General features: G+C 36.5%; 4 protein-coding genes across 4 annotated transcripts; 1 reads left to right on the top strand and 3 right to left on the bottom strand.

Annotated features, from left to right (window-relative positions):
- Positions 1-10,865: 10,865 nt before the first annotated feature.
- On the bottom strand, positions 10,866-12,636 carry LOC126708495 (uncharacterized). Its single transcript, XM_050408286.1, has 6 exons — positions 12,297-12,636; positions 11,966-12,109; positions 11,684-11,848; positions 11,446-11,513; positions 11,185-11,323; positions 10,866-11,083 (listed from the first exon to the last, which is right to left on the bottom strand). The coding sequence occupies exons 1-6, from the start codon at positions 12,634-12,636 to the stop codon at positions 10,866-10,868; spliced, it is 1,074 nt and encodes a 357-aa protein (XP_050264243.1).
- Positions 12,637-18,814: 6,178 nt separating this feature from the next.
- LOC126708979 (ubiquitin carboxyl-terminal hydrolase 20-like) lies at positions 18,815-24,767 on the bottom strand. The gene is made up of 8 exons (XM_050409035.1): positions 23,893-24,767; positions 23,455-23,575; positions 23,242-23,352; positions 22,372-22,544; positions 21,903-22,241; positions 21,348-21,470; positions 19,444-20,032; positions 18,815-19,348 (listed from the first exon to the last, which is right to left on the bottom strand). The coding sequence occupies exons 1-8, from the start codon at positions 24,472-24,474 to the stop codon at positions 19,044-19,046; spliced, it is 2,343 nt and encodes a 780-aa protein (XP_050264992.1). The 5' UTR covers positions 24,475-24,767; the 3' UTR covers positions 18,815-19,043.
- Positions 24,768-32,740: 7,973 nt separating this feature from the next.
- Positions 32,741-43,358, bottom strand: LOC126710587 (probable ADP-ribosylation factor GTPase-activating protein AGD8). The gene is made up of 7 exons (XM_050411121.1): positions 43,161-43,358; positions 42,897-43,015; positions 36,343-36,772; positions 35,904-36,161; positions 33,882-34,004; positions 33,366-33,464; positions 32,741-33,170 (listed from the first exon to the last, which is right to left on the bottom strand). The coding sequence occupies exons 1-7, from the start codon at positions 43,227-43,229 to the stop codon at positions 33,063-33,065; spliced, it is 1,206 nt and encodes a 401-aa protein (XP_050267078.1). The 5' UTR covers positions 43,230-43,358; the 3' UTR covers positions 32,741-33,062.
- A 4,897-nt stretch (positions 43,359-48,255) lies between these two features.
- LOC126708494 (uncharacterized) lies at positions 48,256-48,819 on the top strand. The gene has a single exon (XM_050408285.1). The coding sequence runs from the start codon at positions 48,256-48,258 to the stop codon at positions 48,817-48,819; it is 564 nt and encodes a 187-aa protein (XP_050264242.1).
- The last annotated feature ends 7,264 nt before the right edge of the window (positions 48,820-56,083 follow it).

Raw genomic sequence — 56,083 nt, 5'->3', positions numbered from 1 at the left:
GCGAGGGTGGATGTCCACCCTTGCCGGAAGCAATGAGGCTTTTGAGTTGGAACTGCCAAGGGCTTGGGAACCCTTGGACAGTTCGAAGCCTTCGCAATCTTGTGAGGGATCAAGCTCCTAAAGTATGTTTCCTGATGGAGACGAGATTGGACAGAGACGGTTTTGAGGATTGGTGTGGTGACTTGCCATACCCAAACAGACTTATTGTGAAACAACCTGATATAGGAGGTGGGCTGGCTCTAATTTGGAAGGAGGACGTGAAGTTAGATCTTATCAACTATACGGTGCACCATTTTTTGGTCAGAGTAGTTGAGGTAGATGGCTTTGCTTGGTTTCTAACGTGTTTCTATGGGTGGCCAGAGACAAATTGTCGAGCTAAATCCTGGGCTTTGCTAAATCATCTCAGGTCCTTTGTAGATGGGCCTTGGTTATGCATTGGTGACTTTAACGCTATTCTTAGCTCTTCAGAAAAACTTAGTCGTCGGCCAGCTCATGCTAGACTTATGGATGATTTCAGAGAGGCACTTGAACTGAATAACCTTGCAGACTTGGGGTATCAAGGTTACCCATTTACTTGGAATAATAAAAGGCCTGGTGAAGCAAACACGAAAGAACGACTAGATCAAGCAGTAGCGACTGAAGATTGGAGAGACAAGTTCCCATTGACAACTGTGACCCACCTTTCATCTCATGCATCAGATCATGCACCTATCATTCTTCAAACACGAACTGACAGGAAGTTTCAGAATAGGAGGAACTATAGGTTTAAGTTCGAGGAATCTTGGCTTCTCTAGAATGACTGTGAAGCAGTTGTTAAGGACGCTTGGGAGAAAAGTTCTGATGGAAGTTCCACACTTTCAATCACAAAGAAGAAGATTGAGACATGTGGGGCTGAGTTGCGAACCTGGGGAGCATCGAAAACGCATCCTGATTCAGAGGAAATAAAAAGACTTCAGAAGCGGGTTGAGGAACTAAACTCTGCTGATTGTACCGTGGAGAACAGAGCAGAATTCCTAGAAGTTAGCAAGCGCCTGGATAATCTGTTAAGATAGCAGGAGATTTACTGGCATCAACAATCTCGAATTCCTTGGTTGAAGCATGGTGGCAAGAATTCAAAGTTTTTTCACTTTAAAGCTTCACAGCGGAGGCGGAGGAATTTTATACAAGGAATTAGAGACTTAGAAAATAATTGGGTGGAGGAACAGGAGGATATAGCTGATGTGGCGACCAATTACTTTGGGAATTTGTTTAGTGCAGGGGTGTGTGACCAAATTGGAGAATGTCTAAATGCAGTCTCTCACAAGGTTACTGATGATATGCGGCAAACTTTGTCCAATGAATTCACTGTAGATGAGATAAAGGCAGCTTTGTTTCAAATGGGACCCACAAAAGCTCCTAGACCCGATGGTATGAATGCCCTTTTCTACCAAAAATTTTGGCACATTGTTGGTGATAATGTAATCTTTGCTGTGTTGGATTTTTTTAATTCTGGTGTTTTGGTGCCTGAAATAAATCATACCAATATTGTGCTGATTCCCAAGGTAATGGCCCCTAAAAAAATCATATCGACCTATTAGCTTATGCAATGTGATTTATAAAATCATATCGAAGGTGTTGGCTAACAGGTTAAAGCAAGTTCTTCCACATATTATCTCTTCCACTCAAAGTGCTTTTGTTCCGGGTTGTCTTATTACTGATAATGTGTTGGTGGCATGTGAAACTCTACATTCCATGCGTGGGAGGAGGAAAGGAAAAACAGGTTTGCTTGCTCTGAAATTAGACATAAGCAAAGCTTATGATCGGGTGGAATGGGCATTCTTGCAGGGTATTATGGTAAAATTGGGCTTCCCGGATAATTGGATAAATTGGGTGATGACATGTGTGAGTACTCCCACTTTTTCTGTCCTTATTAATGGCAAACCTTTTGGACATATTACTCCATCTAGAGGGCTCCGTCAAGGAGACCCCCTTTCGCCTTATTTGTTTCTCCTATGTGCAGAAGGTTTTTCTTCTTTGCTGTTTCAAGTAGAGGTTGAGGGGCGCCTACATGGGGTTTCTATTTGCAAGCGAGCACCAAGAATCTCCCATCTACTTTTTGCTGATGACTCTTTGCTCTTCTGCCAGGCTACCCAAAAGGAAGTTAATGAGGTTAATGGGATCCCACAAACATATGCACGTGCATCGGGGCAATGCATCAATTTGGAGAAATCATCGGTTTTGTTTAGTAGTAATACACCTGAAACACAAAAGGAGTGGACAAAGGCTACCTTAGGAGTGAAGGAGGTGGAGTACTTTGAATCTTACTTGGGCTTGCCTACTTTTATTGGGCGTGCAAAATACCAGACTTTTACTTTTATAAAGGATAGAGTCTGGAAAAAACTACAAGGTTGGAAAGGAAAATTACTTTCTAGAGCGGGTAAAGAAGTGCTAATCATGGCGGTGGCTCAATCCATTCCGACCTACACAATGGGGGTATTCCAGTTACCGGCAAAGCTATGTAATGAACTCAGCGCGATGTGTGCAAGGTTTTGGTGGGGGCAAGTGGAGAATGAAAGGAAGATACATTGGAAGAGTTAGGGAGTGCTATCTCAGGCAAAGAAGGATGGTGGGATGGGCTTTCGGGACCTAAGGGCTTTCAACTTGGCTATGTTGGCCAAGAAAGGGTGGAGATTGATGCAAAGCCATGACTCTCTTTTATATCAATGTTTCAAATATCGATACTTCCCACGGTGTAATTTTTTGGAAGCTAGTGATTCACCAAATAGTTCGTTTGTCTGGAAGAGCTTAATGGCAGCCATGCCTATTTTAAAACAAGGGTGCCGTTGGAGAGTCGGGGATGGGTCCTCAATTAGAGTCATGCAGGACAGATGGATTATAAACTATCCAACCAATAAGGTCCTTCACCCTCCAGAAGAACAGGAATGGGAATGGAGAGTATCTGACCTCATAGATCAGACGTCTAGGAGTTGGGATAGGGAGCTTGTTTGGTCAAAATTTCACAGGGATGACGCTAAAGCGATATGCTGGATTCCACTGAGCCATAGAAATGTTTCGGATTCACTACTATGGCTTCACACCAAGGATGGTCGGTACTCGGTAAGGTCAAGGTATCATTTGGATAGACAAATTTTAAGGTCTGATAATTGGGCTGAATGTTCCTCAGGGTGTAGTGGCCTTGATGTGTGGGAGAAGCTGTGGAAGTTGAAGGTTCCGAATAAGGTAAAAGTCTATGGGTGGAGGGCTTGTCAAGATATTTTGCCCACAAGGGCAAACTTGGCTCGAAGGAAAATATTGGAAGATGAGCACTGTGAAGTATGCAAGACAGCTCCGGAGACTGGAATTCATGCTTTATGGGAATGTCCAGTGGCCCAGGATGTTTGGTCTGGTAGTTTGGTGAGACTGCAGAAATGTACCCAAGGTTACGATGATGTGTTACAACTTTTTGGGGAGTTACTCAACCGGTTGTCTAGAGAGGAGTTTGAATTATTTTTGACTCTGTCATGGGTTATTTGGAATCAGAGGAATGCTGTAATACATGGGGGGAAGATAAAAGATCCTGGACAGCTGTGTAAACGAGCAGAGGATTGCCTATTTGAGTACCGTCTAGCACAAGACCAGCTATCAATACCGAGTAGACAGCAGAGTGTGACTCAGTGGCAGCCCCCTCCTATCGATCGCTATAAACTGAATTTTGATGCTGCCATCTTCTCGGACTTGGGTTGTTCAGGATTTGGTGCGATTGTTCAAAATGAGCGGGGAGAAGTCATGGCGGCTTTGTCTGTTAAAGGACCTCTGGTTTGGAATAGTGAAGAAGCTGAAGCACTTGCATGTCGAAAAGCAATGGAGTTTGCCATTGACGCTGGCTTTTCTGAATTGATGATTGAAGGAGATAATGTGAATGTTATGAAAGCTATATGTTCCAACAGTATGGACAAGTCTAGATTGGGTCATGTTTTCCAGGATATCCAATGTCTTGTACACGGTCTGAGATGGAGTTCTGTCAGTTGTATTAAGCGGGGTGCTAATGTTGCAGCACATTCCTTAGCTCGCTTTGCCCGTTATGTATCTGAGGAAACAATCTGGTTAGAGGAGTGTCCTCCTCCAGCTAGTGAAGCTCTGTACCAAGATTTGTTAAGTTTTAATTGAATGAAAAGTCTGGTCCTTTTTCAAAAAAAAAAAAAAATTTAGCTTTCACCATTACTATATTTCTATTAATTGTGTTATTATTATATGTTAATGCACATAATAGTGACATTTGGTATTTAATTTATTTGAATTTAATTAATTTATTTATATACAATTTATTTTTTCTACAATTATTTATATTCATCAATAAAATAAAAGGCTATTTTTCTGCTCTAATGCAATTTTTAATTTGTTTAGAATATATATAGAATAATGGAACCAAAACCTTTGACTTCTTCTAATGTTGTCACACAATTTTTTGAAACTTCACACTTTTAAGTATATATTTTTAATTGAGTTTAAATTCTGATTTATATTTAAACCCTTCATATTTTTCATTAAATGGTAGAATAAATAGTTTCATATACAATCTCATTCATAATAAAAGCTAATATTAATAACTTTTATAACTTTCAAGATTTTATAATTAGAAAATATATATAAAATCAAAGCCTGTGGCTTTTTGTTAACTTCTAAGAATGACAAACTTTTTAGGATTTTGATAACAACGCCCTAAGGGCATTTGTTTAGGAAATACTTTTTGAAATTTTTATTTGGAAAGTAAAAAAGTAACAAGTTCTTTTTATAGTGGTATCAAAATTTTCCTTAAATGATTCATAAAGAAATGTCCTAAGGTCACCTACTAACTGAACCTAACTTTTAAAGCCTCACAATTTTATACATTAAATATATACATATATATTTATTTATCTATTTATTTATTTTTAAATTATATTCTGTATTGAAACCCTTAATTAAAATCTTGCAAAATTATATTTTAATTAAATGGTATAATATAAATAGCTCCATATACAAGCTCAATCATTGTAAAAGCTTATTAAAAACTATCATATTTTTTAAAATTTCATATTTAGAAGAAAAAAAAAGATAAAAATCATATTTTGTTAAATTTTCATGAGTTATTGACAAGGTTACTCCCAACAAATTTTGATTTAAAAGTTTAAAAAATATTTAATTTCAAAGCTAAATTCCAAAACTCACCCTCTAAGTTTAATTGTTTTTTATTTTAATCCTCTAAGTTTGTAATCTCTCATTTCAATCCTCTAAGTTTTAAAACTCCATAATTTAGTCTTCTGTTAAGTAGGCATCCATTGTTGCCGTTAAATTCTCAAAACTATGCCATGTTGCCCTAATTTAATATTTACTTCTTTATTTATTAAAAAAACTTTAATTTTTTTTATAAAAAAAAAATTGCCATACACAGTTAGTCCCCTCCCCAGTAAAATAAAATAAAAAAAATAACCCATCATCCTCAAATTCCCTACTCGATTGGGTAAGTTAAAAAAAAAAAAAAAAAAAGGATTTTCAATTTCTGTTTTTTTTATTTCATTAGTTGCAAATCAATTTCCCCTTTGAACCAAAAATATAACAGAATCCAAGTATTTTGGTGATAACTAAAATCAAGCAAACCGAGTAAAGCCTAGAGACACTGAAGTGCAGCCAAAGACGTTGAAAATACCTCCCTGGAGTTGCCGAAGTAGATTTTTTTTTGGGTTTCCTAGAGAATCTGAAAATAGGAGGGAGTTTGGATTCGAATTATAAGTGCTGCATTTGCGTTTTCTGACTTTTTTTTCTTTTTTTTTTTATTCCAACCGCACTATTTGACCAAGTCAATCGTGAACAGTGCACGGATGCACTGTTCATGGACCCACAAATTTCATTTTTCAGTCACTTTTTTATTAAAAATGGGTCCCACAACACTATTTACACATTTAAAAATTATTTTGCTATAGTGTTTTCAGTTTCAGCAAAATAAGTTCTATCCAAACAGACCCTAAATCTCTCTCTCTCTCTCTCTCTGAATTAGTGTAGGGATTTTGGGAATGATGGGTTATTATTATTTTACTAGGGAGGGGACCGTGTATGGCAATTGTTTTTTTTTTAATTTAATTTCTGGACTTTTTTATTAATTAACTTTTTTATAAATTAGAAATAAATAATAATTAAAAAAATAAATATTAAATAAGGGGGATTTAACTGCAACAGTGGATGTCTACTTAAAAAAATCTTACTCCGTTTGTTTCAATAGAAAACCTTGTATAAAGATAGTTTTTCGTATTTTCCGGTGTTTGGTAGCATAAAAAAAATATGAGTCAAAGGAAAACTATCTTTGGCCAACATAAAAGGTATGGCTTATTTTTAGAGATTGTTTTTCATTAATATTTTTTGGAAAACAACTATATCTCACAGCAAGCTAAATAAGGGAAGTTAGGAGGTTGTTTTTCAACTCATTTAAAATTGCTACCAAACATTGGAAAATGAGATAATTTTATAAAAAATGCTTCTTGGAAAATGACTCATTTTCTAGAAAATATCGTTGCTGAAACAAACAGTGCGTTAGAGAACTAAAATGCAAACCTAGAAGATTGAAATGAAAAATAGTAAAACTCAGAAGGTTAGTTTAGGAATTTGGCCTAATTTTAAATAATATAAGTGTAATGGTTATTACACATGATTTAATGAAAGAAAATGTTTCTGTTTAATTTTATAAAACCAACTTGATGAAATTTTCTCTCCCTTTTTTTTATATTAATAAATGACTTCATTGCTTATTCATTAATTAAATAGGAAAAATAGTAGGGGTAATAATAGTTAGCCTCACGGCATACAAAGTAGAGTCCAGATTTAAAAGAAATTCTAAGGAATACAAAATAAACTAAAATCTTCTATATATACAAGAAAATAATAGCTTATCAAAAAAATTAATAATAACGAAGAGTATAGAATGAGGGATGACGGATCCACTTAAGAAAACCTAACGGTACTAAATTAGTGGGCTGTCGGGGATAAGGCAACAAATGGGGGATCGGATGGATAGGGAACATGATGGACGGACTCCTCCCCATGGTAGATGGTTAGTCCCTTGATATGGACGGATTCAAGTCACATGGATGCAAGGTAGACAGATATCAAAAGCTACGTGGCACCTACATTGTTTTGAGTGGGCTCCAAAGAATTCTAAATGGAAATATCTTGCGCCCCACGATTAACCTCAGTTAGTGAAATCCCAACGTGGGAAGAATCCCATAATATATGCACATTTATGATGATCTTCTCCATAAGGAAACACCTTTCTACACAAGAAACGGAGGTCAGTTCTACACTACTATAAAAACCCCAAAACCCTCAGAAAACAAGATACTCATAATTGACCCCACTAACTCTGGCACTCTAGGGTTGTGAGAAGTTTTCTAACTTAACTTTCAGAGGGTCTTTAGCTAGTACCATACCGGTACTCTCTTAAGGTCTTCTTGTTCTGTGTTGTGCAGATATTGTCTTGAGCACGTGAGGACCGTGCAACTTACTGACGATTTTCTCCATCTTCAAATAATAATATAGGTAATTGGCGACAATTTAATGGGCTTTTTCTTTTAATTTATTTTATGTGAAGTATTATTAGTTTCTTCCAATATCCCAATGATGGTCCTCTAACACTTCTTTCCAAAACTATCAATTTGTATTTGTGTGTTTTTAACAACTTTATGAAGATTTTTCATATGCGTAGAGTATTTTAAATATAAAATAATTTTTTTAAAGAAAATTTTAAATTCTAAATAGTGTCATTTTTGTCAAATACTTCAATTCAATTTCAAACAGATTTATTTCAAACCTTACTCAAATTTGCAATCCACAACAATCGGGATCAATTTAGGACCAACTCAACACATTTTAGCACCTAAGGCAACAATTTTTAGAGGGGCATTCTCTTATTTTAAGTATTAATTGAATAAAATTTATATTTTGGTATTTTTTATTGCTTTTTGAGATGCAAGATTACTACTTATATGCTTTTTTGTTCAAGTTTTGCAAAGAATTCATTTTCAATTGGTAATATCGGCAATTTACTTAATTTTTCTTGTGATATAATCAATTTTAAATATGATTTTTTATCAATTTTTATTTTGGATAACTTTTGCCTACATACGCAAATGTAGATATGTATTGTTAGTTAATATTTTATATGTGATACATACATTAGAAAAAGAATCCAGCCTTTTTATATAACCTAATATATTAATTGGACTATTTTCATTTATTTATCAAAAGCTATTTTAAATTTTAAATTCAAATAAATCAATATAAGAAGAAATATTATGTTTGAGATGGTTATTGTCTCTCTTGGCAATATTTGACTTTAAGTATATTGAATAATGGATTTTAGTAATGAATATTTCCAAAAAAACTATTAATTTTAATTTCAATTTTGATAAAAGAGTAAGAAAAAGTTAGGTTATGTTTGATAATAGTTTTTGTTTTCTATTTTCAAAAACTTGTTTTTGAAAATATAAAGAAAAAAAATTATATTTTTTAAATCAAAAACTTGTTTGGTTAGTTGAAATTAAAAAAAAAAAATTTCTTTGAAGAAAAAAAATAGAAAATACTAAAATATGTTGTTACTAGAATTTGAACTCTAATGATAACTCATTAAATTAAACAAATTTATTAAATTAAATACGCATTTTCATTGACTTTTGAAAACTATAAATTAAAAACAGCTTTTTGCATGTTTTCAGTTTCCTTCACAAATTGAGTTTTGAGAACAGTTTTTGTTTTCTGTCTATTTTGAGTTGTCAAACAAGTTTTTAAGTCTCAATAATAGAAAATTGTTTTTGAAAACAGAAAATAAGAGGGAAAAATAGTTACCAAACATACCCTAAAGTTTTTTTTTTTTTTTTTTTTTTTTGAGAGATTGTAAATTTTGACACTCTAGTGGCACGAGTCTATTTTTTTGCGTTTTGTCAAAACCTTCATATGACCGACTTACCTTGGTTGACTAGGAAATCTAAAACAAGTTTAACTAGGAAAACACTTTAATCTGTGTTAAAATTATATATAGATTCTACCTCGCGATATATATAATCCAAAACACTAGCAACACAAACCAGTCGCTAGTAAAAAATCCAGGAATTACAATGAATTCTCCTATTCATCATCTTGCTTATAAATATCGTTCAAGCGTCCTTCCTGCAGTAGCTGTTGGTTTGAACTTGTTTTTGATACTTCGTTGTCTATATATACATCGCAATCACCGAGAAACAAAACCAAAAATCGAGAGCCATGAAATAGAAAAAGTTATGCCTGCTCTTATTAGCAACAAGAAAAACCATAAGAGAACATCAAAATATGGTGGCAGCAACCAGTGTGCGATCTGTTTGGAAGAAATCAAGGATGGTGAATGCAGCCGACTCTTTCCCAAGTGCAACCACGAATTCCATAGAACATGCATTGATACTTGGCTAATGCTTCACAAGTATACTTTTCCCGTTTGCCGTAATTCGTTAGAAGAGGAAATATTCTCTATTTCTGGAGATGATCTTGTGTGAAAGACAGACGGATTCTGTAACTTTTTATTTTTTAAGCAATACCTAGCTAGCCCTTTTGTTTATCTTTTCCTTTCTTTTCTTTTTGTTTTCATGTTTTCGTTGGATTTGAAGGGAATCAATCCCTGTTCATAGAACAATATAATTTTTCCTTTTTTTTTTTTCTTTTGTATTGCTTTTTATGAGTCTCTAAATAATTTGTTGAGAATTCATAGTCAACCCTAAAAATTTGAGATTAAGGATTGTTGTTATTGTTGCTAAGGACTTTTTTTTCAGTATTGACAAGTTGTTATACCTTGGCATTCTTTGTGACATGAGTTAAATTAAACTCTTTTCCTTGAAGGACTCTCTTTTTTCAACTTGTGATATATTTGCATTCTTTGTGACAGGAGTTATATACTCTTTCTCACAATTGCAAAATAAGTAAATAACATCCTGGAAATTTCAAAGAAAATTATTGATTTGGGTGCAGTGCATTCAAGTAGGAATGGCAACGGAGCGGGTTTCTTTATCTCCGAACCCGACCCGCCACCCGCCCCCCGTTACCCGAACTCACCCCGTTAACTAACGGTTTTTTTGCCCCCCATACCCGCCCCACCATGCCTCTTCAGGGCCCAATCTAAAGGGGCTAAACCATGACCCAATATGAAAATAATGATAATAATAAATATTAAATATTGAAAAATCAATTTTATGTTTTCTTGATTTCTCATTTTATTTTCAAAATCACAAACACAGAAATCCTAAACATTTTTCAAGATAAAATAATAAATAAATAAAATGTAAAACACTAAATAATATCACATGACTCACATTTAACCAAGGTAGTCAAAGGCGAAAGGCGCCCTTAAGGCGCCAAGGCCTTGTATCACCCAAGGCAATGAGGTGCCAAAAAGGCGCTAGCCTAAGTGAAACGAGGTGCCAGATTCTAAATATTGTTATTTTACATATAGGGTTCCAATCTAATGTATTTGATGTATAAGAATATTATATAAACAATTCTAACTCCGCTCCTAATGGATAGGAGCTGGTCTATAAAACCAATTTTTGGGTTTGAATCCCAACTAAAAAATTAGTCTATATCAAAATATCAACAGTCAACTAAGTCTAAATAATTATCAAATATCAACTAAGTCTGAATATTAACCATAAATCACCATTTAAAAATTAGTCTCCATCCAAATATCATCTAAATTTGAATATTAAACCAAAATATTGTTCATAACTTCATATTAGAAAGAAGAAAACTCCTAAACAAAACATTGAACTTCAACAAAAGCATTTGAAGATTGAACATTCTAATAGGCTAATAGCTTGAGCGTGGTTGTTAGTTTTAATCTAAAGGTCATCATCAGACTCTTCACTCAAGTTTCCATCACTTTCAAAGCCTCTTGAACCAGATTTATAACCATCAACATTCTCTTCCTCGGTCTCATCAAAGTCAAAATCTTCCTCTTCAATATTTGGTTGTAATGTTGAGGCATTTGAGCTTGCCCTTGATTTTATTTGGAATCTAGTATTCTTCCTTGGTTCTCCAACACCAACAGCTCTTGCCACTACACCCTATGTCAAACTATCATCATCATCATCAAATACCAACTCATCTTCAACATTCATAGATGGTTCAGCACCCATTTCCCTAACAACCATTCATTACTTTTATCTATTTCATCTAAGGAGATGGGATCGATAACATCACGCTTATCATATCGTGCCTTCATCTTTTGATTATACTTCACAAAGACCAGATCATTTAGTCGTTTTTGTGCAAGTCTATTCCTTCTTTTTGTGTGAATCTACAAGCATTTATGAAAACTAAGTATTAGACTATTAGTGAATTATTAAACCATTGGAATTTTCTATGAAATAAAGTAGCTCATCAAAGGATAAAATCTACTTATTATACTTAAAAACTCACCTGCTCAAACACACTCCAATTACGCTCACAATCACATGCACTACAATTCAAGCTCAAGATTTTTATAGCTAACTGTTGCAAATTCGGAGTTAAGCTCCCATACAAACTTCAACATTCAGCTATGTTAAAAAAATAAGCATCAGTAATGATATATGATATATCATAGAAGTCAAATTTTTTATTTGTAAAAAGTGCCACTATTCTAGTTATTATAAGTTAGATATAAATGCTTTCTTACCTGGAGCCCTTGTCTTTCTAGATCTTTCAGCCAATTGAATGCCAAAGAGTCCTTCAACTTTCTTATACATGGATAGCTCAACCATGATCTTGTCCTGAATTTCAGTATAAGGAACTAGTCTTTGTATACAAGCATACAATCCTGCTGTAATTTCTTCATTTGATGCTATCTTAGGATCAAAATAGAAATACTCTGGATTCAAGAAATGACCCGCTGCATGCAAAGGTCGATGTAGTTGACATTTTCATCTCTCATCAATGATTTTAAAAATATATGAATAACTTTCTTCATTCTCATTAAAAGCTTTTATAATAGCTTCTTTGGCCCTATCCATTGCCTCATATGTGTTACCCATAGCTAGTTTTCTCTCATTATCAACAAGGCAAAGAACTCGAACAAGAGAGCCCATAACTTTAAGAATGTAAACTATAGTATTCCAAAAATAAGGCATCAAAATCGTTTCTACTACTCGTTTAGCATTTGCTTCCTTTTCCCATCTACTACGAACCCACTCCTCAGAAGTAAACATGGCCCTTAGGTTATGCTTTTGCTTATAAATAGATTTTATTGTAAGATATGAAGTGCAAAATCTAATTTTTCCCAGCGCCCTAACCAGCTCTCTTTGGTTTGTGTATTCTCTCATCATATTTAACACAATGGTTGTAGATATATCCAATCAATTGAATGGCTCTTTCCAAAGTTTTTGCAATTCTAGGAATTTTCCCAATGTCCTCCAATACAAGGTCAATGCAATGTGTAGCACATGGAGTCCAATACAAATTTGGCCTTTTTGCTTCCAACAACTTCCCAGTAAACACATAATTAGATCCATTATCTGATATTACTTGGACTACATTAACCTCACCAATCTGTTCTACAAATGCATCAAGTAATTCAAAAGTTTTTTCCCCAGTTTTCATAAAAGATGATGCATCAATTGACTTCACAAACATGGTTCCATATGGGCAATTCACCAAAAAGTTCATCAAGGCCCTATTGGTTCTGTTAGGACATATGTGTTTCACTTGTTAGGAACATATGTCACTATTTTATATAATTGGTTTATCCTTTGACAAAATGCACTTTACTTGTATTTGGGTAGATTTAGGATGTGTTTAAATACTTCAAGAAACCATGTTTCAAGATCAAGTGTTGAAACCTTCAAGTCTGTCCAAGAAAACAAGCTGATAGTGCAAATTCATTAAAGCTCGACAGCTGCTCGACACCTCCTATCTGTCGAGGTTTAAGAATTTCAGAATTCTGATCTGATTTTCTTGGGATCCGTGAATATGTCTTTGGGCTTTCTTTTCTTCTAACCCTAGACATATAAAAGGATTGTTTTAAGGGCCATCAAACAGTTCACAAGTTGCACAAGCATTGAGTAAACTCTATTCAAGCAAATTGTGATTGGAGACAGTTTTTGCCCTAGTTCATTTCTTTCTCTTGAAGAAGTTGTTGTGTATGTGCACCATAAGGTTTTGTAACCAAGCATCTTCTTGATCTTTATCATGTGGATAAACTGAAGAACTTTGCAGCCAACAATCTTCTTAGTTGGTGATTGAAGTCGTGTACTGGGATCTGCACAATTGGTTAGTCACGTACTTGGGAACCGTGCATCAGAAAGGGGAACTGTCACTACAGAACAAGTCCAATTGGGTATTAGGGTAAGGGTTCAACTGTAGGTTGGTAAGGTACTTGGGATTCCTTTACTTGTAACCGCTTGTTGTGATAATAGTGGAGTTTCAGGAGTGGTGACTTGAAAATCACCCGGTGGGGTTTTTGCCGTTAGGTTTTCCCCATTCGTAAAAAAATTACCGTGTTATTTATTTTCCACTGCATAATTAGTTTATTGGTAATTTGTTTGTACTACCACGCGTTTGCATGATAAATTGATTAATTAATAACTTGGCTAATTATTAATTAATTTCTATCACAATGGGTCATTCAATTTGTGGCCTATCAGGTTCTACTAGTCCACCCATCAGACATAATAGAATAGTCATATTTCCTCCAAGATCCCTTGTAATCACTCAATAACTCATTTGTGTAAGCCACCTCCTTTTTAAGAAAGCTTCATATTTGGAACATACTGCCCAATAGCTTCAACTGCCCATTTACATTCATCTAAACGAGCAACATTGAATGGTATACCGACTAGATAAAATAGCCGACCAATATACTAACAAGCTTGTGCTCTTTTCTCTTTGTCAAGTTTATCATTGATGTTAGTTTGCTTCATCTTACCATGTTTCCTAAGCGCAACCACTTTTTTTGGCTTTAATGTCACAAAAGAATCCATGGGACCTTTCAATTTTTTAGACTTTGACATTAATTTCACAGTTTTCACTTGGGTGCTACTGCCAACCCCTCTCTTACTAGAGCATGATTTTTTCCCTTTTTGGATAACTTCTACTTCCTCTACCTCATCATCATCTACACCCTCAATTTCAATCATATTATCTATATCATTTAAATCAGGCATCTTGTCATAGTTCTCCTTCTCACTCTTCTTCTCTGCCATATAATGCGCAAGCTCTTCTCTAACATGATCAAGACATTTTAAATACTTTGTAGTGTTTTTAAAATTCCCCACTTGATGCTGCTTTGCTCTATGTATCCCTCTCTTTGTGACTTTATTACAAAAGAGGCAAGTCATTGAATTTTTGTCTTCAACATTAGCTAAATAATTATATTTCCATCTCGGATCTTTTCTCTTCCCATTATCTGAAGTCATTCTACATATAAAAAAAAAATAAAACTCAATACAATACATTTAATAGGATTCTACATTAAGCTAACTATGTATCATTTACTGTGGTTTAAGCTCTAAAAATTGAGTGAAGTAATGAGTTCGAGAAAAGGGAAAAATACAGGAAAAGAAAATAAAGAAAAAGATAGGGGAGATTTGCTGTGAGATAGTCAGAGTTCGAGAAAAAAAAAATAGAGAATGAAAAGTTGTTGGAGATAGTCAGAGTCCAAAAGAGAAGGGTAAGGGAAAAAAAAGCAGAGAAAAAACAAAGATGAGAGAGTTGCTGGAGACAGTCAAAGTCCAATAGAGAAGGGTAAATGAAAAAAAAAAAAAAAAAAAAAAAAAAAGAGAGAGAGAAGGGAGAGAGTTGCTGGAGATAGAGAATCCAAGAGAGAAGAGAAAAGGAAAAAAAAAAAGTAGAGAAGAAATAGAGAGGAAATAGTTGCATGCTCTAAAAGTGTGGACACAAAGCATAGGAAAAAATTATCGAGGCTGAGAGAGAGAGAGAGAGAGAGAGTAAAATAAATAAATAAAAATTAAAATTAAAAAAAAAAAACTAAAAGAATAGGAAAAAATTACCTGATGTTGGTTGACTGCCAGCAACCACTAGCCCATTCTCTTCCAAACCCTAGAAGAAGAAGAAAGACCCACTGCTTTGCTCTAAAAGTTGATGAAGAGGAGTGGTTCTCGAAATTTCTTTTTGGATCTTTTGTTTTATGCTTTTTTTATATTAATTTATTTGATAGTGGGTGACAGCTCATCCCCACTAAGGTAACAGTTATAAAACCAACCTTACACCCCTTTAAATTTACAAAACATACCATTAATGGCTTTAAAATGAAAAATTTACTCAAGCGCTTGCCTCTCGCCTAACAAAATATATCTGGGCAAGCACCTAAGCTCCGGAGGTGAGCACCTCACTAAAGGTGCCTCGCCTCTGTGCCTTTGAGGTGCTTTTCTGGTGCCTCTCCTTGCCCAGGTGCCTAGGCGAGCACCCGAAACGCCTTTGACTACACTGCATTTAACAACGAATAAATTATAAATAATAAACATTCATTGATGAAATTTTATAAAAATTAAAAAATAAAAAGTCAAAAGTAAAACCTTGAGATTCACAGCTTTGGCAATGAGAGAGGAAATGAACCCAAAAAAAAAAGGATGGAGAACAGGAAGGAAGGAGCGGTTGAGTGAGGCTGTGAGGCGGTGGCTGAGCAAGAGCGTGACCGCAAGAGGAGTGGCTGAGTGAAGCCGTGAGAGGGGTGGCTGACTAGCTGAGTAAGGTCATGAGGAGGCGGTTGAGTGAGAGTGAGAGTGAGAGATTAAGAGTGAGGGGGGCAGCTGAAGGTGAAGGAGAGGAGAAGATTCAGATAGGTTAGGATTAGGGTTTGAAAAATAGAAAATACGGTATATATAGTTAGGGTTTTTTAATAATATAATATGTATACGAGTCAGGTTCTGGGGCGGGTATGACTAATACCCACACTCACCCTATTGTTTCATGGGTTGAGTAAAACCCACCCCATTAGGGTCAAGTTGGGTACCCGCAGGTCAGGAAATTTTTGACATTCCTACGTTCAAGGGAAGAAAAAGGTAGGGTCTTTAAGTATAATTGTGTAGCTATAAAGAGAAGCTCCCTGTGGTCTTCATCGTTGATTATTAAGACCTTTTAGGAGGTCTTTAGGTTACTTGTTTGACAAGGAATTTATCATATTTAACTATTTAGTATATAAAAAATAGAACTAAGCACGCATTTGGTTGTGGTGATTATTAGGGGATAGAAAGGAAAACTAATGAGAGAAAATGTGAAGGAAAAATTGATTTTTCTGTGTTTGGTTCAAAGGAGGAAAGGGGTGAAAATAAAAGGTCATATGTTTTCTCCAAGCCCACCAAAAATCAATCTCCCCTGGGGGAGAAAACGAGAAGAAAGGAGGTGTAAATGGAAAATGACTCATCTAACTATTTTCCATAATTAATAATGTGTATTTTTTTTTTATCAAATTGTAGATTTTTTATTTTTCTTTCTCTTTTTGCTTGATGTTTTATTAGTTGTGGTTAGTTTTTAAGATTTATAATAACTAAAAATTTATTCTCATAAACAATTAAAAAATTAGTTCTTATGTAACTAGAACATAATAATAAATTAAAAAAATAAAAACATTTCCTTCATCTCATTTTTCTTCTCAACCAAATAAAGAAATTTTTTATCCTTCTACTTTATCACCCTCCCAATCGAACACACATGGTGGAAAACTAAATATTTTTTATCCTCTCACTTTCCCATCTTCCCACAGTTTCCATCATCTCACTTTTTCATCCTCCCAACCAATGAAGCTTAAAAGAAATTATTCAAATTTTGAAATTTCTTTTTCAAAGTATTGAAATATGCATTTGTTCTTTGTTTGGTTTGGTTTTTTAATAATTAAATATTATCTTTGTGCAATTCCAGACATAGGTAGAGCCAAGCAACCAACAACCCCCCACCCCCCCCCCCCCCCCCCCACCCCCAAAAAAAAAAAATAATAATAATGTTTCTTGATTTTTTAGATAGGTAAGAAGTAATATCTCTTGTATTTAAACTAATGGCGCTTGGGGTCTTTCACAAAAATTAAAACTCAAATTTCTCAAGTTGAAACACTTTTTAAGTTTAAATCAAATTGATATAAACTCAAAGTAATTGATTCCATAATTTAGAGTTTTTGCTTTATTTTGGCTTAAAGGGTTTGAAACTTTAGAATTTCAATAAAGAATTTATTAGGATAACCATTAAAATTCTTTTAAGTATTCTATATTTAAAATTCAAATTTATTATTGATAAAAAAAATAACATTTATTTATATAGGTCAAATGGGTTCATGTCAAAACTAGGGGTGTTTGTTGGCCAGTGCAGCCAAGTTTGGAAGGGGTTTTAGGTCGCACTGGAGACGCTAGTTTCTTAAAAATGTAAGTCGCTGTTACACTTTTGGATTAGTTTTTTGGCATATCAATGCTAGTTTTCTTCAATCCGATAATCAGTTGCCATCAAGAGCATTGTCGAGAGAGAGAGAGAGAGAGAGAGAGATTTGGAACATTTTGTTCCAAAGATTCAAAACAATGCAAACCCATAACAAATCAACCACACTCAAACCCATAAAATCCCCCAAGGATTCAAACCCACAAATCAAAACCTAATATTTAAAACTCTAAATATCAAAACCCACAAAACAACATTGCCAACAACAATCTCATTTGTAGTTGGTAGCCCCCTTTGGCAGTTTGAACAACTCGGCTCCAACTAGGTGACTCAATCCAAATTGGTGCTTGAACAAACCTAACCAAAATGGGTTAAGCCTATCTTGACACGAATAATGAAATAGGTTATTTCAAGTATGGTCAAAACAGAATTGACCGACTCACCCACTCATTAATCACATCAAGATGGGTAGACCCGCTTTAACACTAAAAACAACCCACATTAAATCAAGTTGTCTATGTTGCGTTTGCCAATCGTGTTAAATATTGTCACATCTATCAAAACTAAACTAATAAAGCATTTTCTAGTAATATTTACAAACAAATGCTAAAATGGTGATAGGTTAAACACAACCCCCCCCCCCCCCCCCCCTTTTAGTCGCTATAGAATACTAGTATATATCAATTGAAGAATATTACACAAATTTTATTACAAAAATTTATAAACTCAGTGGAACCATATCAACATGATAAAAAATTTCTCTAGCCATTTTTTTTTTACTTTATGTTTAAAAATTGATATAAAATTGACATTGAAAATGCAAATGTATCACAAAAAAGTATAAATAGAGGTTGAGTTTGGATTGCACTGAAATTATTTATCTCCCTATGTTTGGTGTATTTCTATGAGTTCCGTGCACTGTTCACAAGACTCGCAAATACAAATTTCAGCAAATCTAACTTTAAAATTGAGTTCCACGATACTATTCACACATTTAAAAATTATTTCACTACAATATTTTTAATTTTCAACAATAAACGGCATCCAAATATACCCAAAATCATTTAAATAAATAAATAAAACAACTAAATTAAATGCAATTGTGCGGGTTAGAGAACCTTCAGAAAAAAAAAAAAAAAAAAAAAAAAATTGTTGGACGATAATGGTCACCAGACTACCAAAGATGAAGTGGCAGAAAGAGGGAGTGCAATTAGCGTACAGAGACGATTGTGTGATTTTCAGGTCATACTCTGCGAACCTCTATTGAAGCGAGAAGCGAGAAGTTCTATAGTTCTATCCTTAGATCTCTAGTCGTAGATTAAAGTTAAACCTATTAAATCCCTGATTTTTTGGATTGAAGCACTGGTTTTCAAATTATTCATCAATTTTTATAAGCCCTTTTATAGGATTCTAAAAGCATTGAAGTAATCAATTGAAACCTCATAAGAAACTTTACATTTCATTTCATACTATTAAGTACAACAACCCAAATCCAAGCTGACTTAACCCACATAGGCCTCCCACCATTAAAGGCAAACAGAATAACATGAACAATTACAAAGGTCGATATCCAATTTATTTAAACAAGACAAAGTTAGCATTGATTCTCTATTATACTTGCACTGGGCAAAAGCCATATTTGTTAAGCAAAATCTCACTGTTCACCGGAAAATTGCTGCAGTCATGGGCTGCATGACAGAATTATGGTTGGCTTTACGACGAGTACTAGGAGGGCTGTTCTTGCATGGGGATGATACCATTCTTTTCCTCTTGTTCAGAGAACCTTCACTTTGGTTTCCAAGCACGGCAGCAATAAGTTTTGAGCCCCGTGAGTAAGGCACACTCCTTGAAAGGTATCTGACAGCTTCCTTTCTCTTTGAATCTTCTAAATCCTTGCTCAACCGTTTTTTGCAACTCACTGGCTTCTCTGATTTAAGATGATCACGGGGAATTTGATACCTCACCTCTGAAAAAATATACCACCTCATTGGATTAGTTCTAGAGAACAATTAAGTAGAACTGGCATATATAAATAGTTTTTACTGGAGTGAAACTGTTTACCTGAAGACTCTAAAGAAACCTTATCTGGACTTGGAGATCCAGGTGGCGTTAGAGGATGGAAACCATCGTCTTTATTTTCATCAATTCCCTTATGGCTGTTACTTCTCCCAAGTGAGGATGTAGTACACATTTTCTCATCATTGTATGAAGTCCCATCAGGGGGATTATTTGCCTCAAGTAGCATTGAGGTGTTATTAATGGGAGTATTATCTTTAGAGTCATTGGACCCAAGTTCATCTTGCTTTGATCTGCATAATAATGGTCCAGAACTACCAACAATAGCATCTCTAGTTTCACTGACCTCAACCCTTTGATGTCTTGTTCCACATGAGAAATCAGAAGAAACTCCCTCAACTTTATCTCGGGATTCATTGGCATCACAATTATCAATACTAGCCACACTAGGATATATAGTACAGACACTATCCACATTATCAAGAACTGACTTCGGCGATGTATTCAATATGTTTGGATCCAAGCATGGATTCGGTGCTTCCATTAAACTTGAAAACCAGGGTGTACCCTGCTTTGCATAGAACAGAATGTAGGCCTCCTGAGCTAGCACAAATTCTTCTCGGACACTAGTGACCTAGAAAAAAACAGTCAAAAATTAATTTTTATTTTCAAATTTATGAGCTACAACCATATTTTAAGACAAAAACTTAAGTGCTTCAACTACTCATCAAAAAAAAAACATGAAGTGCTTCAACCAACCAGAAAATCCAAATTATTACAATCAAATTAACATCTTTACTGACCCACAGTAAACATTTGCAAATCTTTATGCATCCCGACAGTATAGGAGGTAAAATAAGATGAAATGAAATAATTATAAAGATATCATCATAAAAAATTTAAATGAGGTAGTTCGATGAATTTTATAACTTAAGAGAACCTGAAAAGAAATAACCACCAAAAGCTTTTGGGGAAAGTTCAAAACCACATATATGAAAACCGTCTCCACTTGAAAAAAGCTCAAAACGTAAAAATACTTTAATAAGTGTACATACAGAACTTATTTCAAAATAAAATAAACAATTACAATTGTTGAGATGACAAGTTAATACTAGTAAACAATAAAATGGTGTCAAAAGCAGGTCCATGTGAAAATCAGTAACTTTCCACTTCAATAAGCTTTGAAGAAAATACTCCATCAAGAGTTCACAAAACAAAATTCATGATCCAAAATATCAAGGTCCGCAAGGCAAAATCAATCCACTATTTTGGCTTCAAGCACCAAATAGGCTAACTTCATAATTACATGCAACATATTCATGCACAGTGCCAGCACAAGGCATGAGGCAACTAGGCAGTCGCCTAAGGCCCCAATGAAAAAATGCCCCCAAATTTTTACCAATAGAGATATCATTGTACCAATAGGAGTATTAATGAAGTCTCACGTATTTACCAATAATTAAAAAGTAACTTTGTTATCAAATAAAAATCTAAAAAAAAATAAAAAAAAAAATATATATATATATATATATATATATATATATATTTACATTGGATGTGATAATAACCATTCATTTTTATCAGTTTTAGAGTGTAAAACTCATTAATCTCCCACACAAATGCTGAAAGAACTCATTAATCTCCCACTAGTAAATAAATATATACTCAAATTTCATTTAGAGATATTAAATACATAATTTTATTAAAATTTTCAATCATAATTTTTAGTATTCGGTTGCTTCACTCAATAGATAGTGTTTATTTATGTTGTATGGTCATTGACTAATATGATTAGTTGGTTTAAAATATATTTTTTTAAAGGAAAAAAAATACCAAAAGTTAAATAAATCTTTTATTCATATTCAAAATATAAAAATAGGCCCCACAACGCCTTCAGCTAGCCTGTTCATGCACAATGGCTATCTAGAGGTTAGATTACAAAATATTACCTTTGAATCATCCAACCTGTACCATGTCTCTGGAGAGGATCGAATGAAGCTGAAGTAATGTCCAGAAGTAGATGAAAACCCAATATGCACCACAACTGCATACAGGTCATACTTCAATTCCACCTATCATAGAGAGGAGAGGAAGGGAGAAAATAAGCACTTCAGCATTTTGCTCAAATAATGCAAAGCCAAAGCAAAACAGTGTACCAAACATTTATACTCAGATTCAGCTATTGCACAAAGTATGACCAGTGCATTGACCAAAAGCTTTTCATCCAAATCATCACATGCTTAGAAAACTATTCCAAACAATACATCTATCTCTTAATCCATGAATGCATAAATGGCATTGATCTCCAAATAAGATGATGAATCTTTCCCTGTTCTTTCTTTTATTTTTTTAGTTTTAATATGATGATAAATTTGTAGCTAAGCTCTTAAATTCAGACATCATTGAATTGCAAGGGGTACAGGGCTGCAATTACCATGCAAAAGATCTTGCAGCCTTCAACACAAAACATTTTTATTATAAATAAACAGAAACCTACAACCCACCTTATTGTCCTGATTGCCAGAGGTGTAGGATTGCAAGTCCAACTGCAAAGGGAATTCCACATGCTTGTCAACTTTCTGAATGAAGGACCCTTCAGTCTTGAATCTTTTCAAATGGAATGCAGCAACTGAAGGAGCCTGGTCCAGCATGAACTGCTTCTCCACCAACACTTCTTCCTTGCAGTTCTCACATGTAAACTTTGTCTCCAAATCTTCAATTTTTTCCACTTTGGTAAACGACTCCAAAGCACTTGGAAGGGTGTCCACATCTTCAATCTCCAAACTCAGGTCTATCAAAGGTTCATATGTATCAGAAGAGTGGCCGCAATTGCAACAGCGAAGCTGAAATTCAAACAGTAACATTATATTCTGAACCAAACCCAAACAAACAAACAAAAGAGGACAACTAAAGTCACATTAATATTTAATTAAAGCAACAGCAACTAGGAGGAAGTCACTTCTCCACTCATACATTGCTCACAAGACGGCCTCCAAAAATACTTTCCACTAGGTTATTATCTTGGGACAACAAACCCTTATCCTTTGCCTTCAAATCCAAACAACAACTCTCAAGCTTGTCTAAGAAGCATTGCAGAAATTCATGGGCATCTTCCTGCTGGTATCTCCGGAAATAAGATGAAAAGTCTGTTTGTTCACAAGTCAAGAATTACAATTTACAAAGCTTCTTTAAAAAGAAACATCCTTCTAAAATATCAAATATCTTACAACATAAGTCATGGACATAGTACTTGATAAACACTAAGGGCACGTTTGGTACACTAAATAGAAATTACGACAAGAATGATAATCTTTATTACTAAAAATAAAATATACTATAATAGAATTACTAAACATATTTGAACGTTTGGTTGTAAGTTGTAAGTTTGTAACACTAAAATAAAAACTTAAGATCGATATTTAGAAAATATATTACTTATATAATTGTATTTCATAAAAAATAAATAAATAAATAAATTTGAGAGAAGTTATTTTTTTTTTATCATTTTTTTATTTTTATAATTGTTAAATGTATATGGAAATTTTGTATATGTAGAAATATATTTATTTTAAAATTTATTACAACTACTAAAAAATGGCTATTACAATCCTTTTAGAGAGGAATGGGTATTTCTTATTTTAAAGAAAAACTATTCATAAGATATGGTTATTCCTTATAATAAAAACATAATCAAACTATATAATAGCTAAATCATAAAAATAATTATTACATTACAAAGCCTATTACAAATATATGCCATACAATCTTATATGATAAACCCAGCCCCACATAAATAAAGCATACACATTCAGAATAACATTAAACAGAGGTTAAAAAGGATACGGTTCAAATTGTCAACAAGTTCCAAAGGCGAAAGAACCCCTCCTGCAGCAGCTAGTGAACGTTCAACATGGTCAAAGAGAGCACAAAGAACACAGAACCCTTCTCTACCACCTGAAAATTCCAAATACTGCAATTTAAAACAAAAGTTGCTAACTCTAGGAGTAAATCACAAACCCTAACACAATAAAAGTTAAATAGAAGCCTCAATCTTACGGTCACAGGGCACAGCATGATTGCAACACCGAAGAGCCTGGACAAGTGGCACTGTGTGTGTAAAGCATTGCAGGATGGCATTGATAAAGCATGTATTGCCCAGATTTGCAAGCCCTGCACCCTACAAAACCAACACCAAGACCAAAATTTTCAAAAACCCCAAAAAACATTTAAACAAACATCCATAGACAAACATTTAACAATCCGGCATAGGCACGATGCCAAGTGCCTTTCATCAAAAGCAACAGGTCCTAGGTTCAAGTCTAACAATCAATCTCTCCAATAATAATAATAATATATTAAGGACAAGACTGCATACCAATCACCTCTCTCAGACCCAGCAAAGTTAAAACTTTGCGGCCTGACTACAACATAGACAATTATTCCTAAAAACAAACGAACAAATACACAAATCTTCAGAGACATAGAAAAGCATACCACAGTGGATGGCTTGAATTCAAGGGTAGAAGAGTTTGAAATGGGCAAAGAAGACCTTGTTTCTTCTAAAGAAGGCCAAGTAGACCAGGACGAAGATGAAGATGAAGTCCCACGAGATGATGACCATGACGAAGAACTATGTGAAGAAGACCAACGCGAAGACGAATAGTCCCATAAATTGTTACCCAATAAGCGATTTGGGGAAGAGGGCAATAGTTCTTCTTCTTCCTCAAGGACATCTTCTTCTCCATCACAACAGAGAGGGAAGCTGGGACAATCATCTAGGGTTTCTGTTTCAATAACCAAAGAAGAAGAAGAAGACCCATTTAGGGTTTCATTGATTGAAGGTAAAATTGAGGAAGACCCAGTTGAATTTGATGGCGGAACAGCCATAGATTGGTCAGCTTGAGAAGACCCATTTTGAATTGAGGGTATAGGGACCAAAGAATGGTCATCTAGGGTTTCAGAAGGCAAAGACGGTGAAGACCCACCAAGAGTTTCTTTCAATAGTGAAGACACATCAAAGATTTCTTCGGGAATGGTGGAATCTGAAGGAGCAGAGTTGGGTTTTAGGGTTTCCATGGAGATAGAAGATTCAGATTTTCAGACAAATCGGTGTTAGTTTTTGTTTGTTTAAGGAATGTGAAAATGGGAGATGGGTTTTGAGGGGATTTGAGAAATGGGTTTTGGGTTTTGGCTCCAAATTTTTTGGGTTTTGAAAATTGATGGGTTTTTGTATTTGTGTGTTGGAGGCAGTGAAGAAGAGGGAATTCGAAATGTGTGTTTGAAATTTTGTTCGGTGGTGGTGGTGGTGGGCAGTTGTAGGGATTTTGGTTTCAGAATTGAACCTTTTTGAAAAAGGAGGGAAACGGAAAACCTCAGCGGTCAACACACCATTTTCGTTTTTTTTTTTTTTTTTTTTTCCCATTGACCAATTTCTTTTTTTTTTTCTTTTTTTCTAGTACTGAGGAGTGGACATCTCTTGGATTAGGAAAAAAGAAATTAACAATTCAATAATTTCAATAGCGTTTAAAGGATTTGAATCCTTGATGCTTTTATCGAAAATATTAAAAGATATTAATTGAATTACAAATTTTTTTTTTAAATGAAATATTTGAGTTATTTTTTAAAGTAATGAAATATTTGAGTTATTAGTTCAACTAGTAAAATCTTTAATAATTGAATAAGATATTTGAGATTTATCTCCCGCCTACACCAAAAGCTTATCAGTATCTTGATCTGATAATAAAAAGACCATCAGAAACGAACGTCATAACTTGAAACTATCTAAAAAAAAATTTTGAAAACTAATTGCAATAAAATCCAATAAGTAATTCAATCAATTTTTTTTTTTTCCTTAAACCATGTGATTGATATATAATAATGTTAACAATAGATGGTCATATTACACCGATAACAACTTATCTTAACAAAATAAGTAATTTTTGTAAACAAAAATCAGGAGAAAGGGTGAGATCATGCGATGTAATAAGATCTCATTCTTATAGTTCATCATAATAACTTGCACATCAACTGCATCATGTGGTATATAGTTAAAAAATGGTCTCCACCTCCATCGAATTCTATATTCAAACTCAATGTGGCTATCTCTCAAACCAAAATTTGCTCACATTTGCTAATTCGAAACCACAAAGGAGAAGTGATGGCAACTTCATGTGACCGAATAAATAGAGTATCCATCCCCCAAGTCCAAATCAGGCATTACTTTTAGGAAACAAATAGATATGTAGATGTCTTTGCAAGAATAGGATCGGAGCAAAGTAGTGACTTCTTTTTTGTTTAATCGTCTGCCTGTGGACATCTTAGATCTTTTTAATTTCGATGCTAATGAGTTGTACTTAAGCAGGTTTTATCCTGAACCTATGTATCTTCTTTAGTTTTTAATGTTATTCGATGTTTACCAAAAAAAATAAAATAATAAAGTATCTAATATTTTGTGGACTACTGCAGATGTTATGAGGAAGGCATTATTATTATTATTATTTTTTGTCAAAGCAGTTATTTCCTTAACATTATTGCAAAAAGTATATTTGGTGAACTTATGGATCTTCTCAATTATGACAGAGTTTGCTCTTTTGACGTTGCGTGGATATTTGAAGACATTAATTTAATTATTGAAAGTTCTCATTATGATTCTTTTGTTAGTGTGCCTTTGAAATGTAATAGAGCTTCAACTATTCTATCTCTTACTTGCTAGTGTTGCCAAAGAGAAAATGATTTTTTTTTTTTTTTTTTATGAATGTCTCTCTTCTTTATTCCTAATTGTACACCGTGATATTTAGTCAATAAAATCTACTATCAATTCCCCTTAAAAAAAAAAAAATTATATTATTCTTTTTACAACGAGAACAAAAAGAATATAAACATTTTCTGTTTGAATTAGAGAGGGAAAACATGTAAAATTGTCAAAAACATTATCCATAGAGTAAGAAATGCTATAAATGCTAGGCAACTAAGTATTTTAATGTAAGGAAAAGTTTTTATATGCTATGCAACTAACTATTTTAATGTAAGGATAAGTGTTTATGATCGGTAAAATTTAGATATTGATGCTCATATAATTGTTTTTATAAAGAATCAAAATTATTTTTAAATTGAGACACTCTTAAATGTTGTAATTACATTAATGTCCATCTAATTCTTGCCCCTTTATGGATAATGTTTTCAACAATTTTACAGAAAATTTTTTTTTGAAAGATAATTACAACATGCTGCTAACCCCGCAGTTCGAACCCTTTCCCCCCTAAACCTCCAAGCACTTTGTACATGGAGAGATGTCAATTCAGATACAAGGCTTTTGGCATTTTTACATAATTTTATTGATAACAATTGGTACATTTGTTTAAGCATAAGTTTTTTTTTTTAATTTATAATTATTAAAATTCTATTTAAGGTCACAAGAAGATTAAGAGAATTTAGTCATGTTATCAATTGAAAATGAGATGATATCAAAGGGCAAAACTATGGTACAGTTTCTTAACTACAGTTGCTTAAGTTTCTCTCTTATATTTTAGACACCTGTCTAATTAATTAACTCAACAAATGGACTTTTTTTTTTTTTTTTTGAAACCACTCAGCAAACGGATGTTACAACTTACAAAACCCATTTCCTTTTGTTTTCTTCTCCTTCTTTTTCTTCCCTGGCCCACGAGAAAGGAAACAAATTCTTCAAGTTACAGATCTAAGAAGGCTTCATTTTAATAATTCTTTGGCCTTTTTCTCCTTCTCTTTTTCTTCAAAATCCTCTCATTTTTTTATGGCTTACCAACAATCCACATTTTTTCTCTCTACAACTTTCTCTCTCTAAAATTTTCCTTGTAGTTGTTGTTTCCTTCTTTTTCTTTTTTCTCCGAGAAAAATCATACTTGCATAGGTGATTTTGAGTGCAGGTTTGGCCCCTCACTCCTTAAATCTTTGTCGTTTGGTTACCATTGAAGGTCTCTCAACCTCTTTCAATCTCTCTAGATTTTTCTAAATAATTTTCTGAATTTGGGATTTTCCTTTTGAGTTCTTGCATCTTAGGCCAGTTTATCTCCAAATCAAAATATAGTTTGAAATTTTGGTTGGTTATTGTGAAAATGGAGGAAAACAAAAAAGAAAGAAACAAAAAGAAGTTGAGATTGTTGAGGGATTGTAGTTTTAAACGAAATTAAATTTCATCTATTGAAATTTAGGGTGAGTTTGGTTCAGCTTTTTGTAAAAGTGCATAATGAAAAAGTGGAGTTTCAAAAATCTGAGTGTTTGGTAAAAGCTGTTAAAAAGTGTTTTTTGAAAAAACTGAGTGTTTGGCTAGCACTTATAAAAGTGGCAGTTTGAGAAATAAATTACCAAAAAGGACAATGTATATATAAGGGAATTTATTTCATACTATTTTTTTTTTGGGATGTGAGTTTATTTCATACTTATTAAATCATCTATTTCATATACTTACTAAAAAAAATAATAATAATAAATATATATTATTGGTATTATTTTAATAATGTTTGGGCAATTTTTCTTTTTTAGTGTCATAATTATTTGTTATTACCATTAATGACTTCTTATTAATATTAATTAAATCTAAATAATTTTCATCATCATGAAGCACAAAATAAAAATGTAAAAAGATGGTAAAATATACACCAATAATCCACGTTTAAATTGTACTACATAAAAATGTAAAAAGATATAAAATACATATCAATAACCCAAGTTTAAATTGAATAACCCAAGTTTAAATTGTACAATACAAAAATGTAAAAAAGATGATAAAATACATACCAATAACCCAAGTTGAAATTGTACTACATGATATTATAAAATAAAAAAAAGACAACTACTAATTATTATCCCCCCAAATGGAATTAGCAATGGAATCACGAAGAACCACCATCGCAGGGTCTGTTAAAGATCCTGAGTTCTGCTCATAACTGCTACCTGATTCACTATTATGTTCTCTTCTAGAAATTGAATCTCGATTGGCGTTTATGAAGCCCCTATCATCCTTATCATTTAGTCTAACAAAATTATGAAGAGCCATAGGAGCAGATACAATAAGTATTTGGATATGGAATGGAAAAGATGGCATGTTTCTGATAATTCTCCATTTATTCTTCCACACACCAAAAGTGCGCTCAATCGTACATCGAAGAGATGAGTGAGCATGATTAAATTTTTCATGTCTAGTTCTAGGGCTTCCACCTCTCGTTCGAAAGTCTTGAAGATGGTATGATATCCCCTTGTATGGTGCCAAATAGCCTTTCATCATTGGGTATCCAGAATCAACTACATAATATTTCCCTAGAAAAAAAAAATTCAATTGTATTAACACACTCATACAATATGTCATTATAATGAACAATTGATTAACTAATTACAAGTGGTGTTTTTCCCATCTATAAAGTTAACCAATGAGGTTGAAGCATATTAGCAAAACCATAAAAACAAGCCAATGAGCCTTATCATAAAAAAACCTTGATCTCATTCATGAATCCTCCAGTGTAAAGCAAAGTGTGCTTGACAAGTGCAAATAGTAAAAAAAAAAAAAAGAAGACTGAAATGGTTGGTAGTTACAGTAGAAAAAGGCTTTTCTAGCAAAACTTAACTAGAACTCCGTTGAGCTCATTGTGAATGCCCTAATATGTAAAATATGAATTTGCAACATTCACAAATATTCATGTATTTGATTAATTTTATTGTAAGACAAGATTATCATTCAGATTACTAAATAACAATATGAAACTCAACTCCTAGCCACAGCAATAATTGTTCGTTCTCCAATACAATCAATTTCAGCCAACTAGGATTCGTATATCAAGTTCCAGCTCAAGTTCCAAACAAATACGAATCTAAAAAGTGCCATAGGACACAGCAATGCAATGCAAACTTTATGCACTCAATGTTCCTTCATGAACTACACAATCTACTTAAGCATAAAAGGAATAGCATACTTCAAGGAAAACCAAGTATGGTGACTACTAAGACCCTCACAATGTAGTTTGCAGAAAGGATAGCATACTTCATCCATGAAAATTACAGATGGCTGTCTGGATTTAGCAACCATGAACAGAGCCCATACAAGCTTTTCAACAACAGAGCCCGTACAAGTGCAATTCATGAATCACCATGTTATTACATCAACAAAGACCCCCACATCAATACTTAGCTTTGCCATCAACAATAATCCTCATATTTAAATTTATATGGTAAATCGAACACTACATTCCTCGTTACCTTTCAATCGTTAGTTCCAAAAACAAATCTCAACGTTTTTTATTCAATCAAATCACTATTAATAAAAACCCCATGATCACCCTAACAACAACTACATATTTTCTTTTTTCTCCTCTGATTTTTAGACCCCAAACCCAAACTTTTTTCTTTTTTCTATTAGAATTATGAGCTACAAGTCTACAAACCATTCATAGCAAGATTCAAACCACTGTAAATTCCAATCAACAAAAACAAATAACTAAACAAGTAAAGGAACAATGCCCATTAATCTATTTCTGGGTTGCCGAGAAAACAAATCAAACACTCGGTAAAAAAAGCATGTACCCACAAATTTTTTCAGTACCCGGCAAGAGAACAAATAGATCATTAGCAAGAACAAAGCATGCAAGATCTAAAAATTTTTTCCCACACTCGGTAAAAAAAAAAAAAAAAAAATTCAGATCAGTGTTGGTACCTAGTGGTTTTTGGTAGCAAATCAGTGTTGCTTGGTGTTTTGTTGATCAAATCTCTACCTTCAAAATGTATTTCTCAAATCAAATTAGACAAATAAAATTAAAAAAAAAAAAAAAAAACAAGATCAGTGCACGTTGAAGAAGACGAAAGAAAGAAGAAGAAGAGGAAGAAGATTCACAGAAAGGGCAGAGCAAAGAGAAGAGATGAGAGGCGTGAGAGTCAGCTTCGTGCAAAGGGAGAGCAGAGAGATGAGATGAGAGGCGTGAGAGTCAGCTTCAGGCGTGAGAACTGATGAATTTTTATTAGGGTATTTTCGTAATTGACTATCCAGCCCAACGGATAGTTCCAATGCGCATGCGCATTTTGGTTTATGGACCTCCTGCGGTCCATAAGATTTGCGCGTTCTCAGCGCGTTTTGGGCTGAGCTAAACGCACAAAAGTCTCTAGCTTTTATAAAAACATGCGTTTTAGCTCCTAAAAGCTGAAACAAACGCACACTTATACTTTTAATGGGTTAGTCGGAGAGTTGAATAAATCTGGTTTTCTCATAGGTAAGGAAGGAAAAACATAAAGAAAAGAAAGAAAACAGAGAAAGGTGACATTCGTTTGCTAAATTTATTAATTAGACAGGTGTCTAAAATATAAGAAGGGAACCTAAGTAGTTGTAGTCAAGGAACTGTATCTAAGTTTTGCCCAATATCAAAACCTAAATGCAATAGATTAATTACTTGTTTTAAATCTCTAGATGTATGAATAATGCATTTGAAATAATAATAAAAAAATTATAATAATAAAAAATGTAGATGAATATATATAACTCAACTGATATATATATTTGACAAATTAACTATTCTTTATGTTTGTAAAATATAACCATCTTATGAATCGTATAATAAATAACATCTTAACATGTCCCTAGAAAAAAATATCGCAAAAAAAGGACTTATAATAGAAACATAAATAAAGAAGGGAGGTTGGGGGGGGGGGGGGGGTTGTACTGGAATCGGATTGACTAAACAACAAAGGGAAAAATGCCCTGATATCCCCTAAAATTTAATGCAGTGGCCATTACACCCCTTACACTTTTATTTTAGCCAATTTACTCCTTAAACTTTAATCATGTGCCAAATTAGTACTTCAGTTGGTCTGCTGTTAATAAACTAACGGAATACTCACATGACACGCATGTGAGCATTAAAATCACCCAATTCAATCACTTGAGACCCATAGAGATGAGAGAGAAAACAATTTTGATAGAGAGAAACCTATGAGAGAGACGATCCACATAGTCAAGTGTCAATTTGAATCCAAAGAGAAAGAGACGATCATGGTCCTGTCGACAATCTTATCGTTCAGTTTTGCGAGAGGGAAACATAAATTTGAGATGTGAAGGTTAGATTTGGGTTTAAATATGAGAGGTTAAAGCTCGAGAGTTTCAGATATGGAGGCTAAGGTTTTGGCCAGAGAGAAATTAGAGAAAAGACCTGTAGTGGCAATGGAGGTCTTGAGTCAGCCATGGTGGTTGATCTATGGGTTTAGAGAGAGAAGTTGTAAAAAAGGCCCGTTAGCTTAGGTTTGAAAACCAGAGATGAGATGTAGAGACTGAAAATAATTGTGGCTTCCCATAACTATTTCTTGGGAGCTTGTACTTGTATTTAGTATTTACAATTGTTGTATAGATTACAATTTATTTGAATATAGTCATATATAGATAACAATTGATTACAATTTATTTGATCTGATATAGTATGCTCTTGTGCTTAAGCTTTATCTACAGCGGGAGATAAGGATGAGGTTGTCTTCTTCTTTTTTCCTTTTTTTTCCTTTTTTTTTCACCCCCTCCCAAATGGTCTAGACGTTTGTTTTTTGTTTTTTTTTTTAAATAAGTTGCACGTGCCTGATATTTCTATTAGTCACTTAACATTCTGGCTAAGAGATAGTCCTATTTAGCATATATGCAAAGTTTAAGGAATAAATTGGTTAAAATAAAAGTTTAGGGAGTGTATCGGCTACGTTAAAGTTTAGGGAGGAGTCAGAGCATTTTTTCCAACAACAAATATTAAACAAATAAAGAAACGTCCAAGTTAATTATTACAAAACTTGCATTTTTTGGAAATCTAAAATAATTAAATAAGAGAAGGAAAAAAAGACTAGGAGAGTCCTATAATGTAAACCAAAATATTTCACTTTGTTTTTCTTATACAAAAAGGAACAGTCAACAAATAATTGAATTTCTTCCTCTAAAAAAAAAAAAAAACAGATAATTGAATTTTAAAAAAGTTTATAAGACTACAATGTCGAGATGTGAGTTCTCTGAATCTCTTAACACATTGTATCTTTCATACATCTCAGAATGTTATCCCATATCATTCAGGTTTGAATATAACTTCACAAGACACGGTGGAAATCCACAGGAGTACGAAATTTAGTTAGCTTTTAGAATCTGTTTGAACTTTGAAATTTACATTTATTTTAGAGCTTTAAATGCTAATATATTTTCACCTCTAGCTTATGTAAAGGCTTTACTTTTTTCTAGAATACGACAGTTTAGTACTTGAACAGAATAAATCAACGAAAATAAACTCTTCCAAACAATCACTTAAAAGTTAAGTTCCTTTGCAATTCCTTATCATGCCTCAACCCCCAGAATGAAAAAAATAAATAAAAAAAGGCAATTTTTTAACTGACAGGTAGCTTTCTGAATTTTCCTGATACAGATTAGGAGAGTTCACTGAGGTTCACACACGCATAAGATCTCAAAATAAAAACAACTAAAACACAAAGTAATATTGAAATACCTGTGCTAACAAAATAAGATAACCAGCCTGTCACCCTGTCACGACAAGCCCTAGAGAGAGTTTAAAATCTTATTTCAGTCTTTTAAAAGAATTTTTATAATGAACTCATTTTACATTCACTACATATTTGGCTGGTACTGTAACAAACTCCTCATTCTTTTTGTATTCCAACACAACATAATAATATCACAGGATTCTGTCCTGAAGATCTGTTATTAAAGTGGATGCCAACGAAGAGAGCTTCTTTCCGGTCTCGCCTGCAATGTTTTTTAGGTTGGAAATATCATGTTGTGCCTGGAGAAAGGAAGGTAAACGAAAAAAGCCACTTAGTGTCAACCCAAAAGTAATGCAGCAATCTAAAATAGCAAAAAGGGGGAGTGAGGGGGACATAGAGCCAAGGGGGAAAAAGCTTATATTCCACCGAATCTCTCAATTTCATCAAGAATAATGCAAGTGATATGTAACATGCAGTGAAGTTGCAAGGCCTACCTGGAAAGAAAGCCGGTTTATGATGTCAGCTGTAAGATCAACAGAGGAATTATCCATGTCGTGACCAAAAAGATCCGCACTGGAGATGGAATTTGAACCCTAGAAGTAACAATAAAATGATAAACAAAATCAACAACCATATTCGCTTCAGAATTTGTGTCATAAAGGCAATTTTATTAAGAGAAGGGGGGAAGGGGGGGGGGGGGGATCTAACTAAGTTTTCCAGCTTTTTTATCATTTGGAATTATGGAAATGTCGACAAAGATGATAAAGCAGCTTTTTTTTTTTTTTTTAATCATTATCCAAGTCAAGCTATTAAGCTCTAATTTCCTAGCAAAACCATGAAGAGTTAGTTACATTAACATTAACAAAGAAATTTTAATTTATTTTATATTTTCATCCCCTTGGGCCAACATTACGTCCAGTGATGTGAACATGAACACAGCATATGAAAAGAACTCTCTTAAAATTCAGTAGATAATTTTTCCAGTAATAAGTTGTGGTAAGAGAACATACTGAAAACTTCTGCAAAGAAACATGAGCATCATCAGTAGCTTTGTTATGATCCCCAAAGAATTGGGCTGATGAAATAGATTTTGCATTTGAGAACTTCTTCCTTGCTTCATCGGTTTCCTGAATCTGATAAGTGTGTAAGAGAAAAAAGGAAATTAATAACGAATAGATGAGGAAGGAGAGCATCACTGAGGCAAACCCACAAATTAAAACAGTGAACTGAACTGCAACGTATTGTCATTGGCAGGACATGACACAGGAATGCCAACTATTGATTGTAATATGAAAGCCAAATATGACATCAGAAGTGATAGTTGCAAAACACACATGCTGTAGCCCAAAGACAAAACTAACAGCAGCAAAATATTCTTCTAGGTACAAAAATATGCATGTTCATTTCATCACATAAAGCAAGAAGGCCCTAAAATCATGTGCCTATGTCAACACATGGTCCGAAGTAAATGGCAATGTCTGCTGTTGAAACCAGTCAAACAAAGAACTTGCTTTGGATAATGAAACAATATTATTTCATTTCCAATTTCACAAAGTACAATACTCTGTTAACATGCATTGACATATGTAACAAAAACACAAAATAGAACAATTTGCTTTTAAGATTCTGCTTCTTAATAACAACACAAAAGTTTTCTATCTTCACCTCAAAAATGGCAGGTGCTTTGAAGATTATGAGAGATCTATGCCCAACCTCAAGTTATTTTTCTTTAGAACCATATTGGATTGGTTGTCAGCTTTGCAAAACCAATCATCTTCTTCTTTTATTAATTTACTTGATTTATGTAATTTTTGTATTTGATTTGTTGACTCCTATACACTTCCTGTGTACTAGGCGTCCCTTTTTTGATATCAATAAATGGTTTAAGAATATCAAAAGTTCAAAAAATTTAAACACCAATGAAAAACTAGCCTCTAAGCATGCACATAAAATCAAAACACACCAAAAGAACTCCTCAGAAACTACAAACATGCAGTTTGTCTTTCTAAATGAAGTTGTGATATTGCAGAGAGTATGTTGCATTCAGCGAAAAAGCAAATGAAACCCTAAAAATTCAGTGTTATTCATCATAATAAATTCTTAAAATAGAATTTTACATGAAACATGAGTAACTTAGTGCCAGAATAGAGAATACCATGAACTCTATATGCCTTGATACAAGAGCAAGCTTTATTTAGTCTTTATGCTACAAGTTCCATCATCAGTGATACATCCTATATAACAAACTAACTCACAGCTAACAAGCAACTATGGACTCTATCTCATAGGCACATTGAACTGACAATATAATAAGCATTTGATATTCATCCAACAATATCTGGACATTTTTATCAAATTTCAGACACCCGTTAACAAGCACATGAAAGCTTTCTCCTTTTAGTAAAGATATAATCTTCCTCCAAACCAGTTTAGAGAAAAGTTCCTCAACCCATGCATGGCAATCTTATAACCATCTGTGTGTAGTTTTAATAACCTGACTTATTTAACAATCATGTGATTAAACTACACGTTGATGGTCACCTGACCACCACATACCTGGTTGAAGGAGACTCATCTAAACTGATTTGAGGAAAACTGTCTAATTAGCAATGGAGTATAACTTTAAGGAAAAAAGAAAAATTGTAACGATTTATACGCAAATAAAAATAAAATTAAGCCACGCTAAGAATAGTAGAACTTAAATTGTAATGGCATTTTTGATGAAATGTCGGCAAATATAATATGTGGATGTGTATTAATTTATACTGCTACAGTCTTGCTGTTAATTGTGTAATTTCCATGTTGCCATAACTGTAGTATCTACAACCTTTGGAATGGGCCTGAATCTTTGCATCATAACCCAGAAAAATCTGGACCTAGAAGTCCTTTTTGACTGCTACAGTTTCTAGTTTCTAGAATTCACATCCTATAATCAAGCAGGTGAGCAGTGAGCACTCAATATAGGTCACATTACTAATGATAAAAAAAAGTCACCGATATAGCACGATTATGTTGCAAGTCATTTAGCTTACTTGAACTCTTGAGGAGTTTGAGCCAGCCCTTTTTGGAAAACCACTATCCATTCCAAATTCTGCAAAGAAGCTTGATGATTTTGGCACAGATACATGGCTTATCACATGTGGGCCACTAGAGCTATTCTCAGAAGATTGGACATTTTCTACATATTCAAAGCGAGATGCAAGAGATGGGCCTGCTGTTGGAGTGCTATTTGTGGCAGGAACTGGAATAGTTGGTTCCTCAGGCTTCTGTTCATAGAGATTTTCACTTGGCTACATTTGAAAAATATTATTTTGTTAGAAACTTAGCAGTTTAATTAATATAGGGTAATTGAGTAACAGAATTTAAAACTAGAAATACTTTTAAGGTACTTCTGCTGGCAAACAATTAGTTCACTAAGGTGAAGCAATAAATAATCTCTTTTCATGGTAAACTTTAAAAAAATTAAAATACCTTGGTAGTAAGCTTTCTAGCACCAAGCCCAGTCTTCCCAGTTTTCTTGGCACCAAGAGGCTTCTTGACAGTACCGGTAAGAACTGTATGAGTTGCTTTAGGTGAAGCAGTGGTATCATGCGTTTCTTGCCTTCCTAAGGAGTTTTCTTTTGGAGGTTCACTTGTCTTGACATCAGGGAGTCCATTAGCTGCTTGTGCTGACTGAGAAGAAACAGGTGATGATGGCAAACCCACCTCTTCTGCCATACTTTTAGCAACTTCTTTTGAAAGTATTTGCCGATATAAATCAGCAGCCCTTGATGTATACTTTGCCTCAATTTTGCCCCCATCAGTCCATCCATGCTGCTTAAAGAAGACCTGTGCACGATTGTTTCCCCCAAAGCTCATCATTTTCAGCTGCTCAGGAGTCCATGAGTCTAAATTCGTCGACCTACATGAATATGACAATATTTTATTATGTGATACTAAAATTTTAAACTTTGAAAGAAAAAGATGCCACAATAAAGAATGTGCCAAGTAATGAGCTTCACAACTCTGATATACATTCCATTCAACTCATGGTACACACAGCACCACTTTGCACTAGAAATGGTCTACAAATAGTCATGTAAGATGTAACAAGAACCACCAGGTAATTATTACCCTTGCCTACCTACAACAACAATGATAAAACCATAGTCTCAGAACTTTTGAAATGGCTATGGATATTTAACAAACCAATTAAAGTTAGTCACATGTATTCTTTTTCACCATTCTATCCTATCCAAAATCATACCCTCTACCACCTCCTTAATTGGCGCATTCTTTTTTATTACTACTAATGTTATTTAGGTCTTCCTCTACCCTTTTTTGTTCAATCGACTAGAATCAACCCACTTTTACTCACTGGTATATTAATTGCTCTCCTCTACACATGACCAAACCATCTCAAACACCTCTTCCTCAACACTCATTTATCAACAAGTTGCTTCTTAGCCCAAAATTCAATACCATAGAGCATAAAGGCTTTTTTTTTATATACAAGTACCATAGAGCATAAAGTTTTTATATAATTTTCCTTTTTATTTAAAAAATACTCTACATTCACACAATACCCATGATGCGCTTCTCTACTTAATCAATGTTCGAATAAAATTACTCACATTTTCTTCAATCTCTCCACTCTTATGAATTATTGATCCAAAATATCAAAAGCATCGACTCTTTCATATCTCTTGATGAACAAGTCTTAAAATTTCATCTTTGTTTATACTTTTACTAAACTTTCAGTTTTAGACTTTTAGTCCTACTTAGCCAAAAGCCCTTATATTCTAAAGCGTCTATCTAAACTTTTAATTTGATGTTAACTTCATGTCTAGTTTCATTCACTAAAACCATATCATTTGCAAAAAACATATACCAAGAAAATTTATCTTGAATAGATCTAGTGCGCTCATCCATAACCAATGCAAAGAGATATGAACTTAATCCAATCCTAGATAAAAAATTTATAGTGAAAGGAAACTCACTTGTGATGCTTCCACTTGTTTTCACATTAGTTACAACTGTGTCATGCATATCCTTAATAAGCTTAATACACTTTAGTGAAATTCCTTTCTTTTCTATAACCTACCACATAATCTCTCAAGGTACCCTATCCAACACTTAATATAGGTCAATAAAAACCATATGGAGATCTTCATGGACTTCTCTATATTTTTCCATTCAAGGTCTAAGTAAGAAAATAACTTCCATGGTAAGTCACCCAAGTATAAAACCAAATTGATTATTTGATACTATTCAAGCGTGTCTCAACCCATGTTCAATCACTTTCTCCCAAAGCTTCATAGAGTGACTCATAAGCTTAATCCTCAGTAATATGTCCAGTTTTGAATATCTCCCCTATTCTTGTATATAGGTGTTAAGAGTGCCTCCCCCATGAAAGCACACACAACAATTTTCCTGTCATGCCCGTGTTGGACACGTAAGGCACACAGCGGACAGAGCTGCATGCGTGTCCTTCCCTTTTTTTTAAAAAAATAATCGAGCATGGAAGGGACACAGTCGGGACATGCCTCATGCGAAGAAAAAAAAAAATAAATAAAGAAGAAGAACTAATGAACTGATTTCAGCCAGTTTCAGGTTGTTTCTCCTGTTATAGCTGGCATGCACTTTGGGTTTTTTTCAGATCTGGAACAGTGGAACCAAATGATTTGTAAGGGAAAAAAACAGAGAAGAAGACGAAGAAGAAGAAAGCATAAACTCAAGCCTTGGACCTCTTGGTGGATGAAGCTGTGGCTGCCATTTGTCTCTGGAACTTCCAAAGAGATAAAGTGGAATTTTTATGAGACTTGAAAATGAAAAAGAGTTTTGGAATGTGATATTAAGAGTGAAAGCATGTGGATAGTTGGTGGGAGTGGAGCTTCCTAGAACCTTCATGACTATAAATATCCTAACATATTCATTTATTTACAAAAGAACCCAAATTTGAATTTTTTTTTTTAAAATAGCCAATCTAATCTCCTTTATTATGATTTTCTTCTTAAACCACTATATTTAATAGATATTAATTTATATCACTTGCCTTCTCCTATACTCACTAGGCATTTTCTCTTATTCAAAAGGCTTCTCAACCATCCTACACTCACATCACCCAAGCACTTCCAAAACTTCAGGGGGAATTTCACTCGATCCCACAACCTGTCTTTTTTTTTTTTTCTTTTTTTTTGATAATTCAATATTTGCAACAATGGGAGAGGGGAATTTGAAGTTTTGAACAATGGACATCTCAATTGGAAATACCAGGAGATGCCAATTGAACTACAAGGCTCTAGGACATAGCTTGTCCTCAATGCACCATTTACCTCTACAAACAAAACAATGTTCTCTATCCTCAATAAGGTTACTCAGTTCATTCCAATCTTTTGTATGACTTTCATCAAACAGTCTATCAAAATAACATTTCCATCTTTCTTTAATCCTTCTTACTTTAATAACATTATTTGATCTTCATCTTTGATGTACTTCACACAATTCAAGTCTCTTATTTTCATTTCCCGAGTTTATAAATATTCCTTTCACCATCCTTCATCCCCAACTTGCTATATAATTTGTCCCAACTTGCAATATAATTCATCCTACACCTTAAATCTAGCATCTTAGACAGCCTTTTCAGTTCCTCTTTGTCACTATAATTTTCATAAACAACATTGTCTCTACATCTAGGGAGGCTTCTATAACTATCCCTTTAATCTAAATTCTACTTGAACCATCTCATTCCACCAACAAGTCTCCATAGTTGGTCACCCACATCCATCGGATTCTCTAAGTGCTTTTTTTGCCACTCTTTTAATATAATTAGCCATTACGATCCCCTCCTTGTCAAACAAAAAACAAAGTCTAAGTCAAAGCCACCACTACCACAACAAAAAAGCCTTAGTCTCAAAATTTTAGGGGGTCGGCTATGGATCCTCAACATATTAATTAGGGCCAGCTACAAAAAATAACCATAAAAGCTCAATATTAATTTTTTTTTAAAAAGGAATTGCTTGATATTACTTCACAACCTATATTAAGGAACAAATCCAAGATATTTGAAGAAAAGGAAAAAATGATGTGGACCAAAAACTATGTTTGACAACAAGAAACCAAAATTATAATAATAATAATAATACAGAGAAAGAAAACTTCGAACATATCCCTCAGTTCCTTCTTTGAGTGGACAGCAGCTTGGGGAAAATTCTTGCGCTTGAGAACCTTCTCAATAGGGGGTATTTTATTGTGAGTTGGTATTGTATGTGCTGACATTGTGGGGAGACAATGAACCATTTTTTGATAATGTGGCTTCTGAGTTGTGAAGCTTTGCATTTAGGTCTGTTGGGATTCAATGGATAACCATTTTTTGATAATGTGGCTTTTGAGTTGTGGAGCTTTGTATTTAGGTCTGTTGGGATTCAATGGGTATAACCGAGTAAGTTTCTTGATCTATTATGTTAGTGGTGGAATGGGGGAGCTAAATATTCTTCAAAAATCTAGAACCTTGTTCCTTTTCCAGTAACTCTTAACTGATTGGACCATACGAAAAACTTTCTTTAACCCTAGACTCTAATAACTCATCCTTCAAAACCTTGAAAGCTTTATATTGGATGTCACACATCGGTTGCACCTATAAATCCTCATAATCACAGAATCACCAAAACTGGAAATCATATAGAAACTAGCAGCTTTCCCTATTATCATGATTGCAACAATTCCAACCCATCAAAAGTTTCCAACAGAAATAAATATGGGAAAATAAAAAGGAATAGGTCAAGAAGGGTTCATGGAAAAAGATGATCCTCCAATGCACCAACACCCTGAATTGTGTTGATTCAACAATTTTGATACCCACACAACCCAAAAAGATACTTGAGACACCACCCCAAAATGCTCAATGAATCAGATGCAGCAACATGTTCACCCAGGGCATTATCATAGTAAAAGAGAAAATCAACACTAAACCAACTATTTTTTCTTCCCTCATTATGGAGTTAAAAAGCAGATTGCTGTGAAAGAAATTTTAAACATACAAGTAAACAAGCAGCATTCACCAACAAATGAGAAGGGCTCTGAGGAGTCATCTTGTCTTGCAAGGACATATGTAATATAACCTTATTAGCAATGGGATTAGTTCCAGAATGTTATCAGACAAAACAAGCAAACAAGAATTACTTTATGTTCACGATGATGAACACAAAGTATCAACCAGAAAAACTAAGAGAGTTGTGAAACTCAAAAATGGAGCTATAATGTGTAAATCCCCAATTCCAAGCCCACTCAAACAAGGTAAATATGAATAAGGATTTCAATTTCTCTAAAGACCTCCTGGTGTCTTCAAATGTGCGAGAATTTCATTCCTTCCACACCAGCCGCATAAAACATGACAGCACCTAATTCCACACTACGCCTTTTCTAGTAAGTTTTACAGAGATCTTGTGATCTACACTCCACCTACCAATTAGAATATGGGGATTATTTGTGCTGGCATTTTTGTTACTCCACTATCATACATTGTACATTTCTTATCTTTACAAATAAAGACACCCAGGCAGCATATTGAACATCAGGACAAACATTTGAAGATGACAAATACCCATAGATGTCATTAAAAAGAGGAAAGTCTGGACCTTTCTTATATTCTTTCTTTCAAAATGATTCGTGTGGATTTTTTTTACACTAAAGGAGAGACGGATATACAATAAGGCTTCTTCAACATCCATTTTGAAATATGAAAAAATGAAGGAGGGGCATCAAAAGCCAACCATCAAAAGTAAGACTTATCTCCCAAACACGTAGATAAAGACACTAGTTTGACTCCTAATACATAGTGAACAACTGTAAAAGGACCAATCCAAGAGCTCTAAGAGAAAAAATTTAGAGGGAATAACAAGGCTTTTTAGTAAAAGATGTGATATTGTGTTTGGTTCACAAAAAAATAAGTTCATCGTTCAAGACTTGCAAGATTGAAAATGGCCTTGGAAACATGTTTGCTTGGGTGTGTTCAGAGTTTTTTACTGGAGTTTCCTGCAAACCATGATCTGTCACAAAAGCAGCAATAATAATCAAAATGGTCATCATTTACATTTACAGAAACTTGGGACTTGGACAATTAAAGATGGCTGGTGAATTCTCACAGTTTTATCTCTCATAGTCAAGATTTAAGGCAATCCCCAAAGACCCCCATAGCTACAACCTAAACCTGTGGTAAAAAATATGACAGTCCCAATGCTGGATCTCAAAAATGTTTTCCTTCTCTTTTTTTTTTTTTTTTTTTGGGGGGGGGGGGGGGGGGGGGGGAGACAGAATCTGCATGATCTCAAAACTTAAAAGGTTTAACCCTCTCTCAAACATCCCCTCTATTAAGTTACACTTCCTAGAGGGTTAGTGGCATGGACCTCACACATTCTTGACCCAAATTTCTTATCACAACCTTGAAATCAAATTAATTCCAATGTCCAAGTAACTGAAGCATCCTGATCCGAAAAAACTTTTTAGAGACAACCCAATCGCATTCCACACATTTTTCTAAATCTATAGCATAATTGGAAAAAACTTGGGTACAGATCCTTAGGTGCTATACCTTAGGCTCCCCAATTGAATCCAACCACATAGTTATGTTAACGCAATTAAATTCAACAATGAGCTTCGCTGATCAATGCAACCACGTGATTGAATTTAATAGGGGAACATAATGGGCAGCACCTAAGGAACTATACCTACGTTTTGCCCAACATAAGTAGCCACACTAAATGCATATAACAGATTAAAAGGCACACTATTACCACCATTATATCTTTATTCCTCTCGATTTAACAACAAACTTAGAATCTTTTATCTAACTTTAGCTAATCCACTGCAAAGGAAACAGCTATAACTTCTTATATCACGATTACAAACATAACAGAAAAAAAAAAAAAAAAAAAAAAGGTGTGCTAATTCATAGCTGAATCAGATAAAGAAAACCCCAAATCAGCTTCTTGAAGCCCAAAAACAAACAAATATTCAAAGAACAGAGAAAACCCAGTTGAGATTAAGACCTGACAAAGCTGATGTGAACGCCAAGGCTACGATGCACGGCCGAGCAATCGATACAGAGGAAGATCCCGTAAGTCACAGAAGCCCAAGTTGGGTTCTTGGCATTACAATCGAAGCACATCTGAAAAATTCACAGCAAAATACCCAAACAAACAGACAAAAATACTCAGAACCCATAAACCCATTACGGAATTCCCAGATCTGAATCAGATCCAGACTTTAAAAAAAGAAAAAACCCAAGAAGGAAAAGATTACAAAAGACAGACCTTGTTTTCTGACTTGGCCTTCAGTTTTCTGAAAACAGCATTCTTGTCTGAGAAAGGATCGGACGCCATGGCAGAGAAAATATTCACAGAGATTTTAAACGCGCGCGCGCGAGAGAGAGAGAGAGAGAGACTCAGGGAGTGAACGATAATAAGAATCGAACACTTCCTGAGAGGAAAGGAGGAGAGAAATATGAGTGAAACCGCAAAATGATTTTATTTTATATTTTATTGGCGTGTGAAGAATTTAGGATGAAGTGACGAAAATGACCTTGGGGTAATACACACACAAAAAAAATGGCCTTGGTGGTATCTTTCGGTTTCGGAGTCTGGTGGGTACGGACGGTGAGTCGTTGCTGTCTTTGGATTTGGGGTAAGAGGGAATAGTGCCCACTAATTATTATTTTGATTGTTAAGGGCGTAATAATGGTCCTCGTGGCTGGTGATGGTTTTAAACAACCAACCCGAGTTCTAATAAACATTTCTTCAACCTTAATTCACTTACTTTCTTCCAGCATTACTTCAAGAATATGCTTTTATTGGGCTGATTAATGGGAGAGAGATTTGATATAGCATTACAATTACAATACGAGAAGTGATACATTCACAATGTTTTCATAATAAATTTTAAGTGACAAGTTGTTATGAGTTTTTAATTTAAATTCATCACTGAAATTACTATCTTGTCTACCAGTAACAACCTGACACTTATGATTTGTTGTAAAAGTATTGTAAAAATATTATAAACACAGCATTTCTCTTACAATATACACTGCCATATCTAAACTAAAACAACCGCATTAACTTCTTAATTTGTTGTCAAACAATCATAGTGACAATATGTAAGTATTCCTAGAGAAAACATCATAAATTTCCTTAGAAGTCCCTCAAGGGAGGCTACTAGAGTCAAGGGCGAAGCTATAGCATGGCTGGGGGGCCATGGCCCCCACAAAGTTTTTAAAAATTATTTTATATTATGTATAAGTATTAAAAATTTAAAAATTTAGCTACAAAAATAGAAGTTGCCCCCCCCAAATGTTTGAGTTAGTCCAATAATGCTCTTAAAAACCAATAAAATTTGTCAATTGGTCTAATAGTTATAGAGACAATGTAATTTTTGTTTTCTCTAATTCATTTTTTGTGCATGTTTAATATCAAACTAGACAGCTTTTGTATACTCATTGGAGTTTAAAAGATGATAAGTGTTGATGGTCTTTTTGGAAGCCCAAGTGGAAGGGAAAAGCCCAGCAACACGGACAGAAAGGGGTTGGCAAACGGATAGAAAACCCATTAAGCTCAAGCGGCAGGAATAATGGATCACAGGCCCATGAGTTAAACAAATGGGTCTTGAGGAGGTAAATGGAGTTAAAGGAGCCCGAAAAGAGAGAAAAAGCAAACCATGGGCAGTATATGATGTGAAAAAGTGATAATGGGTCGTAGCAGGCCCAAAGTAATGAAAACAAAGAAAGTAAGGGGTTGATGGCAAACCCATGAACCCCAAGAATGAGGAATAACGTAATTGGGCAGGGGAAGCCCAAAGAATTCAGTAAAAGCTCATGGTGATGCGAAGTTAGGAAAAGGGCCGAGGGAGCTCAAGGAAAGCAAACGAGTCCAGGACGCCCAAAGGAAAACAAATGGGACACAGGAGCCCGCTAGTAATGTAACACAAGAACCAATGGTCTTGCTGGGCCATTAGGGGAAGAATAAACGGCAGGCCCAAAGGGGTCCAGCCAGATTGAAACAAAACAAACTCCGCAACAGGAATGATAGAGTGATATGGCAGGAGATAGTAGCAGGAAGAAGGGTGGGTTAAGGAAAAAGCAAAGCCCACCATCAAGCAAGGCCCAGCCCCAGCCCCAGCCCCAAATAGGGCAACCCATAAAGGAAATGGAAACCAGAAAATGGTCAAGAACGGATGGCAGACTGTGCAGACCAACCACGACAGACGCATGAGCAGCAGGCAGATTTTGGACATACATGGAAGAAAGGCACATGCAAGGCCCAGACTCCACCAGCCTATACCCAGCCAATACAGGACACGGTGAGGTCATGGGTCAGAGATAAGAGGGTATGGTTTGGTGGTGGGGAGGGGGGAAAACCTATTTTGGGGTTCCTGCTATAGCTCTTTTGGGGGAAGTGTCCTGCTGGGATGACACACCACCCAAACGGGCAAAGCTGAGCTGGAACCATTAGGTGCATGCCATGAGGGATAGGGAGAAAGAAGGCACCCATACCGTAGCAGGAAAGGGGGCTACGGCAGACAAACAAACAAAATAACCTTCTTTTGTCTAGCGATGAGGAGTCGGCAGGTACACCCAAACCAAACAAAGGTGGTTAAGGGCTAAAATAGTAAAATCCGGTCACGGTAGGCACTATAAAGAGGCCCTTGCCGTGTACAGGAAAAGGGACACAATAACAACGGTAAGCACTATAGTATTTGAAAACTTGAAAACTAGGAAATAGAAACAAGAATTAAGAAAAGAAAAAAAGATAAGAAAAAAAGGGAATATTAGAAAGGAATGAGAGAAAAAAGATAGAGAGTGAGGACGGCAGGCATGCACCAATAGGTTCATTTCCTCTCTCCCTCTCAAAATCCTGCCCTCTGCCGGAAACGAAAGATGTTCTTGGGTGCCAACCATTCAAGTCCACTTCCCTCAAAGTGATTAATTTCTACGGCAGGATCTCCCTGAGATTATTCACTTTGAGAAGGGGTGTTCTTCCCTTTTTGGTTTCAGTCCTGTGGATTAGACTTGATCTAATTTATTTACTCTCTCAATCAGCTCACATACCACTCACTTGTTCCCTTTCACTTTTCTTATAAAATGATTGCTGTTAAAACAGTGGTTATCTTTCCTTAAACGAGTTTATCTGTTCACCTTAATAAAGATCTCAAAGTATTTGATTTTATTATTATTATCATGTTTGCTTGCCGCAACTCACTTGAAACAGTTCTGCCCGCCGTAAGCGTGTTCCTAGTAGACGAGGCATAGTTTGTGTACAAACCGGACCAAGTTGAGTTCCAATTGGACCGATCTCAACTCCCATACCCAGAACACTCGGGCCCTATACCGCAGGAGGCAGCCTAGCCCACTTTAACCAAAAAGGCCCACTACATTAAATTGGCGACTTCACTGGGGAGTTGAGAAGTAGATAGGGACAGAAGCCCTCGCAAACAAATGCCTCCAAAGTCCAAAACAACGCGAAATATGAGTGTCGTGCCCTCACAAGCAGAGTCTAGGCCAACGACGCCTCACCAACAACAGCAGGCAGAGGGTGACAACGGAGTAGGGGATGGACCTCAACCATAGCCAAGAATCCTTACTGACAATGCCAACATCTTCATTGAAGTTTTGCAGTCCCTACAACACTCACAACAACAAATGATGGAAGAAATCTGTCAGCTAAAAATAGACAAAACAAAGGAAAAGGAAGCCAGCATGACCCAGAACATGCAATAGACAAAGAAGAGACACTAGTAAGAGGTGTCCTACAGAATGCGAAACAACGTTTCATTACTATGGTCGAAGTAACGGCTCTCCTGGAACAAGAGAGAGCCAGAGCACCTAAAGAGAGATTTTATGCACGAAGGCCTCCTTACCCACTAAGGGTACTCAGCAAACCGTACCCCAAAAGGTATGAACCAAGGGCCTTTGCATAATACGATGGCAAGAAAGGAAGTGCAGTTGAGCATGTGAGCAAGTTTATTGATACCCTTGGCCCTTACGCCGTAAACGAAGACTTATGTCTTCGAGAATTTTCCAAATCACTATGTGATCGGGCATACACTTGGTACATCGGCCTAAAACCAGGATCGATCCCAACTTGGGATGACATGGTGGATGTATTTTGCACTAAGTACTTCCACGGAGAAGAAACAGTAACGCTTGCAACCTTGCAAGCAACCAAGCAAAGGAATGGCGAAAATTTGATGGAATACATCAAAAGATTCAGGGATAGAGCACTTGATTGCTATGATCATTGTGAAGAAAGAACATTGGTGGAAATGTGTATGATGAATATGATTAGGGAGTACAGGGCAGTCCTAGAAAACTTAGAAATCTCCCAGTTTGTGCGGTTGTTGCAAAAGGCCAAAAAGATTGCCCAGTCCGTAAAACCAAGTTTGGACAAAAGAAACGCTCCACAAGCTATGGCAGTATCCACTGGCGAGCGGAGAAGGAAGACTGACGGAAGGGAATACGATACTCCACCACCAATACCATGCACTCCGAAAGAATTAGATGTGCTGCTGGACAAGTGGATAGCAGATGAAATTTTCAAGCCTAATCAAGTTTCAAGAGAACCCACAGAAGAGGAGTGGAGGGACCCCGCTTTTACCGCCGGCACAACTACGTGCAACATCCTACCGCAGATTGTTAGGCGCTCCGCAGAGTGGTGCACCACAGGATCAAAGAAGGGACTCTAGAATTATCCCAGCAAGAGGTTCAAAGAAACCCACTCCTGAACCACAAAGGGAAGGGTGTAGCAGCGGTGGTGATTTACGCGGATCCAGGGGAAGACGAAGAAGAAAATCCAGCCCTGCCTGCCGCAACAATTACCACTTTACAGCGAAGCTCCAAATTCAAAAATTTGTTCGACTAGCTGGGGCTCACAGCAAAGGAAAGAAAGATAGTCACGGAGGCTCTGGTGAGCATCACCTCCGGGGTAGGAATAAAATGCTTATCAGCAGAAGTCCCAGATGACAGAGCCCTCTTACAAGAGTCAACCGAGATCACCTTTAGTAATGAGGATATGGAGGTGGGATACCCAGATCACCGAAGGCCCCATCAAATCCCCATCAAGCGAGCCTTGGTAAATACAGGTGCTTCTGTAAATCTCATTCCATTGAGCACTTTACAAGCAGTTGGAATTTCGGAAAGAAAGATTCAGGGATGCCCAATGGAAGTTACGGGTTTTGGCGAAAGGGGTGAGTACACCGTAGGCCACATTTAGTTATGGTTAAAGGTGGGCCCCATAGCTTCTTTAGCATGATTCCACGTGGTAAAAACAAAGGTCTCCTATCATGTGTTTTTAGGAAGGCCATGGTTGCACAAACACCGACTGGTCCCCTCCACCTATCACCAGTGTGTAGAACATAGTGATGTACCATGAAGAAGATAAGACAGTAGTGCTGTCATTCAAACTGGAATTCCCCTGTTCAAACAACACGGCAGAATATGAAGCCTATTTAACTAGGTTGGCCACGGCTCTTGAAATGGCAGTCAAGCACTTGAAGGTGATGGGTGATTCGAACCTGGTAGTCTGCCAGACCAAAGGAATCTTCTCCCTAAAAGAACCTAGCCTAGCCCTATACAGAGTAATGGCCCAGAAGATGGAGGAGAAGTTTTCAACCTTCAAAATAGAGCATGCTCTAAGGAACGAAAACCGCTTCGCAGATGCGTTAGCCGCACTGGGCTTGCAAATAATGTTCGAAGGGGATAACACTAGGGTAGTGGTTAGCAAGAGGAAAGAATCCATTATTGAAGTATTAAAGGAAAGATTCCGAGAGGAACAATGCGAAGGGGATTGGTGGATCCCTATAAGGGAAACCTTGATGAAAGAAGAAGATGCCGCAGAACTAAAAGTGCTGAAAGACTATGCCCTGGTGAGAGGAGAACTGTTCCGCAGGATGCCTAATGGGGTCTTGTCCAGATGTGTGGGGTAGGAGGAAGCCTAGAGAAAATTGAAAGAAGTACATAACAAGACTTGCGGATCCTGCGGGGAGGTCAGCCTTTACTGCAGACTTCAAAGGGCAAGCTTCTATTGGCTAAGCATGGGTAAAGACGCAGACTGAGTCCAAACCCAATGTGGGACCTGCCAGCTCGTAGTAGATAGAGAAGAAAGTTACACTGTGTTCATCAGCAAAGACTGAAGAAGCCCATTCGTACAGTACCTAGTAGAAGGCATCCTGCCACAAAAGCACGGTGAAAGGTACAAGCTTAGAAGGCTAGCAACGTGCTACTTTTTGCATAACTCGATCCTTTTCAAGAAAGGATATAATGGTGACTCCTTAAGATGTTTGGGTCCTGAAGAAGCAAAAGAAATGATAAAAGAAGTGCATTCGGGAGAGTGTGAAGAGCACCAGGGGAAGAAAAAACTTTATAGATGCCTGCTGCAAATGGGCTACTACTGGCCTACCATGAAGAAGGATACGGCAAAATTTGTGAAGAAATGCAACAGTTGCCAAGTGCAAGCTAACTTGATTCACACTCACCCACAGACCTTACATAGCATGGTCACCCCATGGCCCTTCCACACTTGGGGGCTCAATTTGGTAGGACCAGTTAACCCACCATCGTGTGGATACATATGGATACTAGTGGCTACGGAGTACTTCACTAAGTGGGCAGAGACAGTGCCACTCCAAAAAGCCACAGGAGGAGCAGCGGCAAACTTCATCAAGGAAAACATAATTGTGAGGTTTAAAGTGCCCCACAGGATTATCAGCGATAATGGCACACCGTTTGTCAACAGTGATGTAAGGAAAATGCTGGAGTTCTACCAAGTCAAATACCATCGTTCATCACCTTATTACCCTCAAGGAAATGGGCAAGCAGAGGCAACAAACAAGGTTCTCATAAAGATCATCAGTAAAATGAGTTAAGAGTACATAGAAGGATGGGCAACACACCTGCCAGACACCCTTTGGGCTTACAGAAAATCACCAAAATTTGCCACAGGATTTTCACCCTTTTCCTTGGTATACAGAACAGAGGTAGTAAATCCTGCAGAAGTAATGACTCCATCTTTGAGAGTTATGCAGATGCAGGGGAAGGATAAAGAGGGAGAAGCCTTTATGGCAAAAAGGTGTGAAGATCTAGAAGGACTTGATGAAAGAAGGGAGGAGGCCCAAAAGCGTAGCCACAGATACAGACAAAAGATGACAGAAGCCTATGGTAGGATGACTAAAGAGAGGGTGTTCACGGAAGGACAACTTGTGCTGAAAGTGGCAGACTATGTTAGATGAGGTATGACAGGACCATCTAAGTTTGCACCAAAATGGAAGGGACCCCTTGTGATAAGAGAGACACACTCAAGTAGATATTATCGTCTAGCCCAGATGGATGACAAGGATCTCATCAATGGGAAATGGCTGAAGCGTTATTATGCCTGAGTTAAGGTTATGTAGTTGTCCCTTTCATTCAATGAGTTCAAGGTTTACTTTTTGTTCTTCTTTTTTTCCTTCAAATGACCATGTCATAGAGAAGTTTTGTAACATGCTTTTACAAGTACACAATAAAAAGGACATGAAGTATTATAAAAAGCATTCCATGTCATAAAGTAATAGCATAAATAGCAAACAAGTGTAGCATTTTAAAAAGTTACAAACCCAAAATGTAGCAACTATACCAAATTAGCTAAATAAGTGCTGTAAAAGGATAAAATGTACTAAGGCGGGGTAGTAAAAGAAGGAAAAGAAAAAAAAGAAGAAGAGGGAAACTACATTAGCGAAGTCCAGAGATAAGAGGCTGGTCTCCAAAGCGACTGGACCCACCAATGCTAGCAAGAAGACGCTCGCGACGACTTTCCAAATCTACCACCTCCTTCTTCAAAGTCTCAATCCGTGTGTCAATAGCGTCTACAGCAGGCTAAACCTTTCTCATGAAAAAGGCTTGGGCAATCTCACGGAGATGATCTAGAATAAACTCCACAGCAAAACCCACACTCATCAGCTCCTGAACTGCAACCCTCCACTACAGGATCCTCTCTGAAGAGACAGTATCAATAAAGTTATGTTCACTATCATTCATTACTCTTCCCAGCAATTTCAAGAAATGCTCCCTAGCAGAACGACCAAGACGGAATCCCTGCATAAAGTCTCCTTGACTACTGAAAACTGCCTTTAAGTGAGAAACACAATCCTGGGGAACCCTGAAGCCATGGAAGTCCACGTAAGAAGGACTGGAAGCCTAGAAGTCTGCAGGATCGAGGTCGTTAATCTCGGGCTGATCAAAATGCACAAAAAAGGTTGCGGCCTTACCCACGGGGTTTGGAACCATGGCAGAACTACTGCCCACCTCAAATTGAAAAAGGACAGTAGGCAACGGACCTAACAAGGAGTATGAAATGAGAAACCATAAGTTAAGAGCAATAAACTTACAAGAAAGAAAATAAGGGATTAGTCGAGAAACTCACCAGGACCTGTGAAAATGGAAGCTGTGGGAGCAGCAAAAATAGGTGCAAAAGGTACGGTAGAAACAGGCACTGTGGGAATAGCAGAAATAGGTGCTATGGGTGTGGCAGGAGTAGTGGCTAGAAGCATATCTACGTCTGCTATGACTCTTGGCCCCTCAAAAGTCTCTGCAAGATATGTAAATAGACATACAAATTAGAGGGAAATTGCGGCAAAGAAGAGATGCAAATACCTACGCCTTAGGAAGAGATGACAAAAAAGGGGGAGGAATGGACTTAGTCAAAAAACAAAAAGAAGGAAGAAAGGCACATACCCATGAATTCGGCCTCAGCGGGAGCATCCTTCTCGTCGTCAAAGTTAGAAATCCTCTTTTTCAAAACAGGTTCGTCATCCGGATCCTCAAGGACGTCCTCAAACCCCTCGGAGGACAAGTCCATGTCAGGACCATGTGTGGCAGAGCTGAGAATGGAAGAAGGAGTAACCACTAGTGAAGAACCATCCTTCATAGCCTGGGATAGAGCTGTAAAGGGGTCACTGGTGGAGATGACCAGGGGTGTGGTAGGAAAGGAAGCCTTGGTCTGAACAGTAGCGGGAGGAGTGACCACCTCTTTTGGAGAGTGTGTCTCGGCAGGAACGGGAATGGCCTCACTAACCTTCCCAATATGAGTATCCTCACTAACCTTATCGGCTCAGAGGGAAGGCTAGGAGCCTCAGCAGGAACTCCGGGTGCAGTTGCATAAGAGACAGGTGTTGCAAATACTATGTCAGTCCCATCGAAAAAGCCTCCAAAAGGTGCACCCATAGAGGCAGAAAGTTCCTCCGCCGTAGGGTGGTATATAGAAAGAGGCTCAGGATCATCCTAGAAGAGAAAAGAAAAAAATGTGATGATCAAAGGAACTTTTAAGAAGATGAGTCAAATAAGAGCATGTGGCAGATGGAATGCATGCAAAGAAAGAAAAAAGGAGGTGGGAGAAGAAGAAAAGAAAAGGAGATGTACCTCAAACTCAGGTTCATTAAGTAAAATGGGTCGGGTGGTTGATGCATCCTCCTTATGCTTAGACTGCAAAGGGGAAAAGAAAACAAAAGATAAAGTTAAAAGGAAAAGTCAGCACACGTGTAGCGGCAGGAAATTCAAAAGTATATAAAAGAAAAAAAGAGGGCAGAATTACAAGTAACTTACTTTCCGCTCAGTAGTAGATGCAGGGTGAGAAGCTGTCTTTTTCTTGCTGCCTCGTGTTCTGCTAGAAGGGGGAGCATTTGTAGATGGTCGTGGAGCGGCATGTTTGGGCTTGCTCGCAGACTTAAGTTTGGCAGGAGCTTTCTTACTCAGCACAGGAATGTTTATCACTTTAACTTTCTTCTCCCAGCCCGGAGGATAGTCATCGGTGTGCCAATACCACCTTCTTTTCTCTTCATCCCACTCGAAGATACCAGACCGGTTCTGCTTCCTGGCATATGCTAATACAGACTTGGAAGGCAAAAGCAACCGGGGATTGACCAAAATAATTGTGCTAAACCCATCAGGAGGAACGAGAGAGAAGCCACGACTACCTATCAACTCTTTTTCAAACGAAGTCATCATGGCCTACCAATATCCATGCATGGCAGGGGTACAAAGACCTTCCCTTAATGAACCTGGGACGGTGACTATGGCAAAACGCTGACTCCAAAATTCAAAGGCAGTGGGCTGCAGAAAGGGTCGGACAGAGGTGGGAGACTCTATAAGAAAAGAAAGGTCATTAGGGATGTCCTGATCTAATCCGAATTGCCTTCTCACTTGGTTGGCAGGATAATGAACAAATCTAATCCCTTCGTCGGCCAAATAAGGCAACCACCCAGCATTGGTGGTCGCCAAGTAAGTGATTCTGGTCTCATCAAAATCGGTCATGGGAGTGGTAGTCCCGGCGGTATCAATAAACAAACCCATGGCAGAATCTACACATGTATAACCGGTACCCAATTTCCTATAAGCTCTCCAAGAAAATCCTACACCTTGATCAAAGGATTCAACAGTAGAATGGCCAATCGGTTTCAGACCAACCCAGCGAAAGGCCAATGGAAAGTCTGACGCAAATCTGCCACAAAAATCAGTAATGGCCTGCGAACACGACTGGTACTTATCTCTGGCAAAATGAGAGGGCCTACATTTTGACAAATGCTTAGCATAACGCTAGTACAGCAGGTGTTGCAAAATAGTACTATGAACAAAGGAGGTGACTATATGACAGGAGCTTGCCTGGCTCTCATCACTCCACAGAATGTCCAGTTGAACATACAGATGCCCCAAGAACATAGGGGCCAATGGCAGACTAACCCCAGTAGAAATCTTAATGGCCAAGCGAAAATATAAAGGTTTCACGGCGTAATGAGGGTGGGACCCAAAAACAAACTTGCAAAGCCAAAATGCAACAAAAGCTGCGTGGCGAGCAGACTTAAAAAATTTAGAAGAAGAACTAACCCAGTAAGACAACTTGGCGTTCCCGCTCATCTTTCTCTTCAACTCAGCTTCCACAGCCTCTTCTTCCGGGAAAAACTCTAAAGTGGCAGGATCAATGTCTCCAAGGATGGGAAGGAGTAACTGGTTGGCCATATCTTCTAGGGTCACAGTGACCTCACCGCAAGAAGCTAGTGTTAGATAACTCACTATCCATCCACTCTCTCCAACCCAAGGCAGTACCGGACCCGAACTCAAAATGGATGGGGACAGGGAGCGAAGTCCCCTGGCGAATGATTATATCGGGGATCAAAGAGGCCAACGGAGCTCAGGAGATGTCCATATTTTGCAGGTAAAAGGAGAGCCACACACGGCCTGGTGGTGGCGGCTGCACATAATCGCCGGGAATCTTTGGGAAATGGGGATGAACATCGTGCCAGGGATCAATGAGTGGAGCGCACTCGCTGTCTGGGTCACGCTCCGTCTCTTCCTCGTCAGAGTGGTCCAACTCAGAGTATACCGTCTCCTCATCTACACCACGTGCGGCGGGAGGATAGGAGATAACTTCCTTTCCTTTACGGTGGGAGGAGCTCTGGCTCTTCATCGGCATCATTGTGAAGAAATTTGGTCGGAAAGGATGAATGAGGTATTTGAGGAAGAGGAAACAGAGAGGAAAGGGAGAGCGGAAAGAGAGTTCTGGAAAGAAGGAAGGAGTTTGTATTTGGATTACAGAGGGACTCCTTCTTAAATACCCAGGTCATTAATGTCGGCACGAAAGGAGGCGACGGGTTAGCCATCAGAAACAGGGTGAAATTAATGAAACGACTGCTGTGTTTCAAAATAACTGCCAAGTTGGGAAATCCAAAGAGACAACACTATTCACGACAGGAATATATATATATGTGCGTGTTTGTGTGTTTGTAAGGTAGGGACCACCGTTCAAAAAGCCCACAAAAGAAAAGAAGATGGAAAGACAGGAAAGGCAGAGGAGTTTTTATTCACATATGAACCGCAGGAATGCTTCATATGTTCAGGGGGCTAAATGTTGATGGCCTTTTCGGAAGCCCAAGTGGAAGGGAAAAGCCCAGTAGCACCGACAGAAAGGGGTTGGCAAACGGATAGAAAACCCATTAAGCCCAAGCGGCAGGAATAATGGATCACAGGCCTATGAGATAAATAAATGGGTCTTGAGGAGGTAAATGGGCTTAAAGGAGCCCGAAAAGAGAAAAAAAGCAAATCATGGACAGTATATGATGTGGAAAAGTGAGAATGGGTCGCGGTAGGTCCAAAGTAATGAAAACAAAGAAAGTAAGGGGTTGATGGCAAGCCCATGAACCCCAAGGATGAGGAATAACGTAATTGGACTGGGGAAGCCCAAAGAATTCAGTGAAAGCCCATGGTGATGCGAAGTTAGGAAAAGGGCCGAGGAAGCCCAAGGAAAGCAAACGGGCCTGGAATGCCCAAGGGAAAACAAATGGGATACAGGAGCCCGCTAGTAATGTAACACAAGAACCAATGGTCTTGTTGGGCCATTAGGGGAAGAATAAACGGCAGGCCTAAAGGGGTCCAGCCAGATTGAAACAAAACAAACTCCGCAGCATAAATGATAGAGTGATATGGCAGGAGATAGTAGTAAGAAGAAGGGTGGGTTAAGGAAAAAGCAAAGCCCACCATTAAGTAAGGCCCAGCCCCAAATAGGGCAAGCCATAAAGGAAAGGGAAACCAGAAAATGGTCAAGAATGGACGGCAGACTGTGCAGACCAACCACTGCAGACGCATGAGCAGCAGGTAGATTTTGGACATACATGGAAGAGAGGCACGCGCAAGGCCTAGACTCCACCAACCTGTACCCAACCAATATAGGACATGGTGAGGTCATGGGTCAGAGGTAAGGGGGTATGGTTTGGTGGTGGGGAAAGGGGAAAACCTATTTTGAGGTTCCTACTAGGGCTCTTTTGGGGGAAGTGTCCTGCTGGGATGACACACCACCCAAACAGGCAAAACTGAGCTAGAACCACTAGGTGCATGCCATAAGGGATAGGGAGAGAGAAGGCACCCACACCGTAGCAAGAAAGGGTGCCACGGCAGACAAATAAACAAAATAGCCTTCTTTTGTCTGACGATGGGGAGTGGCTCACAGTCGGACCAGTGGTGGTCGGCAGGTACACCCAGATCAGACAAAGGTGGTTAAGGGCTAAAATAGTAAAATCCGGTCATGGTAGGCATTATAAAGAGGCCCTTGCCGTGTACAGGAAAGGGGACATAACAACAACAGTAAGCACTACGGTATTTGAAAACTTGAAAACTAGGAAATAGAAACAAGGATTCAGAAAAGAAAAAAAGATAAGAAAAAAAGGGAAT

This window comes from Quercus robur, chromosome 12 (assembly GCF_932294415.1).
Source record: "Quercus robur chromosome 12, dhQueRobu3.1, whole genome shotgun sequence".
Lineage (NCBI taxonomy): Eukaryota > Viridiplantae > Streptophyta > Magnoliopsida > Fagales > Fagaceae > Quercus > Quercus robur.
This window is presented reverse-complemented; position numbering and strand designations above follow the sequence as displayed.

Excerpts from the sequence above, each read along its gene's own strand:
- LOC126708495 (XM_050408286.1), bottom strand. The coding sequence starts at position 12,636 with ATGTTTGTGAAGTCAATTGATGCATCATCTTTTATGAAAACTGGGGAA. Across the intron at positions 12,110-12,296 it reads ACACAAACCAAAGAGAGCTG|TTTACATTCTTAAAGTTATG; the intron begins GTTAGGGCGCTG and ends GGAATACTATAG. Across the intron at positions 11,084-11,184 it reads CTTAGATGAAATAGATAAAA|TGGCAAGAGCTGTTGGTGTT; the intron begins GTAATGAATGGT and ends CATAGGGTGTAG.
- LOC126708979 (XM_050409035.1), bottom strand. The coding sequence starts at position 24,474 with ATGGAAACCCTAAAACCCAACTCTGCTCCTTCAGATTCCACCATTCCC. Across the intron at positions 21,471-21,902 it reads CTGGCAATCAGGACAATAAG|GTGGAATTGAAGTATGACCT; the intron begins GTGGGTTGTAGG and ends TCTCTATGATAG. Across the intron at positions 20,033-21,347 it reads ACAGGTTGGATGATTCAAAG|GTCACTAGTGTCCGAGAAGA; the intron begins GTAATATTTTGT and ends GTTTTTTTCTAG.
- LOC126710587 (XM_050411121.1), bottom strand. The coding sequence starts at position 43,229 with ATGGCGTCCGATCCTTTCTCAGACAAGAATGCTGTTTTCAGAAAACTG. Across the intron at positions 34,005-35,903 it reads CAAACTCCTCAAGAGTTCAA|ATTCAGGAAACCGATGAAGC; the intron begins GTAAGCTAAATG and ends CACACTTATCAG. Across the intron at positions 33,171-33,365 it reads TAAACCGGCTTTCTTTCCAG|GCACAACATGATATTTCCAA; the intron begins GTAGGCCTTGCA and ends TCCTTTCTCCAG.
- LOC126708494 (XM_050408285.1), top strand. The coding sequence starts at position 48,256 with ATGTACCATGAAGAAGATAAGACAGTAGTGCTGTCATTCAAACTGGAA.